This window comes from Muscardinus avellanarius (genome assembly GCF_963383645.1).
Source record: "Muscardinus avellanarius genome assembly, chromosome: 19".
In the NCBI taxonomy this organism is placed as follows: domain Eukaryota; kingdom Metazoa; phylum Chordata; class Mammalia; order Rodentia; family Gliridae; genus Muscardinus; species Muscardinus avellanarius.
Genome location: NC_137805.1, coordinates 24712137 through 24779358, shown reverse-complemented (window position 1 = coordinate 24779358; position 67222 = coordinate 24712137). Strand labels below are relative to the sequence as shown.

Below are 67222 nucleotides of genomic sequence, written 5' to 3'. Positions count from 1 at the left end.
CTCCCAAGTAGCAGGATTACAAGTGTGTGCCAGCACACTCAGCTTATTTTATTTTAATTTTGAAACAGGGTCTCTCGAAGTTGCAGAGGGCCTCGCTAAGTTGCTGAGGCTGATGGCAAACCTGTGATCCTCCTGTTTCAGCCTCCCAAGCACTGGGGTCACAGGTGTGTGCACCACACCCAGCTCCATCTCATGATGATTCTGCCTTTGTGGGCTGCAGTGAAGCGTGCTGTCCTGTCAAGGGGCTCGCCCACCATCAGGCTCGTCAGTGCCAAGGGTGACCACCATCGCCTGGCTCATGGCTGCTTCCAGGCTTCTCCCCTGCACAGCTGCCCTCTTTCCTCTTCCCTTGCGGTAACTTTTGGAGGAAGTCACTTAGTACAGCCCTTACTTAAGGGTGGGAGACATGTCCTACCTCCTCTAAGGCGGAGCATCTAACGTAAATTGTCTATAATTCTTCTGTATGTGAGATTTGTCTTTTCTACCCTGTTTAATCATTTATTTATTCATTCATATGATTGTGCAAATAATTTCCTCCTTCCTTCTTTCCTTCCTTCCTTCCTTCCTTCCCTCCCTCCCTTGACCCTGTTCAATCATTTATTTATTCACTCATATAATTGTGCATGCAATTTCCTTCCTTCCTCCCTTCCTTCCCTCCCTTGACCCTGTTCAATCATTTATTTATTCACTCATATAATTGTGCATGCAATTTCCTTCCTTCCTTCCTTCCTTCCTTGTACTGGGAATGAAACCCAAGGGCATTCTACCTCTGAGCTACACCCCAGGCCTATTTCATTCATTTCTTTTTTTAAATTTTGAGGCGGGTGTCACTAAGAGGGCCTTGCTCAACTGTGAGGCTGGCCTTGAACCTGCCATCCGCTCTGCTCAGTTCCCGAGTACTGGGGTTGGTTGCAGGTATGCACCACCAAGCCAGCTAGGACATTTATTTTTCTATTTCGGGTTAAACCCTAATACGCTGTCACGCAAGCTGATTGCTCAAATTGCCCAGCCTCGGCCCCGGAGCCCTGCAGGCGGCTTCTCTGTCTCTCTGGTGCGCGTTCCCTGGCTTTGGAGCACGCCCTTGGCTTCCTGGCGCTAGAAAACCATCCCAGGTTCATCTTGTACATTCCTTGTTCCAGCTCTAGAATCATTCAGTTGTTGAAGGAGTCTGGCCCCCTTCACTTATGGGGAGGGGTTGGTATAAGAAATGAAAAACTGAGCCCGAGACAGTGGCACACACCTGCGATCCCCGAAACTCAGGAGGCTGGGGCGGAGGGAAGTCCAGTTTGAAGCCAGCTGGGGCAACTTGGTGATACCCTGTCTCAAAAAAAGAAATGAAATCAAAAGGGCTGAGGCTGTGGCTTACTGGTAGAATGTCCTTGCGCTAAATCCAGAGATAATGGAAAAGCAGGAAAAGAGGAAGGAGAAGAGGAGGAGGAAAGCTCCAGCTCGGGTACAAAGAGGAGGAGGCCGGGAAGGAGGAAATAAAGGTCGAGCCCGGAGTGCAATATATATATATATATATATATATATATATATATATATATATTTTTTTTTTTTTTTTTTTTTCCCCACTGAAGATCGAACTCAGGGGCGTTCCACCTCTGCGCTACGCCCCCCCATCCCTTTTTATTTTGAAACAGGGTCTTGCTAAGTTGCCGAGGCTGCAGTCTTCCTGTCTCAGCCTCCCAAGAACGGGGACTACAGGTGTGTGCACCACTGCTCCCAGCACACAACAATTATTTTTAATATGCAAACTACTCAGGAGACTTCTGTTTCTGGCAATTCGGAGGACTTAGATATGCAAAGTGACTCTTCCAAACAAAACGGCTCACATGCCAGGGAAAATATTGTAAATGCATGAGGAAGCTGACGCCTGGGACGCTCCGAAGGCAGACGGCAGGGGAGGAAGAGAATGTCAGAGCCGAGCTACCCCCAGGCCCCTTTCGTCCTCGGCGCCATGGACGCCAGGGGGCCAGCGCTCTATTTTATTACTATTGTTGCTATTATTTTTATTATCATTATCATTATTAATGATTGTACTGGGGATTAAAACCAGGGGCATCCTACCTCCGAGCTACACCCCAGCTCTACTATATAATATACTATATAATATTTTTTGCAGTACTGGGGATGGACTCCAAGGGCATTATATCTCTGAGCAACACCCCAGCCCTATATTTTATTACTTACTTACTTGTTTATTTATTTATTTATTTTTGGTGGTACTGGGGGTGGAATCCAGGGGCTTTCTATCTCTGGGCTATAATCCCAGACCTATTTTATATTTTATTTGGAAACAGGGTCTCACTAAGTTGCTGAGAGCCTCACTAAGGAGCTGAGGCTGGCTTCGAACCTGCGCGTTCCTCCTGTCTCAGCCTCCCAAGTGTGGGGATTACAAGCATGCACCACTATGCTTGGCTTTTATTTTTAATTTTAAGACAGAGGTCTCACTGAGTTGCAAAGGGCCTCACTAAGTAGCTAAGGCTGGCTGTGAACCGTGATCCTCCTGTCTCAGCTTCCCAAATGCTGGGATTACAGGTGTACCACCATGCCTTGCTTTTTATTCTTTATTTTGAAACAGGGTCTCATTAAGTGGTAGAGAACCCCAGTTAGTAACTGAGGCTGGCCATGAAATTGCAATGCTCCTGTCTCAGCCTCCCAAGCACTGGGATTACAATTGTGTGCCACCACACCTGATTGTTGTTATTATTTTTATTTTTGTGGTAGTGGTTTCTGAATCAGGGGGATTCTGTCTTTGAGCTACACACACCCAGCCCTGTTTTGTTTTATTTGTGTATTTGTTTGTTTGTTTGTTTATACTGGGAATGGAACCCATTGGAGACATTCTATCTCCAAGCTACATGCCCAGCCCAATTTTATTTCTTATTTGGAAACAAGGTCTTACTAGGTTGCTGAAAGCCTTGATAAGTTGCTGAAGCTAGGTTTGAACCTTCAGTCCTCCCGTCTCAGCCGCCTAACTAACTGGCATTGCAAGTATGTGCCACCATGCCTGGCTTTATTATCATTAATTATTAATTATTATTAGTAGTATTATTTGAGACAGAGTCTGCTCAGTTGTGGAGGGCCTTGCTAAGATGCTGAGGCTAGCTGAGAACCTGGGATCCTCTTGTCTCAGCATCCCAAGTATTAGGATTACAGGCATGTACCACCATGCCCAGCGAAGCAAGCACTTTACATTTCTGTCTTTTGGGGCTCATAGGACGGAAGACAAAGGACTCGTCCAAGATGGGAAGTCTAGCAGGATCCTGCAAGATACAACGGACCAAAACTATTACCCCAGGCAGCAGGAAGAGTGTCAGATAGACACAGGTAGGGAGAGAACTCTATATCCCCCAAGAATCCTGAAGGCACGGTAGCCTTCTCAAAGGTCTGCGGCCCAAATTCAGATGACTTGGGTGTCCTGAAAACCTTGGGCTGAGACTAAGAAGCTGCCCTGGCTGATGCCCACCCCCTGCCCTTCTCTGCCATGTGGCATCATCCCAGCTAGGAAACAACAGCAAGGTAGAACGTTTTAAGAGGTACAGCCTTGCCAGCATGGTGGCACACGACTGTCATCCCTGTACTTGGGAGACTGAGCCTGAAGGATCCCAAGTTCAAGGCCACCTTCAGCAACTTAGGGAGGCCCTCAGTTACTTAGCTGGGAGTGTAGCTTGGAGGCCGGGTATGGTGGCGCACGTTTATAATCCCAGTACTTGGGAGGCTGAGACAGGAGGATCACAGGTTCGCAGTCACCCTCAGCAATTTAGTAAGGGTCTTCGCTACTTAGTGAGACCCTGCTTTAAAATAAAGATTAAAGAGCCGGATGTGGTGGCGCACGCTTGTAATCCCCACACTTGGGAGGCTAAGACAGGAGGATCGCACAGGTTCAAAACCAGCCTCAGCTACCGAGTGAGACCCTGTTTCCAAATAAAATATAAAATAAGCCAGGCGTGGTGGCGCATGCTTGTAATCCCTGCATTCGGGAGGCTGAGCCTGGAGGATCGCAGTTTGCAGACAGCCTCAGCTACTTAGTGAGGCCCTCCGCAACTCAGTGAGACCCTGTTTCAAAATAAAGAAAACAAAACAGGGCAGGGACGTAGCTCAGAGGTCGAATGCCCCTGGGTTCCATCCCCAGACCCGCAAAAAAAAAATTATACACACACACACACACACACACGCATATATATATATATATATATATATATATATATATAATTTTATATATGTGTATGTAAATATATGTGTGTATACACACACACACACACACACACATATATATATGTATATATATATATATATATATATATACATATATATATGTGTGGTCTAGGAGTGTAGCCCAGAGGTAGAAAAGTCCCTGGGTTTCACCCCCAGTACCACAAAATAAATAAATAAATAAATGAAATAAAAGAAAGGATAAAGACTTAGGGCTGGGGAGGCAGCTCAGAGGTGAAATGCCCCTGGGTTCAATCCCCGGTATTGCCAAAAATAAATAAATAAATAAATAAATAAATAAATAAATAAATAAAATTAAAAGAATGAGCCGGTCGTAGTGGCGTACATTTATAATCCCAGTAGTACTTGGAAGGATGAGATCGGAGGATTGAAGGTTTGCCGCGGCCAGCCTCAGCTACTTAGTGAAGCCCTCCAAAATTTGGTGAGACCCTGTTTCAAAATAAAAAATAGCCAGGCATGGTGGCACATGCTTGTAATCCCTGCGCTTGGGAGGCAGAGACAGGAGGATGGCGCAGGTTCGAAGCCAGCCGTGCGCGCTGGCTTAGGAGACCCTGTTTCCAAATAAAAATGTAAAAATATGTCTGGGAGTGTAGCCCGGAGGTAGAAGGGCTTCCAGGAACCCCAGTACTCCCCCCCAAAAAAGAATAAAAAACAGAGGCCAGATTTGGTGGCGCACGCTTGTCATCCTAGCATTTAGGAGGCTGAGACAGGAGGATCATGGGTCATGGCTAATCTCAGCTACTTAGTGAGGCCCTCTGCAACTCAGTGAGGCTCAGTTTCAAAATAAAGAACAAAAAATAGGACTGGAGGTGTAGCTCAGAGTTAGGATTTCCCTGGGTTCAAGTCCCAGTACTACAAAAATATAAATGAATGGAAGAGAGAGAGGGAGAGGGAGAGGGAGAGAGAGAGAGAGAGAGAGAGAGAGAGAGAGAGAGAGAAAAGGGTTTGGAATGTAGCTCAGAGGTAGAGCAACCCTAGGTTCAGTCCCCAGTACTGTTTTTTTGTTGTTGTTTTGTTTGTTTTTGTGGTACTGTTGTGAACATACAAAATATATGTCAAAAATGTCGTGAGTGTATGAAATATATGTCAGGATACAGGTATAGCGTAGGGACAGGTGGACTGGCCAGAGATGCAAGGAAGATGGGGCAGAAGAAGGATGTAACTGACATGCCCAAGACAAATTAATGGACACTCCCCGGCACACATCTGCAGGATGAGACGACTGGAAGACAAGATGAGGACACAGTAACGGACACACATCCTGGACATACGTCCATAAGATGAAACAGCTGAGAAAGCAAGACGGCGGTCAAAGCAATGAGCCTACGCAATTAGTGACATCGATTTAGGCTATATAATACCTAGCAAATGGCGAGATCGGCAGCTCCAACCCAACTGTCTAAGAGGCTAAAAGATAGCCCAGCCAGAAGGAGACATTCCTCTGGTAGTTGCTGGACAATTTCTCTAGATGACAGTCGGGCTCATCCCCGTCTGACTCCCCGGACCTCGGCCATTGACGACGTCTGTGACAGCGATCCCGAACCTGGGTTACCACGGAGACCGTGTTGCCCCAGGTCACCAAATGCTATCTGGCCAGTGGCTTAGTTAGAGGAGGATGGGACTGTTAGGAGCATTGTGAAATAAACCAAGTATTCGTGAAAGACAGTAAGAGCGACCTGTCATTCTCGCCACTGCGTCTGTACGACTCATAACAGGTACTGAGGATGGATCTTAGGGGCATTTTACCTCCAAGCCCTATTTTTTTATTCCTTATTCTGAAACAGGGTCTCACTAAGTTGCAGAAGCCTCACTAAGTAGCTGAAGTTGGCTACAAACCTGTCATTCTCCTGTCTCAGCCTCCCAAATGCTGGGATTATAAGCATGCGCCACCGTGCCTGGCCAAAGTAATTCTTTTCCCTTGTGGTAGAGGGATGGAACCCAGCATCCCCAGCCTTATTTTTTTTATCCTTTATTTTGAAACAGTGTCTCACTAAGTGCAGAGGGCCTCACTAAATAGCCGAGGCTGTCCTTGAACCTCCATCCTCTTGTCTCAGCCTCCCAAGTACTGGGATTACAAGCGTGCGCCACCACGCCAGAGTAATTTTTAAGAGTAATTTTTAAGAGCTATCATCACACATTCTACGACATGGATAAACCCTGAGGATGCCATGATAAGAGAACGAAGCCAGCAGCAGAGGGAGAAATATTGTGCTTCCAGAGTGGTCAAAGTCAAGGCCGGAGGAAGGGGACGAGGAGTTATTGTTTAGGGGGTACCAAGTTTCAGTTTTACAAAGGAAACTGGAGATGATGTTTGCACAGCAGCGTGAATGTATTTAATGTCACGACACCTTACACTTAAAAGCGGTACATGGTAAATCCCATGCTATGTGTATTTTACCATGAGGAAAAAGTACAACTAAACGAAGGAAATATATTGCCTGAGAATTTTCCAGAATGATGTAAGACACCAATCAACAAATTTTGAAAGTCCAAAGCATTCAAAACAGGATAAGTAAAAAAGATACACGTCGCGGGCATGGTGGTGCATGCCTGTGAGGCTGAGACAGGAAGAGCAGAGGTTTGAGACCAGCCTCAGAAACTTAGTGAGAACCTTTTTTTAAAGGAAGAAAGAAAAAAGAAAAAGAAAAAGAAAATGCTGGGGGTGTAACTCAGAAGTAGAATGCCCCTCAATTCAATCCCCATTCTTTCCAAAACAAAACAAAAACAAAAATAAAAAACAAGACACAGAAACAGGTTGGTAAAAATGCCAAACCAAGAACAGAGGGAAAATCCAGGTTTCCTTTGAAGGAACATGACGGCATCACCATCAGATTCAGGCAGAGTAACAGTGGGCGTGGGGGCAGAGGCTGGCGTCTCTAGAGTCTGGGGAGAGAGTGACTGACCCTCTAGCAAGAAAGCCACACTATCTTTCGAGAAGAAAGCCGTTCGCGGTCAAAAGAAAACTGAGGGGGTTCTTACCAACACAGCCTTCTGAGAGTAAAACTTCAAGAACGTCCTTCAGACACAAGCAGAATGATCACAGTTGTGCAGGTTGAGACGAAAGAAGACCTGTCAAAGAAACTGTTCCGGTGTGGTTGACTTGACGGTGTAGAACACCTTAGTAATCTCTTACGGGGTTGAAATGGAAAAGGCCAACCCTACACTAACACTGTAATGAAGACATGCCGACGAGGGAAGGGGCGATTAAAGTGCTCCAAAGTCTTTGTAGCTTAAAGGACAGGGTAAAGATATTTTTAAAACTGGACTTTCAGCTAGAAGTGGTGGCACAGGCCTGCCGATATTAGTGTTTGGCAAACTGAAACGGGGGGGGGGGGGGGGGGGGATCACATTCAAGGCCAGCCTGGGCAACTTAGTGAAACCTTGTTTCAAAATAAAAAAAAAAAAAAAGAGCTGGGGGTGTAACTCAGTGGTAGAGTACTCCTGGGTTCAATCCCCAGTACTGCACACACAAAAATATTTTCATATAATAAGTACACCTGTCAAAAATTTAAGGTAACCACTGAAACAAGAGAAATAGAGCATGTAAGAGAAGAAAAATAGATCAAAGGGGGGGGGAACCCCAAAGAAACAAGAAAGGAGAGGAAAAAGAAAAAGCAGGCAGGATAAATAGAAATAAATATACAAAGTGGTAGAAAGAAATCCAGATATATCTGTAAATATAATAAGTATAAATGGACTAAATGTTCTATTTAAAAGACAAAGATTATCCTTAACTTTTTTTTATTATGAGAAGTTTCAAGTATACAGAAAAATGGGAAAAATAGTATGGAAAAGATCCATTCTTTGGGCATGTGGAGTCAACCATTGTGAACAATTTACCATGTTCGTTTTGTCTACATATGTACTAATAGGAGCGTATTAAGGATATCTATTTGATCTAGTAAATGTCGCGTAATAAAAATACTGTTCTATGCCAGGCATAGTGGTGCATCCCTCTAAGCCCAGTAATTGGGAGGCTGAGATAGGAGGATTGCAGGTTGGAGATCAGCCTTGGCAAGTAGTGAGACTCTCATTAACATAGTGAGACTCAGTCTCCAAATAAAAATAAAATAGGACTGGGGATGTATCTCAGAGGCAGAATGCCCCTGGGTTCAATCCCCAGCAACACACACACACACACACACACACACACACACACTTTAATGGTATTAATGGTACGATAAAGGTGTAGAGCATCTATTTTTGAGGTTGAGCAGAACTGAACTCCCAGAGATCTTTAATCATTTAATTTATTCTCATGGCTATCCATTCAAAGAATGTTTTCTCACTACTCATTGGCAAGACGTTAGGAATCCTGTCAACTTTTGTCGCCATAGTATTTAATAGTTAATTTGTTTGCTGTGCTGGGGATGGAACTCCGAGGCGCTCTTCCACCGAGCTACATCCCCAGTCCTTTTGGGGTTTTATTTTAAGGTAGCACCTTGCTATGTTTCCCAGGCTGGCCTGGCATTTGCCATCTCCAGCCCCAGCCTCCCGAGCTGTGGGGATTACAGGCGTGCGCCGCCGCACCCCCCGGTCGCTGTATTTCTAAATATTTGTTGCGCTTATAAAGTGTCTGTTAGCAAAGGATTCAGCACAGAGCCTGTTGCATGGTAAACATTTAATGTAGCTTTTATTTATGATAGTTACTGGCTGTTATTGAAGGCATTCAGCAGCGTGACACAAAACAAGCAGACAATAATTGGCAGTTTATTTTATTTATAATTATTATTTGTGATCCAACACGGGGCGCATAGCATATATCACTCGCCCATAAATACCATGTTTATAATAAGTAGTTTCGTTGTTATTCAAAGTCTCTAACAGTGCCTGGCACCGCATGAACAAAAGGACAGTGGAAGTTGATTCTCGTTAATTATTATTATTAAGTAAAGCACTTAACGACGGCTGGCCCGGCAGACCCCTAATAAACAGACTTCGCCGGGACTGGCACTTCTGGGCGCCGGCCCCGCCTCCAAGCCGCGCGAGGCCCCGCCCCCGGCCCCGCCCCAACCCGGGCGCGCCTGCGCACTGTGGCGGGCGGGCTCCGCGCGCGCAGCCTCGCCCCGCCCCCAGAGTCGGCGCCGGGCGCCGCTCCCCGCCGCCGGAGCCAGCCAGCTGCGGCGTGCGTGCGTGCGTGCGTCGCGACGTGCGTGCGTGCGTGCGTGCCGTGAGCTCGCCGGGCGCCGTGGCCTCGCCCTCCGCCCCTGCGCCGCTCCGCCAGGCCGCCCCCCCCGCGCCGGCCGCCGACCCCCGCCCGGCCCGAGCACTTAAAGGGGCGCGGCACCCCCCCCCCCCGCCCGCCCGGTGACCCCGGGGCCCCGCCGCCCGGGAACATGGCGAAGGTGGAGCAGGTCCTGAGCCTCGAGCCGCAGCACGAGCTCAAGTTCCGAGGTAAGCCCGGAGGCCCGCCGGCGTCCGGAGCGCCCGCCCCGGGCCGAGGGGTGCGGGCCGCGCCGCCCCGGGCCGCCGGGATCCGAGGAGCGGGCTCCCCGCCCCGCCGTGCGAGCGCCGGCCTCCCCGCCCCGCCGCCAGCGCCGCCGCCGGCCGCTCCGGGCGCTGCGCCGGACGGGAAGCTCCATGAGGACAGCGCCGAGCTTCCGCCGCGATCGCCCAGCCCGGGCGCCGCGGTCCGACTGCTCCCGCTCGCCTCTGCGGCTGCGGGAGGCCGCCAGCCTGCTACCCCAGCTGCTGGGAGATGGAGCCCCAGGAAGCCAGGGTCCGCGTTTCTTCTGTGCACTCAGCACTTTGTAATCGGCTTACATTTATGCGCGCACACTTATACAAAATGTGTATATGCATATACACACACGTACAAAGTACATATATACACATACAAAATATATATACATACATATGCACATATGTGCGCAGCATATGTGTGTGTGTGTATACACACACACACACACACACACACGCTGGATGTATACGCAAAAGTATAAAAATACATAAAATATATACAAAGTTCTTTTTTCTCCTTTCCAGATTCCTGGTAGATACTTTATAACTGTGGTTATCACTTTACCTTCTAGGTTAACAACATGAGGTGAATGAACATAGAAGGAGCCAAGGGTTTTCTACTTAAGATGAAACAAAACAGAACTTAAAACCCATCCGATAGTCCAGAGGGTCTCTGACTTTTAATGATTTGACTTATTTTTTTGACCTTAAAATGATACGAACTCGATAGGCCTTTAGTTGACACTGATTTGAATTTTGAACTTTGGTCTTTTCCCACGTTGACAGTGTGTGGTATGATTCCGTCTGTCCTGCTTTCAGACCACAGTGAGCTGCAGCTCCCAGCAGGTACAGTCTTCAGGGGAGACTAAGTCGGGCGTGGGGGCGCACGCTTGTAATCCCCGCGCTTGGGAGGCTGAGACAGGAGGATCGAGAAGGTTCAAAGCCAGCCTCAGCTACTTAGTGAGGCTCTCAGCAACTTAGTGAGACCCTGTTTCCAAATAAAGTATAAAATAGGTCTGGGAGTGTAGCCCGGAGGTAGAAAGCCCCTGGCTTCCACCCCTAGTAACACACACACACACACACACACACACACACACACACAAATATTTCTAAAATTTTTTTGGATGCTGTGTTTTCTGCTTTGGCATCCTATCACATCTATACAATGTCCATCTGTGTATGTACTTGAGATATTCAACACATTTATTATTATTATTATTATTATTTGGTGGTACTGGGGTTCCTGGAAGTCCTTCTACCTCCAGGCTACACTCCCAGACCTATTTTATATTTTTATTTTGGAAACAGGGTCTCCTAAGCCAGTGCACACGGCTGGCTTCGAACCTGCGCGATCCTCCTGTCTCTGCCTCCCAAGCGCGGGGATTACAAGCGTGCGCCACCACGCCCGGCGATATTCAACACATTTAAAAAATACATATTCCCGCGCTTGGGAGGCAGAGACAGGAGGATCACACAGGTTCGAAACCAGCCTCAGCTACTGAGGCTCTCAGCAACTTGGTGAGACCCTGTTTCCAAATAAAGTATAAAATAGGTCTGGGAGTATAGTATTCTGGTAGAAAACCTCTGGGTTCCACCCCCAGTACCACCAAAAAAAGTATATATATATATATTATTAAATAGGCTTTGTGTTAGATAATTTTGCACAATTGCAGGCTAATGTAAGTATTCTAAGCATGTTTAAAAGAGGCCAGATTAGGCTAAGCTATAATGTGTGGTAGATTGGGGTAGTAAACACATTTTTTTTTTTTTTTTTGTGGGTCTGGGGATGGAACCCAGGGGCATCCGACCTCCGAGCTACCCCCCTCCCCCCCCTTTTTTTTATTCTTTATTTTGAGACAGGGTTCCACTAAGTTGTGGAGGACCTCACTAAGTACCTGAGGCTGTCCGCGAACCGGGATCCTCTGGTCTCAGCCTCCCGAATTCTGGGATTACAAGCGTGCACTACCACGCCCAGCTAGTAAACACACTTTTCACTTAAAGTATTTTCAACTTCAATGAGTTCATCAGACTGTAACTGGGTTGTAAGTTCTAGGAGCATCTATGCTTGTGTGGGCTCCGGAGTGGAGGAGCTGGTCTGGCAGCAGAATGCAGGCGGCTGAGGTTAAGGCGCAGGCTCACTGGATTTGCCTGGGGTTGTCTCTGCGGGAAGGTTGACTTGGTTAGGTGAAGGCGGCTGGCGCAGGAAGTTGACTTGGTTCTTGTGAATTGGCACACAAACAGCCCACAAACGCTTAACCGTGCCATGTTCCAGGAGAAGCTACGCCACAGTGGTTGTGCTCCTCTGTTCTCAGCCTCCTCCGTGTGCTTTAGATCTAGGAAAGGGGCAGAGGAGAAAACCAGCCCGACAGTGCAGACACCCGAGGCAACCCACAGGGCCCCTGCGTGGGGCCTGAATGAGTGTCTTCTGAGCTGAGTGACCCAGGACCGACCGAGGAGAAAGTGCTGGGGCGCGCTTCGCGGTGAGGGAGGTGCAGGCTCGGAGGCAGAAAAGTAGAGGCTACTGCTGGGGTGGGGTGCCACCTTAGTTCTGAGGGAGAGTGGCCAAGAACACTTGTTGGAAGCTTAGGGCCAAAGAGAGCAAAGACTGGCCGCAGAAGGAAGGAGCCCAGATGCACCAGTGTCCAAATTAGAGGTGTATTACCTTGTGAGTGTATGTGTGTGGTACTGAGGTTGAACCCAGGGGCTTTCTACCTAGCCCTATTTTCTTTTTCAGTTTGAAACAGGGTCTCACTAAGTTGCGGAGGGCCTCGCTAGGTTGCTAAGGCTGGTCTCGAACCTGGATCCTCCCATCTGTGCCTCCAGAGCACCGGGATGACAAGTGTGCGTCGCCACGCCCAGCTCCAGTCCTTTGAGTTAAAGTTGTGTGACTGTTGGCTGCCTCTTCACTCCCTAAACTTGGGCCACTCTGTCGTGGGGATGGCATTTCTACCTACCTGGCTTCCTGTAGAAAGCTTTGCTACTCGTATTTAGGCAGGTGGTAATAGGACTGTGAAGCAGACATCTGGACAGACGTTGCTGGTTGTACTTAGAGAACGGGTTTCATCTCTGGCTTCTTTACCTGAAAGGTACGGGAGTGAGCTCTCTGGCCTTGAGCTGGCCAAAGCTACAGTGGCCAAGTCATTGGATATTTTTGTTGGGGAAGTGATCCACAAGAGGCCGTGGTGTCAGACTGTTGAAGGTTACTCCTAACTCCGCCCTGAAGGCGGCTGGTTTGTTGGTTGGTTGCTTCAGCTGGATGCTAAGCTCATGCAGTTGGACTAGACTCAGTGCCCTGGCTTGCTGTTGGAGAGACTTCCTTGAGGAGGAGACCTGGCACCACTGTGCCCTTCCAGGTCACCCAAGGTAACACTCCAGCTTCTCCTGGTTCACTGAGATGAATCAAAAGTCTAAGCTAACTTTGCTTAAGAGGGTAACAATTAAAATGCCTGTTATTCAGAGAAAAAAGTAGCCTTCGTTGATAGTACAGGATTGCATATCATCAGATTCTTCGTAATCTTGGGAATGTTGCTCAGTATGTTAAATTTGAAAATGCTACAGAAGGAAAACCACAAGTTCATAAATACCGTGTTGCATTGGGTTGAACATCAAGAGGAGTTTAGCCCAGCGCAGTGGCTTCCCCCAAGAACGCGGTGGGATTTGCTCCACCCAGGGTCAGTCTTCATGAGATCTTCTGCCAGCAGAGGTCGAAGCTTTGGACTCAGGACCTTTCTGGGAGAGGAAGCGGGGGCGTGTGCGCCTGGGTTCCTCCTTTCTCCATTTGTTGCGGTCCGTCGTGGGGCCTAAGCCTTTTCTCTCCACGGCCTCCCGGAGGCCCCAGTGGCGCCCAGCGCAACGGGTGAGTCTCGCCCGGGGCGCTTCTTTCTCACTCCTCCCCTTTTTCCATCCTTCTCATTACCTCGGATTCCATCTGTGGTAGGAACGATTTGTGTGTTTTTGGTGATTTGTGTGTTTTTGGTCATTGTCCAAGGCTTGAAATCCTTCTTTACATTCTAGTGCCTGCTCTCGGCCATGGTCTGAAGGCCCACCGACCTCCTCTCAAGGTTGAAGCTGAAGCCACGCGGGCCCATTCACCTTTGCTCTGTTCTGAGACTAAACCAGTGGCCTCCAGAAGCCTCCGTTTGACTTTGACCTCTCTGGTGCTAGTGGGCTGGTGTAGTTGACTGCCACTTGGGGAAGCAGGAATTTGGGTACAATAAGTGGCAATTTAGGGACGGTGAGTGTCACGAATGGGAAACAGCCTTAGCATCAGTATTTCAGCCCCTTAAGTTGACGTGTAATTTAAAATTGTTTAGGAAGTTGAAAAAAACACTAAACCCCTGTGGATATGGCCCCTCCAATGCAGTAATTATCCTTGACGTGCAAAGTGCAGCACTGACTCTGCTTCAGTGCAGAGCGGATTCCTTCCGCATCTCACGATCACAGAGCAGACTGTGTTACAGCACAGCAGAATGTCAGCAGTGTGCTTACGATTCTTTATGGCGGCGGTTTAAATCCATCCCGGATAGATTATCTTCATTTATTTAATTATTAACCAGCTTGCTCATCAGAAGCAAGTGGCATTACATTTACTAAGCTTGAGTCAGACGTAAATCTTCATAGATGATGCTGTTTACTCCTGCCTTGTTCTGGGGAGAGACTGAACTAGAAGTTAACTCTTAAATCCTCTTCCTTTTCTTCACGGTTGACTCCATAGGACGCCTGGTTCTTGGCCGCGTGCGTGGATGTGGAGTCTCCGTGCTGTGCTGTGCTATGTGCCGTGGTTTCCTAACTGCCGCGTAGCTTTTCATCCGTGTGTGGATTTGTTAACATCTTTAGTTTGAATTGATGCTTCTTAAGGAGCTGGACTCTTGAGCATTACTAATACCATGTCTTATTTATTAGGATTACGTGGCATCTTTCTTTCAAATACCAAAGGCAGAACACAGCCCCTTGGCCGTGCAGAATGAGCAGCAAGTAGCTGGACAGTAGGACTAGTCAGGAGAGGATTATGTTACCACATGGGCGCCGCCCTGAGGCTTGGGTCTCAGAACTTAAAACTTGTGTTTTTACATAGAGAATTCTCTCCAAGATTGTCTCGCACATTCTTCATTTGTCGAAAAATTCGCTCTCTGAAGGATGGCCATTATTTGGAAGAACCGAGTCCAGCTCTCAGCAAGATGATAAGCTGAAGGAGCGTGTCCCATCCGGCAGGACCCGCACAGCCCCACAGAGCGTCCTTAACAAGATAAGATAGGAGCGCTCCACGCCGGGCTCAAACAAAGCTGCGTCACTTAGGTCCTGGCGGGCTGGGCAGCGTCCGACCAGGGCGGTTCCGGCCCTTGCTCAGTGGGCCTTCTCTCCTTTTTACTTGCCCTACCTGGACAGCTGGTACTACAAAGTTATTTAAAGAGCCTTGTTATGGAAACAGAGTTACTGAATTGACAGTCATGTTAAGATTATTTTAAAAAGTAACAGTGTGGTGAAATTGCTTGTCTAGAATATCCATTGCAAACTGTGAAGTGGCTGGTTTTGGGGAGCTGTGATGGCTGCACGCATGCTGGGGTGGGCTGTGAGGTTACGGACGTCCGTGGGAAGCCATGGCAAAGCTCCCTTGTGCTCTCTCATGGTAACCGGAGAGAGCAGAGGCAGCGCTTCCTCGGCCTCCTCCACCCTTCAGATGCCTGTCTCCACTGCCTGAGAGCAGGCGGGTGCTTCTCACCTGTGCCAGGCGCGGCCTCAGGCTTCTTGTTCTGAGCTACACCCCAGCTCGAACTCTTATTCTTTATTTTGAAACAGGGCCTGACTAAGTAGCTGAGGCTGGCTTCAAACCCGCAGTCCTCCTGTCTCAGCCTCCCATGCGCTGGGGTGACAGGCCTGCGCCACACGCCCAGCTCTTGTTGGGGCTTTGGTTTGTCTTGTGCGCACTCCCAGGTGGGCACCTTGTGCTGGTGGATATGTGCGAGGTGTTTGTGAGTCAGTACACAGCTGACCTTCAGTGGCTCCTCCAGTCTGCCCATCTGGAGAGGAGTCTAGGGAAATGACTCTTTGGGGAGGAGTGACTGAGACTCTCCTTGGCGCCTTTTGGATTGTACGTGGAGACCCCTGGATCACTCCCCTAGGTCTTATTGCCTGTGGTGGGCCTGAGACTTCAGGATTCCAAGCTCCAAGGTTGTGCTCAAAGGCTTAAAGCGCTGAGGATGGCGGGGAAGGGAAGATGGGGCTGGGAGCTCGGAGCAGAGGGCACCCTCGCCACCGGTGGGTCTGGGGTGAGGCGTGGTGGACATACACTGCAGTGCGAGGGTAAGAAGAGAGTGAGCACTTCTGAAGGAGACGACTCCATGGCCACCGGGATCTGCAGAGCTTAGGGACTCCGGTAGGCAGCTGCTTGTTTACACGCTTACCTTACTGTTCTTGTCATACCATTTTATGAGATCATTTTCTGGGTGACCAGGTGACTGACTCCTGGAGAAGGCCACAGTGGAAATGGTGGCCTAGGGACCAGCCCAGGTGTGCCCCGTGCAGCCCTGTGCTCTCCGACTGTGACCAGCCCTTCAGGGTCGATTCATACGGGCTTCATTCTCGAGAGAGGAAGACAGAGAGTGCAGCCGTTGAGGGAAGGGTAATCGCCGTCGGGGTGATTTCTCAACCCACTCAGTCCCAAGTTGCCAGTTCTGTAGGTATTTCAATGAAATCAACACAGGTGCGTTAAATAAGCTGGAGATCATAATTTAGAACTTCTAAATCCTTCAAATATATATTTTCGAACACGTTAATCGTTTACTTTTTACTTTTCTCAATAGAACAGAATTTTAGAACAATATTTCAGAAGTTACCAGAAGCGGTATGTGATATTATTATTCAGTTTAAATGTTCATAAATGTAATATATCTGGGCCAATAGGATTTCATGGGTTAAGAATATCAGTTGATTAAGAATTACATTTTGAGTCTGGGCTCAGTGACACATGCCTATAATCCTAGTAGTTGGGTGGCTGAAGCAGGAGGATCATAGGTTGAAGGCTAGTCTCAGCAAAATAGTAAGATCCTCAACAACTTCGCAAGACCCCATTTCAGAATAAAAAGGGTTGGAGGGGGGTGTAGCTTGGAGGTAGAATGCTCCTGGATTCAGTCCCCATTATACCCCTCCCCAAAAATTACTTGACTTTTTCAGGAGACACTGTGTGTGTGTGTGTGTGTGTGTGTGTGTGTGTGGTACTGGGAATTGAACCCAGAGCCATTCTACCTCTGAGCTACACCCCCAGACTGGGTTTATTTCTTATATGGAAACAGGGTCTCACTAGGTTGCTGAGAGCCTCACTAAATTGCTGAGGCTGGCTGCGAACTTGCAGTCCAGATTACAAGCCTGTGCTACCACACCTGGCTAGGAGACATTTCTTAACGTACTGTAGGAAGAGATTAGACTAATGACTTCAAAGCATGCTTTCGTTTGTCTTGTAAATATTAAGCTTGCTTTTACTACAGAGTTTTTATGTTTCATGATTCTGTCTGTTTAGAAGTGACCTGTAATTCCACTGGCCTTACTTGGAAGTATGGTATGGCAAAGCTGGTGTGTGAGAGAAATTTCATAGACTTGCAGATTTGTGAAGTGGGAATTCGAGATGTAAAGGGTAGTGTTAAGACAGGAATGTCTAAAATAAATGGTCTCGTAAGGGTGCCATTTTAGACTTTACCCATGGAACAGCCGAGCCTAGTGCTGTGTGCTTCTGACGGGTTACTGCCTCGGGCAGAGGAGGACTGAGCTGAGTTAACGCGCGGCTGGCGATGGCGCCAGCGTGGCAGGAGGGCAGGAAAGGTGTGCTCCATGTCTGTGCCCCAGACGAGGGCAGCCCAGGCCTCTGAGCGGACGTGCGAGGAGGCAGTGGTCGTCCAGGTGACGCGCGTGCGAGTGGAGACTCGGGTCTTCCTTTTGCACAGCTCCTCCTTGGAGTTGGCTTCCTGGAGAACTGACTCCCTGGGGACGCGACGGACCTCAGAGCCAGTTTGGCTCCTCGCTGGGCACCGCAGGCTTCCTGCGGCTTTGGTTTGGGTTGGGCCTGGGGAGGAAGTCCTGGGCCTTAGGGTTACCAGCCTCTGAGTGTTGGGGGACAGGGAGGGAGATGGGGCCTGGATCTGTGCGGTGTGACCCTTGGGCGCGTAGACAAAGCTGTGTTAATGCCGCTTCGAGTCTCACAGGAGATGTGATTTGGAGAGCTTAGCGGCGTAGACAGTTGTGTAAGTTCTTTTTGACTCTTGCAGCAAGCCTAGAAAGTAGGTACAGTGTGACCCTCAGGCATTTAGCCTGAGTCCCGAAGTGGAGTCGTGGAGCTGGGATATGAAGCAGAGCCTCCGTCCCTGGCTGACCTTTTCTCCTTAGAAGATGAGCGCAGGGCGTGGCTGCCCTGGGCTGCCTTATTTCTTGTGTTGCCTGGAAGATGAAAGGAGGACTGGAAGTAGACGGTCAGTCCCTCCAGCTGCCGCATCTTCTGAACTGTGCCCTGACTTAAACTGCTCGCTGTGAATCGTCTCCTTTTGGCTTTTCACGTGCACCATTCAGCATGTTTTGCCCAAGGAGGGAAGGAAGGGATGGCACCCGCAGGGAGTGCGTGCTGCAAGGTGAGCGCACGTCCTTCCGCCTCGGGCCTGTGTGCCTTGGGATGGTGAAGAGCCTCGCTAGGGAGACGCCAGCTCCCTTCCGGCTTTCCCGATTGGCTCCTTCTTCTCGCCTCTCTCACTCCCCTCCCAGCTCGAGCTTGGGGACTTGAGATTAAAGTTTATTTTATCTGGAGAAGAATGACAGAGGCCTCTTGAGGGCAGGAGCTAGGACTCCGACTCCAGCTGTACCCACCAGTGCTGCGCTCCTAACCTGGCCGGCTCTGCACCCCTCCTGGGGCCTTGGCCTCCCCTGCCTCACTCCTCCTGGCCCTGCCCCTGCCCCTGCCCCTGCCCCTGCTGGGAGGTGAGCCCTGAGGCTCTGTTTCTCTGTAGTGCCTATAGGATTTCCTTATTGTTACTGTTGTTTTAATCTTTCCTTACTGTTACTCTCTTCTCCTCTTACCTCAAAGAATGGATCCACCCTGGTCATCTTTTCAGTGTTTGGCATGGTCATTTAAAAAAAGAGGAATTTGCTGAAAAACCAAAGGTTTGTCCTTGCGCGGGCAGATTTGAATTCCCATTCTACTGGCGGAATGGACTTACTGGTGTGCAGATGTATCTTGCTGGCTCCTTTGGCAACCTCAGGTGCGCCTCACAGAGCTGCCGCTGCGGCTGGGGGATGGAGCAGCAGGCCCTGTCTCCCTGCTCCAATCAGAGCACTGCGTGGCGGGAATGCCCGAGCATCTCGAAGGCCAAGGCCAGCCAGCTAGCATGAGCCTTTTCATTTCATCTTGCTGTTATTTAAAATTACTGTTTTGCTGGGCGTGGTGGTGCACGCTTGTCATCCCCACGCTTGGGAGGCTGAGACAGAAGGATGGCGCAGGTTCGCAGCCAGCCTGAGCTACTTAGTGAGGCTCTCAGCAACTCGTGAGACCCTGTTTTCAAATAAAGTAGGTCTGGGAGTGTAGCCCGGAGGTAGGAAGCCCCTGGTTCCACCCCTAGTACCACACACACAAAAAAAATACTGTTTTGTCCCCTTCCTCCTTCAAAGCAAGATCCTGCCTCCTTGGGCCTGGCACCGGGCGCAGCACTTGAGCCATGTCCAGTACTCGTCTCCCTTGGGTTTGTCCCACTCCTGAGCAGGGCTGCGCTGGGCGCCGGGCTGCCTCTAGGCTAGCGGCCTGCCTGCGCCCCCCCCCCCCCCCCCCCCGCGCTCTGGCCTGCCCATTGGTGCTCGGTGCGCAGCCGTGCGGTTCCGCCTCCCTTGCCTGCCTTCCCTTCTCCCCTTGGGCTGCTCTTCTACCAGCACCAGCTGCGCGCTTGGGTCCAGTCCCAGGCCTGACTCAAGGCCAGATGCAGGTTCCAGGTCCTTGGAGTGAGGCAGGCCGCAAGCCGCTCCTCGCCCTCCCTTCTCCTTTTTACCACCTCTTCCATCCCATCGAATGGACCCCCGTGGACACAGTTGACCAGGTCAGAGCGTGGCTCCAGCCTGCCCTTCCGCCCCGTCCCTCATTTTCCCCCGAATGACTAATGGCCCCAGTCCTCTCTGTCTACACAGAGTGTTCAAAGATGCAAATCTTTTCATATCTCTTGATTGCTTAAAATTATTGGGTGTCTCCCCATTGCCAACAGAATGAAATCTGAATTTCTTAACTAAATCGTTTATGTCTGACACCTCCTATCTCTTGTGCATCCTCTTTTTTCATACTCAGACTCCAGCTTTTTAGTTCCCCTGACCACAGGACTTTTGCATATGCTGTCTCTGCCACTAGAAATGAGTGCCCTCCTCCTGCTGCCATAGCCCGCCTGCCAAGCTCAGTGCCTGCGACACCGCTGGCCCACAGTGCCGTCAGCCCCTCTTTGACATTTCGGCCCTGCGTCTCTGAGCGGGTTGGGGTAGCTCTGCGTGGCCACCTGATGCACATGGCGTGGGCTGTGGACTCTCCTCCCCACGCCTGTCTCTTCTGGACCTCAGCAGGTTCCTTGTGTCCCCCTCCCCTGGGTCCCTGGGGCTCCACAGCCAGCCCAGAGCCCTGCGTGGTGGGCTGCCCCGCAGCTTCTCCCCTCAGGTTGTCCCTCCAGTGACCTCAGTCGTCATCCGCTCTTCTCAGCATCTGGCTACCTGGGCGCCGCCGGTGCACCACTGAGCTTCATGGCATCGTGGACCCCCTTCAAACAGTGGTTTTGGTTTGTTTTTTGGCACTGCGGGTTGAACCTAGAAGCCGTCTACCTCTGAGACCCCCAGTGCTTTGTTTATTTATTTGTTTGTTTGTTTGTGGTACTGGGGATTGAACCCAGGAGCACTTTATGCCAGAACTACTCTCCCAGCCCTATATATATATATATATTTAAGTGGTACTAGGGGTGGAACCCAGAGGCTTTCTACCTCTGGGCTACACTCTCAGACCTATTTTTATAATTTGGAAACAGGGTCTCACTAAGTTGCTGAGAGCCTCGCTCAGTAGCTGAGGCTGGCTTCAAACCTGTGCGATCCTCCTGTCTCAGCCTCCCAAGCGCGGGGATGACAAATGTGTGCCACCACGCCCTGCTCCCAGCCCTATTTTTTAATTCATTATTTTGAAACAGGGTCTCACTAAGTTGTCTGGGGCCTCAGTAAGTAACTTAGGCTGGCTGTGAACCTGCAATCCTCCTGTCTCAGTCTCCCAAGCACTAAGATTAAAAACATACACCACCACGCCCACCTTTATCTTTTGTTTTGAAACAGGGTCTCACCAAGTTGCAGCCCCCTTGTCTCGAGGTGCGCTCCGTGGAGCCGGGTTCCCGTAGCACTGGACGCAGGGAGAGGTGGTGCGCGGCCCTGCTGTGAAGAGCGAGTTCTGGGGCCAGACTGCCTGTGCTGTGTCTACACCGACCACCTACAGGCCACGTGGCCTTCGGCGAAGCGTTTAGCCTCCTGGTGCCACGTATAGCGCACGTAGAGTACTTGGGGCAGACTGGCACGTGAGTGTTGGCCAGAGGCATGCTGCTTTAGAGGTCAGCACGCGGAGCCCGCTCCCACCCCGCACCTCTGCGGGGAGCCTCAGCCCTTGGGTGTGGTGAGGCAGCACTGCGGCCTGAGGAATCGGCCCGGCCCTGGTCACTCCTGTCCCCACCCTGCCCACGGCGGCTGGATGGCACTGAGCCGTGCTTGCTGCTCCTGGACGTAGGTGGCGTTTTAGTTGGAGGAAAGTATAGTTAATCTTTTTGGTTATTTTTTGTGATGACTGTACTCATAAATTTTGGCCTTTTAAATAGAGAAGGTTACTAGGTGTTTGTTAGTGAGATAAAGGTTGGGCATTGAAAAAATTCAGCTTTAAAAGCCGGGCATGGTGGCACACGCTTGTAATCCCAGCATTTGGGAGGCTGAGACGAGAGGATTGCCGTTCACGGGCAGCCTCAGCTACTTAGGCCCTCCGCAACTCAGTGAGACCGTTTCAAAAAATAAAGAATAAAAATAGGGCAGGGCCTGTAGCTTGGAGATCGAATGCCCCTGGGTTCCATCCCCAGACCCGCAAAAAAAACAAACAGACATTCAGCTTATTAAATTGTTTCAGATCAGCTGGGCATGGTGGCGCACGCTTGTCATCCCCGCGCTTGGGAGGCAGAGACAGGAGGATCGCGCAGGTTCGAAGCCAGCCTCAGCTACTTAGTGAGGCTCTCAGCAACTTAGTGAGACCCTGTTTCCAAATAAAATGTAAACAGGTCTGGGAGTATAGCCCAGAGATAGAAAGCCTCTGGGTTCTACCCCAGTACCACCAAAAAAAAAAAAAAAAATAGTTTCAGATCCTTTGGGAGCTGACACATGAACTCCTCTGTGGAGGGTCGCCAGCTGCACTTAAATCTGCCTGGTGCTGATAGAGTTGGGGTGAGAAGCTTCTACTCTTAGGTGATACTTTGATCCATTTTTCTATTTAGAAGAATCTAGTGCATTGAAGAAGAGTAGTGTTTATCTTCAGACGAGTGAAGAAGTAGCTTTTGTCAGAGTTGTAGGTGTGGAGCTTTCTTGAATTAATGAAACTACTGCTGGGCTAAATGTGTCGTAAGTGGGAGCCTTGATGTGTGGGGGCACTGAGGATGGACCCCAGGGCATTCTACCCTGAGCATTCTACCCTGAGCTGCACCCCCAGCCCTGTTCTGTTCCTTATTTTGAAACGGCGTCTCACTAAGTTGCAGGGGCCTCATCAAGTTGCTGAGGCTGGCCATGCACCTGCGATCCTCCTGTCTCAGCCTCCCAAGGACTGGGATTACAAACGTGCACCGCCACGCTCGGCTGGGAACGTTGATTTTTAAAATTACATAAAAATGACTATCACTGCAGATGTATCGGCTTCCAGCAGTCCAGAGGTGCCGGTGCTGTTATTTGGAATATATAAAAGGCATTCTGGACAAGAAGAAAATTCTTCAGGAGAGTTTCGTCTGTGTCTCACGTAAACTACAAATCATTTCTTTATGTGGAACAATTCAGGACAAAACTATGTAGATCATGCGATAAATACCCCAGGATAGAATATCTTCGTATCAGCACTGTGTTAGTCTTTCTTATTGTGATTTGCTCTTTAGTGAAATGAGAAAAACTCGAGAATAACATAAGACGCGTGTGAGCTTCGAGCGTGCCCGTCCATCTCTGCTTTCCCGACTCCCGAGAGCTTAACATGGGCTGTTCTGTTTTCTCCAGATAACTTAATGAAGTGTAGTGTCATGGTGTGCGCATCTCTTAACATATCTTAGAAACCCAAATTGTTGGAATATAGCTTGGCTTACCCTTTTGCACTGTTGTGTAGTATTCTTCAGAAGAGCTTAGTGATCACTAAGAACTTGTTAGAACTAAGAGTTCTTCACATATTTGAGCACTAGTTGCTGTTCCGCAAGCGGCAGGTGTCTCTGCTTTCCAGGTGGCTCCTGGCTCCAGGTGGTTTTCCTGGGCCTGCTCCGGGGCCTCCCTGGATGCTTGCATCCCCGAGGCTGTCGGCACGATGGCGCCCGTGCCTGGCCTCCTTGCGGGACGGTGGCTGTGGGGCGCTGGCGCAGGCAGGGGTGCAGCTCTAGGGTGAGCGGGCCGCAGGTGCTTTTGACACCCGGCTGTGGGGTTCTCGGTGCTGGTTTCTCCTGCCATGAGAATGGGTGTGCGCTTACCCGCAGGGCAGAGGCAGAAGCTTCATTAGTGGACAGCAGTTTGCACTCCAGGATTTCTTTAGGGCAAGTTTGTGTCTGTGTGGGTTCTTTATGTGTGGTTATTTCATACCAAGCTGTACAGTTGGGCTTCCTGCTAGAATATTGGAATACAATATGTGTCATTAAAAACACATTGTTTGCAAACCTTTATTTTTGTTTCTGAAGCATTGATTTAATGTGTGAGCTAACAATTCAATCAAGAAAATAGATTTTCTTCCAGTGTCCTTAACGTTTTTTTTCCCTTTGAGACAGGGGTCTCCCTGGCTTGCCCAGGTTGACCTCAAATTTGGAATCCTCCTTCCTCAGCCTCCAGGGTAGTTAAGATTATAGGTGTGTGCCACCATATGAAGTCAGTGTCTTTTTGTGTGTGTGTGTGTATGTGGTTCTGGGGATTGAACTCAGGGGCATTTGAGCTATACCCCCAGCCCCCCCACCAATTTTTTTTTTTTAAATTTTGAAATACGGTCTTACTAAGTTGTGAAGGGCGTCACTAAGTTGCTGAGGCTGATCTTGAACCTACGCTTCTCCTGTCTCAGCCTCCCAAGTACTGGGATTACAAGTGTGCGCCACCATGCCCAGTTTGCCAGCCATTGTCTTTTTCCTTTTTTTTTGCAGTGTTGGGGACGGAACCCAGGGGCATTTGACCCCCGAGCTACATCTCCAGCCCTATTTTTTTATTCTTTATTTTGAAACAGGGTCTCACTAAGTTGCAGAGGGCCACACTATGTAGCTGAGACTGGCCGCAAATTGCGATCCTCTGGTCTCAGTCTCCTGAATGCTGGGGTTACAAGTGTGGCCACCACACGGGGCTGTGTCTTTACTTTTTAATGTGTAATTATGTAAGAGCTTGCCCTGTTTGAATATTATTGTTATAGTATATACTAGTTATAGTATATAATATTGAATATTATTGTGATGTCTTTCATTTTTAGGAAGGTGCAACTTAAAAAACATTTGAGTAATTGACAGGGTGGGCACAGCCTTCTTGTGGGAGGAGGAAAGGAACACACAGTGGTGTCCTGCATGGAGGTGGGCTGAGGCCGAGGCGCCTGGGCGTGCACGCAGGTGGCGAGGCAGGTGCAGGTGTGCCCAGCCACTCAGTGCCCCGCCCGAGGGCGGACTGAGCTGAACGTGTTTTCTGTGAGTAAGGGAGACGAAAACCTTGTGTTGGTGGAGTTTCATTTTAGAAAGGAAAGATGTCCACAAATGGAAGAGGAATCCATTGGCGCATCGCTGGGGGCAGGGAAAGGAGAGAGCAGTACTGTCTTTCAGTGAAAGAGGCCACCAAAGGCTAGAATTTCAGATGTCTGCAAGAAACAGATTTCACTGGAGAGGGTTCATGTCCCTGTCTTAATATACTCTTGCCCTGTACAGCGTCTGTTTTATCAAAACCTCAAGCACCATTTTACTCTCTTTGCAAAATCCATGCGAGCCCTAGGCTTCTGGAGACTAATGATCACCCCAGAAGGTGGTTTTCTTAGAGCTGAAGTGAAATGTGGTAACTTGTTCTGGGGGGTTACGAAAAGGAAAGAAAGATTGTGTGTTTGCAAGAGTCTGAAGTAATACAGCTTCTCCTAGGCAGAATGGAAGAAGCTGTCGTGACGCTCATGGCTTTGAGCTTGTGTCTGGGAAGCGGAGCTCTGATGGATTGTATGTCAGACGGTGTATAACTTACTTGGTAACATCCGCAGGGTGGGTTTCAGATGTCGCAGCGACATCAGGAGGTCATCGTGAAGGAAGGACCTGTGTTTGTGACATCAGAGCTTCATGAACTTCAGAGAAGGGGAGAAGCGGTCTCTGCAGAACACCTCATCTTCATCCCTGCCTGTCTGTGCACACTCACACGTGTACGTGTGTTTTCATAATCTCAGTCATGCCTAGTGTCAGAAGCGTCAGAGGGGGCTCTCCAGAGTGAGTTAATGTAAGAGGCCAAATGCTTTCCCCTCTCCTTACTTTACAGAAGCTCCTCTAGCGGGGTGCAGGCCGCTGCCAGCCGAGCAGGGGGGCGTCCTGCGCGCCAGGTGCGGGGTTCGCCTGGTGTGCGCCTCCGCGGGCTTGGCGGCAGCGCCTCTCCCCGCCCTCTTCTCACTGCTGCCTCCTTTGCCTTTTCCAGAGCGTCGGCAGTGAAGTCACTCGTCAGCATGTCGCCCTCGGGTTACTTTTGTCACTAGGAACATGCATTTAAGGGTCCTTTGTGTCTTTCCTAGCTTGGAAGCTTATTTCTTAGTGCTGAATACTATTCTACTCTCTGCATGTACCAGTTTATTTTATCCACCGACTGAACAACATTTTATTTGCTTCCAAAGTTTGGCAGTTTTGAAAAGCTACCAGCATCTGTGTAGATTTTTTGTGGACATAAGTTTTCAGCTCTTTTGGGTAAGTACTGAGGAGAGTGATTACTGGATTGTGTGCTAAGAACATGATTAGTTTTTATTTATTTACTTTTATTATTTTTAAATAAAAATTTAAATAAATTTTTATTGGTGCATTGCAGTCATACATCTCAATGGGAGACATACTGCACACATCACCCAATCAGCCCTACCCAACCTCTACCCCCTCCCTCCACCTCCTACCCCTGCCGGCTTCCTGATTGACTGATATGTTTGCGCACATCCTGTGCTCTAAAGAGTTCCCCTATCCTCCCTCCCATCCCTCAGGTGTGTCACCTTCACTGCTCCTCTGTAGGGTCCCCCCTTCATCTACAGTTCCTCCTGTCACCCATTTCTCCCTAATATTTTGTGCATTAAGAAAAGCATCTGATTTCTTATTTTTTTTTGGTGACATTTCACTGTAAATGCCATAATTTTGTTCTCCCTTATGGCTGAGCAAAATTCGATTGTGTACACATCCCATAGTTTTGAAATCCACTCATCCGTTGAAGGACATCTTGGCTGATTCTACACTTTGGCAGTGGTGAACTGTGCAGCTATGAACATGGTTGCTCATGCATTAGTTTGGCATTTTGGTTTTCATTCTTTTTGGTAGACACCCAGAGGTGGTATTGCTGGCTCATGTGGTAAGTTCATTTTCCTTCTGAGGATCTTCTGTACTGTTCTCCAAAGTGGTTGCACCAACTTGCCATCCCACCAACCATGTACTAGAGCTTCTGTTTCTCACACTTATTCCCACTCACTGAAAACATGGTGTGCTGTCCAGAATCCCTGCATGTGCGGCAAGAGCAGTCTGCTTTTGGGGAGATATTTTCAAAAATTCAAGGTGGATTGGATTGGATCTGCCTGCCTCTCCCAAATACCGGCCGCTGCCGCTACCGTCATTTTGGTTCATCTGCGCAAAACTTTTTCTTACATAGTATGTTGTTCAGAGTTCCTGAGCAAGTGGGGCAGGTGTAGTCTACTTTCGGGGGCGATTTCCTCAAAAGTTCAGGGTGGATTAGAATGAATCTACCCGCCTTTCCCCGATACTAGTCGCTGCCACCATGGCCATCTTGGCCCTCCTCGAGCATTTTTCTTATATAGTAAATTGTCCAGGATTCCTGAGATGTGGGGCAGGAGCCGTCTTTTATTGGGGAGATTTCTCTAACAGTTCAAGGCGGGTTAGATGGTTTTATCTACCTTTCCCAAATACTGGCCACCGCTGCCGCCACCATCTCCACCATCTTGGTCTGTCTCTTCTTTCTTATATTTTAGTTAGGAAGTCATGGCTATAAATGTCTCTATATATTGTCCCAATCAGATACTAAACCAAAATCTGATGTCCGGGGTTTCTCAGAGGAGACCTGTCCTATTTGGCTGCTGCCAGCTATTGTTGCTGTAGGCGCGGTCGCCAATGTGACCATCTTCCCGGAAAAACCCATGATTAATTTTTGTTTGTTTGTTTGTTTGTTTTTGTGGTACTGGGGTTCCTGGAAGCCCTTCTACCTCCGGACTACACTCCCAGACCTATTTTATATCTTTTATTTGGAAACAGGGTCTCTTACGCCAGCAAGGCTGGCTTCAAACCCGCGCGATCCTACTGTCTCCGCCTCCCAAGCCCGGATATTGCAAACGTGCGCCACCACGCCCGGCCATGATTAGTTTTTAAAGCTGCTGAACTGTCTTTCAAAGCGGCCAACCATTTTGCATTTCTGCTGGCAACAAATGAAAGTCCCTGTCGCGCCGCGTCCTCGCCGGCATTGCTGCTGTCTGTTTAGGTATTCTAGTAGATGTGTACTGTCTCATTAGTTTTTAACTTGCAATTCTCTGTGAACATAAAACAGTGAGCATCTTTTCATGTGCTCATCTGCCCCTTAACATCTTTGGCGAAGTGGTTATTGCTAATCTTCTGCCCATTTTTAAGTCGGGTTGTTGATTTTTTTATCATTGAGTTTTAAGAGTTTTGTGTATTTTGGTTGACAATCCTTTATCAAATGCATCTTTCACAAATATTTTCTCTCAGTCTGGCTTGCTTGTCTTCTTATTCTCTTGACAAAGCAGATGTTTTTATTTTATTTAAGAATTATTTATTTTATTCTTTTTGTGTGTGTGTGGTACTGGAGATGGAACCCCAGGGGCTTTTCTACCTCTGGGCTACACTCCCAGGCCTATTTTATTTTATTTTATTTGCAGGTTTGGGGATGGAACCTAGGGGTATTTGACCTCCAAGCTACACCCCCTGCCCTACTTTTTATTCTTTATTTTGAAACCGGGTCTCACCGAGTTGCAGAGGGCCTCACTAAGTAGCTGAGGCTGTCCTTGAACCGCAATCCTCCTGTCTCAGCCTCCCGAATGCTGAGATTATAAGTATGCACCACCATGCCCAGCTTCCCAGGCCTATTTTATATTTTATTTGGAAACAGGGTCTCGCTGAGTTGCTGAGAACCTCACTAAGTAGCGGAGGCTGGCTTCGAACCTGTGCAATCCTCCTGTCTTGGTCTCCCAAGTACTGGGATTACAAGCATGCGCCACCACACCCGGTTTATTTTATTCTTTTTTATTGGTGGAGTGTAGTCATACATCGTAATGGAGCACCAGATGGTGGAGACATACATGCACACATCACTCGTTTAGCCCTTCCCCAATTCCCTCCTCATTCCCTCCCCCTACCTCCTTCTCATGTTTGGCTTAGTGACTGACTTCAGTCTGTATGAATGTATGTTAGTACATTCGGGAATTTCCTTTCCCCATCCCTCAGTCAGGTCACCTTTGCTCATCTGTGGTTTCCCCTTCATCTAGATTTCCTCCTATGGCCCTTTTCCTCCCTAGCTTCTGTGTGTTAGGGAGAACATCCGATTTTTTACTTTTTGTGACTAATCTCACTTAGCATTTCTCCAGTTCCATCCATTTCCCTGTAAATGATGTAATTTTGTTCTTTATGGCTGAATAAAATTCCATTCTGTACATATCCCACAGTTTTGTAATCCAGTCATCTGTTGATAGGCATCTTGGCTGTTCCATAGTTTGGCTGTAGTGAATTGTGCAGCTATGGACGTAGATACACGTTCATTAGTTTGGTAGTTTGGTTTCCTTTCTTTTGGGTAGATACCCAGAGATGGTATTGCTGGATTGAATGTTACATTTGTTCCCATTCTTCTGAGGATTCTCCATTCTGTTTTCCAAAGTGGTTGCACTAATTTGCAGTCCCACCAACAATGTCTTAGATTTCCCACTTCTCCACATCCTCGCCAGCATCTGTTGTTGTGTTTTGAATGCTTGCCATTCTCATTGCAGTTAGGTGAAATCTCAGGGTAGTTTTGATTTGCATCTCTGATTGCCAGTGATGCTGAGCATTTTCCATACATTTATTGGCCATTGAATGTCTTCCTTCGTGAAGTGTCTGTTTAGTTCACTTGCCATGGGTGTTTTCATTTTCAAATGAAGTTCAGCTCGTTAATTTCTCTAACTGGTTATGTGTCTGTGCTGTTGAATCTAAAAGCTCCCAACCAGGAGCATTCAGATTTTCTTCTTTGTTGTCTTCTAGGAGCTTTACAATTTGGTATTGTAAATTCAATTTAACCTTTATGTTCCGATTGAATAAAATTGCCAAGTTAAAAATAAAATTATGTGTTTACATCCCAAAACATTCTACCCTGCTGTTTCATAGCTGGAGTGGTACTGAGATAGGATCGGAGAAATTAAAATAAAGGTAGGAAAGAGACACATGGACAGGGAAATACAGTGTCTTCTGAGGTTTTACACACCTTCAGGACATCACTGCACAACCAGTCTCCCTAGGCCTGTTACCTCCAAATTTTTAAGAAATCTACACATCATAAGTTATTATAAATTCACCCAGTTATGAAGATTGTGCACTGTCAGTCCACCGATTAGATGATTAAGTAAATAAAGATAGAGTTTTAAGAAACCCATAATTTGGGGAACTTCCCAGTATCACCTGTGACTCCTGTGATTCCCAGAAGGGGCTGACTGATGCCACCCTCACACAACTTCCCGCTGCCCTCACCAAGTATCGCTGAGGCAGAGGAGTGAAACTTCAAGCCAGCCTCAGCAACCTAGGAGACCCTGCCTCAGGGTAGAGAATACAGGGACAAGGGTGTGGCTTGGAGGTAGAGTGCCCTGGGTTCCGTCTCCAGTACCGCAGGAGAAAAGGGAAGGAAGGAAGAAGGGGAGGGAGGGCTGGGAACCCGGGTGTGCTTCCCTTGGGTGGGCATTCCTTCCTTTTCTAGGTTAAAGCCCTGCACTGCAGCTGATATGCTGGAATTCTTTCCATCGCTAAGTCAAGGCCCAGGTGTGCTGAGTCCAGTTCACCCATCTGGGCTGTCTCTTCCCTAGGAGTAGCAGGACGTGCATGAGGCTGTTCTTTTCTTTTCTTTTCTTTTCTTTTCTTTTCTTTTCTTTTCTTTTCTTTTCTTTTTTTTTGGCACTGGAATTGAACCCAGAGCCATTTTACCTCCAAGGTATATCACCAGCTCTTTTTTTCTTTATTTTGAAACAGGGCCTCGCTAAGTTGCTGAAACTAGCCTTAAACCCGTGATCCTCCTGCCTCAGCCTCCCAAATCCTAGGATTACAGGTGTGCTCCACGACACCCAGTTGAAAGGAGGAGCTCTGTGTCCATCTGAATGACTCAGTACAGAAGCGCTTAATGGTGCGTGGATTCAGAGCCTGTGTAAAGTAGTGAGGTGCTTTCCCCACAGAATGCTCTTGAGTTTCCTGATTGGTGAATTTGTTACTCCTTCCCTTCCCTTCCGCTGCCTGCACTCCTCAGCACTCCCGGAGCCCAGGCACCCCAGGCTCTTTAATCTGTCTAGTCCGGGGCTGGCCACAACCCGCCCCAGTCAACCCGCCCCAGGCTTGCCTGGCCCTTTTGAAGCACTCGGAGGCACCTGGGAGCCGCCTCTGGTAGAGGAGCTCACTAGGTGGTGGCCTTTCTTCTCTTCATTGAGAAGATTCCATTTTTTGTAACTGAGAATAAAAAAAACAAAAAAAAAAAACACCTTTTCTTCCTATTTTTTATTCTTTATTTTGAAACAGGGCTTCACTGAGTTGCAGAGGGCCTCATTAAGCAGCTGAGGCTGTCCGCAAACCACCGTCCTCTTGTCTCAGCCTCCCAAGTGCTGGGATTACAAGCATGCTTGCGCCCCCATGCCTGGCATGGTTTTGCTTTTTTTTTTTTTTTTTGGTGGTACTGGGATTCCTGGAATCCCTTCTAACTCCAGGGTACACTCCCAGACACCTATTTTTTTATATTTTTATTTGGAAACAGGATCTCTTAAGCCAGCAAGGCTGGCTTCGAATCTGCATGATACTCCTATATCCGCCTCCCAGGCGTGCGCCACCACGTCCAGCATGATTTTGCTTTTTAAAACAGGTCAATTCTAGGTCTTCTTACTTTCCTAAGGAGCATAATTTATTTTATTTATTTATTTATTTATTTATTTATTTATAAACCAAACCCAGGGGCATTCTACCTCCAAGCTACACCCCTAGCCCTATTTTTATATTTTATTTTGAAACAAGGTGTAAGTTGTGGCGGGCCTCACTAAGTAGTGGAGGTCTTGGTGACACCAATGACTCTCAGCCTCTGTCTAGAAAGCTTTGAGCAGACAGATTTTGAAGCACACTCAAACTATCCTTGAATTCCTTTCCCCCAGGCTTTGTATCTGAAAGCACACTGTGTGTGTGTGTGTGTGTGTGTGTGTGTGTGTGTGTTGTTATTAGGGATTGAACCCAGGGACATTCTGTCTCTGGACTGCACCCCTAGTTCTATTTCATTTTTTTATTTTGAAACAGGGCCTTGCTCAGTTGCTGAGGCTGGCCTTGAGCCTGCAATCCTCCTGCCTCAGCTTCCCAAGGACTGGGGTTCCGGAGGTGTGCCAGCATGCCCAGCTAGAAGTGCCCCCCTCTTTTTTTGGTGGTACTGGGTGGAACCCAGGGGCCTTCTACCTCCGGGCTACACTCCCAGAGCTGTTTGATATTTTATTTGGAAACAGGGTCTCTTAAGCCAGCAAGGCTGGCTTCGAACCTGCGCGATCCTCCTGTCTCAGCCTCCCAAGTGCGGGGATTACAAGCGTGCGCCACCACGCCTGGCTAGAAGTGCCCCCTTTTAAGGAGCCACTGCGTAGACCTGCATTTCTACCCACCTGTTCTTCTGCTGCCACGGCAGGGCTGTTGGGGCAGGGCCTGCTTACATGGTGTCTTATGGAGGGCAGGGCACGTGTGTGTGGTATTGATTTGTGCTGGTGTGGCTCTGTGCACCTTACTGCTCTCTCTGCCCCTAGGACTTCTGAGCTGTGTTTAGCTATTCTGTTTTAGCTGGTGTCTGAGACTTGAGGGGATCAAACTCCCATCTTCTGCATGAGTCAAACTGCACATATCAGACAGAGGGTAGGACAGGAGAGGCCAGGAAGCTGCTGCCTCCGCCATCCCTGACAGTCTGTACCCAGTGTCCTGTTTCCTCTTGGATGCCAAGAACTTGCTACGAGGTGGAGTGTTGTCAGCAGTGGGCTCTCCTCCACTGTAGCTGAAATCCTTTGAACCGCAGGGCACCTGCCCTCCTGCGGTCTCAGGAGGGAGCCGACTTAGAGCAGAGAGAGGGTTGAGTTTGAAGGAGTTGGTACCGAAGATGAAATGCTGAAGACCCCCTTGCCCCATGTCTGGTTACAGCCACATCTCCAAACCCTTCAAGAAGGGAGGCTCTGAGAAGGGCCTGAGAGCTCCCAGTGAGGGGCGGGAGCTAAGCTTAGGGCCATGGGGTTGTGGCCATCTCCAGTTGCAGAGTGAGAGGCGAGCCCCAGAGGCTGTGGCTTCTTTTAATGGAAACTTGAGGAGGGCCATGGGAAAGTGGGTACAGCAGTCTGTGATCACAGGTGGTTTATGGTGGCCTGGTCACCTACAGACCCTTTTCTTTGTCTGCACTCTGATCAGTAGATTTCCCTTTTCCCCAAACTTTTCATTGGTGGGATAATTAGCGGTGCCGCAAGTGTGTAAGGCTTTGTACCTTTCCCAGAAACATGGGCACAGCAGGCCTGGCTGGGGAGGGCGGGCCGAGGAACTTGAGCACAAAGCTTTCACGGTAGAGCTGTTTTCCTGGCCTTCCTATGCGTCTCTTTCCTGCCTGTTTTACTTCTCTCCTACCTACCTCACCCTCACCCAGCCTGAGAGGGTCAAAAGCAGAAAAGCAAGTAGAGAAATTCTCTTAGAGCACTCCTCCCTCCCTCCCTCCTTCCCTTCCTTCCTTCCTTTTATTGTACTGGAGATTTGACTCCAGAGGTGCCCTACCCCTGAGCTGCATCTCTAGCCCTTTTTATCATTTTTATTATTTATTTTTATTTATTTTATTTTGCGGGCCTGGGGATGGAACCCAGGGGCATTTGACCTCCTAGCTACATCCGCTGCCCTATTTTTTATTCTTTATTTTGAAACAGGGTCTCACTGAGTTGCGGAGGCCTCGCTAAGCTGAGGCTGTACGTGGACTGATCCTCCGGTCCCAGCCTGGCGAATGCTGGGATGACAAGCATGTGTCACCACGCCCGGCTTACTTTTTATTTTTTATTTTGAGGTAAGGCCTTGCTAAGTTGCCTAGGCTGGCCTTGAACGAACCTGTGATCCTCTGTCTCAGCTCCCAAGTTTTGGGATTACAGGCATGTGCCCCAGTTTGGCAGGCACTTCTTTCCTGAAGGTGGTGTTGACCAGGCAGGGATGAAGAACACATTTTGAGCAGTAGCACAGTTCATTCTGTTGCAGTGTGTTGTGACCGTTCCTAAAATCACCTCAGCGTACAGAAATGACGCGTGAAGACCAGAGGGCTGCGGGTGAGCTGGGCAGGTGCAGCACAAGGCTCTGTTGGCGATGTGCACTGCTGGGACCTAGCAGAGCAGCAGTACCGCAGCAGCACGGCCTTGCCTGAGGAAGACCCGGTGCGCCGCACCCTCGGGGACGGAGGGGAGGAGGAGCGCCCAGGCTGGAGCAGCTGTGATGCTGGGCATGCACCGGCGCCGCCCTGGCCCGGGTCTACACACGGGCAGGGGTGTGTGGCGATGTGTGTTTGGTGGTTCAGCTGTGTGCCATCTCCTGGGCTCACGTAGGGTTTCTTGAAGACAAAATTATGCATAAGCAAATGTGGAAATCGTTTATGCTCAGACTGTTTCCCTAATATGCACATCAGTCACATTTGGATAAATTTGTGTTTTCTTGTAGCAGAGCTGGCTGCAGTCTATTTGATTTTGAATAGAGTCCCTTTTCCTTTCTTCCTGTCCACCATTATTGATTTCTTAATTTGTATTTAAGTTAAACCCATATCAAATAGATTTTTCATACAATGAGTGCCTCTAAAAGAAACCTGCCTAAGACTTTAACTTTGCTGCAGATAATCCACAGGCAGGCGTGCGTGTCAAGGCCTTCCCTCGATGTGCGGCTCAGTGCTGGCGAGGTGGAGTGGGTAAGGTGTACTCTTTGTCCTCAACAGAAGTCTCACTGGAAAATCTTTTTTTTTTTTTTTTTTTTTTTTTTGCGGGTCTGGGGGTGGAACCCAGGGGCATTTGACCTCCGAGCTACATCCCCAGCCCTATTTTTTTAATCTTTATTTTGAAACAGGGTCTCACTGAGTTGCAGAGGGCCTCACTAAGTAGCTGAGGCTGTCTGCGAACCGCGATCCTCTGGTCTCAGCCTCCCGAATGTTTCTGGGATTACAAGTGTGCCCAGCTCACTGAAAATGCTTCACAGCACAGATTTGAATGTCTTTGTAGGGTCTTCTCAGACGAGACAGATAAACCACCCCACAGGAACACACACAGCCCCACTCCTGCCTCCTGCTTCCTGTGGCTGCAAAGGCAGGAGTAACAAGCTTGCCTAGTGGACTCACATGGCCACGTTATGGACACCAAGGGCCTGTGGGCCGTGAGGCTTGGCCCACCTCCCACTTGGCTCCTACAGACCCTGTGGTCAGAGGCCACACTTGCCTGGTGAATGGAACACAGCAGGGTTCGGCGTGGCAACGTGGACAGTGTGACATGCTTGTGAGCCCATGTGTGTGTGCACTCGTGTGCTTTTGCTAGGCAGAGAGGATGTGCAAAGATCCTCGAATGATGAATAGTAGTATCTTGGGGGCAAAGGAAAGCTTGTTGACTTCCTCTTTATACATCTTTTATTGTTTGTTTTAAGAAGCATGTTTTACTTTTTTAATTAACAAAACTAATAAAGTAAGAAATGAATAAATAATAGTAATACAAACCGCCCCCCAGGACACACAGCTTTGTTTGTTCGTTCCCAGGAGTCTGGGTGGTTAGCACTGAATGCAATGTTTCAGGTGTGGGTTGCCCAGCAGGGCTCTGACCTCAGGGTGCAGCCTAAGATGAGGGTAACTTTTCAGGCAGCAGCACTCTTGTTAGGGACCTCTGTTTACAGACAGTTAACACCCCAAGTCTTTCTTACATCTGCTGCTCTTGGCACAGTCTACCCTTCATAATCGTCTGAGACCCGAGTCTATTCTACAGTCTCTGGTAGGTTCATCTTGTTGCTGAATTCATCTTTAGCCAGCGTAGGAAGTGGCCGTGGAGTCAGGCCGTCGGCTTTGCACGCCAACTCACTGAAGAGCATTAGAACTTGGGCGAGCGGCCTGCCTTCCTGAGCCTTTTTCTCATCTTGAAACAACAGCCGTCGTGAAGTCGCGAGGTGTCAGTGCGGTGTCGTGTGTAGAACCTGCACGGGAGCCTGGTGAACGGCGTGGTGGACGTTAGTTACCGGGCTGCTGGTGCATTTCCCTCGGCATCTTCCCGCCCACTGGTACGTGGACGAGACCGAGGGGCCGCGTCTCCTCGCCGCATCGGATCTCGCCACAGCTGCACCGCACTCTGGGCTGCGCCAGCCCCAGTCACGCTGTCTCGCCCCACAGGTCCCTTCACTGACGTCGTCACGACCAACCTGAAGCTTGGCAACCCGACAGATCGGAACGTGTGCTTCAAGGTGAAGACCACGGCCCCGCGCAGGTACTGCGTGCGGCCCAACAGCGGGCTCATCGACGCGGGGGCCTCCGTCAACGTGTCTGGTAAGTCCTGGGGTCCCGAGGGCAGCACTGAGAGCTTGGCTCACCTCCCCACGGCTGGGGAGCGGGGTCCCCGGCCCCCCGTTTCCATAGCCAGTGTCTCTTTGTCTTAATGCTTGGAGCCTTTGCACCTCAATAGAGCAAAATTGAAGTGGCAACTTTAGAAATTCCTTCAGAATGAGTTTGGCTTTCACTCCCTTGGAATTAAATCTGCCCTTTGGCAATAAATAAAAAAGGGCTAAACAAACTTAATTTTACTTTGTGGGAGAAGGCGAAATGGAGTTATTTTCCTATTTAAGCTAAATGATTTCTGACATTAAGCCCATGCCATTTCCAATGACGGGTGACTGTGCTCTACTGCCCTGGAAGCCGAGGGAGAGCGGGCTGAAGAAGACTGGAGTCGACCCAGGGTGTGAGTTCTGTGCACGTCTGCTGGGTTCTCCCCTTGCGGCAGCGCACATACGTGCAGCTTCTGAAGAGGTGCTGGTAAAGTGCCCAAGTTAGGGGCGGAATCTCAGATTACGGCCATGTAAGTGATGGTTAGAGTCTCTTGTGTTTCAGAAATGAAACGAACTTTCCAGGGCTCCTGGAGCTGAGTGGTGGCCTGGGGCTGGGGTTTATCTCTTGAACACCGGGTGGCTGGCGACACAGGCTTCTGCGCCAGTAGAGGCTGCAGCTCATTTGAAGTGGGCACCTGTCTGGCTTTTTCCATGGTAGGTTTTGATTATGATACATTTGGCTATTCATTGGACACCCCAAAGAAAACGATTCAGCTCTTTGGGAAGACACAAGGTGTTTCATGATCTGATGGCTCTGCCAGCTCGAGTGTCCTGTGTCCATGGCAGCTAGACTGTCCATGCACTCCTTGCTGATGTGCTCTAGCCGGGGCTCCTTGGCTGGACCTGCAGTAGTCTGTTTCTGTCATCTGTCTAAGAGGTGTGCACCGTGACCTCCATTTTGCCGAGGAGGAGACTGGTGCCACAGGGTCAGGAAGCTGGCGTTGACAGAGTGTGGCCTGCTCTGCCCAGCTCCTAAGCCCATGCTCTGGGGACACAGCTCTAGAGAAAGGGAGGAGCCGCTGGGTCCATCTCTGCATCCTGTGGGCCTGCGTACAGCTTCTGTTGGAATTGAGGGTAACTGAAACCTTTATTCCCTTTCTTTTTATAATTTTTTTTTTTGGTGGTGCTGGGGTTCCTGGAAGCCCTTCTGCCTCCGGGCTGCACTTCCAGACCTATTTTTATACTTTTTAAAATTTGGATGCAGGGTCTCTTAAGCCAGCGAGGCTGGCTTCAAACCTGCGCGATCCTCGTATCTCCGCCTCCCAAGCGCAGGGATTTCAAGCGCGTGCGCCACCATGTCCGGCTCTTTATTCCCTTCTTAAATCATCCCCTCACCGCCATTTCCTTGTCTGTACCAAATTTGATTGAGTGGGATTGTCAGTAGATGAAAATTGTCAAGCCGGACGTGGTGGCGCACGCTTGTAATCCCCGCGCTTGGGAGGCTGAGACAGGAGGATCGCGCAGGTTCGAAGCCAGCCGCGCTGGCTTAAGAGACCCTGTTTCCAAATACAATATGAAATAGGTCTGGGGGTGTAGCCCAGAGGTAGAAGTTCCCTGGGTTCCATCCCCAGTACCACCAAAAAAAAAAAAAAAAGAAGAAAAGAAAATCATCAATTTTCAAAGTAAATATGGGAGGATACAGCATAGTTTTCTGAATAAATTTATCTCAGTAGATAGTTGTACAGTATAAATGTACTTCTGATAAATATAAATGTAGTTTGCGTGGTGGGGCATCCCTGTAATTCTAGTACTTGGGAGGCTGAGATGGGAAAATAGCAGGTTCCAGGCTACCCTCACCAATGTAGTAAGACTCTCAGCAACCTACTGAGAACTTGCTTCAAAATAAAAAATAAATTTTTTAATCCAGAGGTAGAGCAAGCCTGGATTCAACTTCCCATAACCGCAAAATAAATATAAATGTGTGTGGGTGTGGGAGTGGGTGTGGGTGTGGGTGTGGGTGTGGGTGGTCCATCTATGTGCAAGCCTGCATAGAAGTCTTTTAAGTGTCTCTGGCATGTTTTCCATCCTTAGCTGCTTTAGGAAAGCTGAGGTGCTGTGGTTGTGACTTTCCTATCACGGGAAGACAGTAAGGGGCAGGGCACGCATGGGGTCACCCCGGGTCACGGGCTGCACGCATGGGGTCACCCCGGGTCACGGGCTGGTGTTGAGCCACGCGGCCTGGCTCCTGGTCCAGAGCGCCTGCCTCCCAGCGCTGCCGTGCTCACAGGTGAATCTGCAGTGGTACGCACTGGGGGAAGCAGTTGGATGAGGGAGCATCTGCGGCCTTCCCTGACCTACACGAGACAAGTTGTATTTGCGTGCAGTTGTGTCCTCGCCTCTCCAGCTTCATGGCCTGGGAAGGCGGGCCTCATGGGCTGCAGCCTTCTGTGCCGGGCCTCTCACTGCACAGGCACACCTTGTCTGGGTCTGCGAGGACAGTGACGTGTCAGAGGGTCCAGGCTCCCGAGGGCGAGGGAGCCTCTGCAGGAGAAAGGCTGTAGCGGACAGGCAGGGAAGCTCGTCCAGAGGCCAGCCTCCCCTCTCCCCAGGCGCACACCTGGCCACGCTGGCTCTACACACTCTGCCCAAAGGTCACTGGGTTTGAGGTCAGGACACGTGAGCAGGAAGCTCTGCTCTGCTCTTTAGCCAGAGGCCTGCGCTGCGGCGGACCCCTGAACTTCCGCAGGCTCTCCTGGGGAGGCTAGCCACCTCGCGGAGTATCTGAGATGCTGTCTTCACCAAAGTGTGGTGCCTGAGGGGGTGGCCATATGTTCCCACAAGCTTTAGCAAGACTGGATAGTTTTTGTTGAAGATGGATTGTATAATATTTGAATTGCTTTTTAAGAAGTTAATCACATACATTTTATTAATTTAGGGGCCTTTCCTAATTTTTAGGATAAATTTCTATTTAGTTCTTTCTTACTAATATACATTTGTTTTGTAGTGAAAGCACTCATAAAATTTTCAGATAGAGCCGGGCGGGTGACGCACGCTTGTCATCCCCGCGCTTGGGAGGCTGAGACAGGAGGATCACACAGGTTCGAAGCCAGCCTCAGCTACTTAGTGAGGCTCTCAGCAACTTAGTGAGACCCTGTTTCCAAATAAAGTATAAAATTGGTCTGGGAGCATAGCCCGGAGGTAGGAAGCCTCAGGGTTCCACCCCTAGTGCCCCCCCCCCCCAAAAAAAAAGAAGAAGGAAAAGGAGAAGAAGAAGAAGAATCTCAGAGGACAAAGGGGAAGGAGGAGGGGAAGATGTGACGATGGCCCCAGGGAGGTGGTGCCGCCTGGCCGCTGGCCTCGGGTCTGGGCTGCGGCTGGCAGAGCCTGGCATCTCGTGGCCACAGGCTGTGAAGCTCCTCTCCCCTCTCAGATTAGCCTGACACTCAGGACACCCAGCACTATGCTGCAAAAGTTCAGGCTCATGACCTGTCTTGCGATTTTTCTTCAGGACATGGTAAATCACTTACTTATTGGGTCTGTAGGGGGAAAAAAAATCTCTCTTTTATAAACCTGGATGGTAAGATGACAGTTGGACAGATGCAGAACCTAAGCTTTCTGTGTCAGGAGAATGTAACGTTGGACTTTCCCAAAGAGGCGCAGTGGTCCTGGGAGGGCTGCTGTGGCCGGGCCTTCTCTGCTCTCCCCTCATGCGACAGTAGCCCGGGCCTGCCTGCCGTCAAGGCAGCTCACAGGGGAGGGTGCGGGGCTCTCTGCTTGCAGTGCTTGACCAGAATGCCCGGTTTGAGTCCTTATTCCTCAGTGTACACCATCCGCTAGAGCTGGGTTCGGATTATTCAGATCTGGACCTCAGCAAAATAGGCACACTTAAATGGAGATTGCAGGAGAGGAGATTGGATTTCCCCCTGAGGTTTCAGATGTAAAGAAAATAAAGCTTTTTAAATTAATAATTTTTGAAGCAGTGGGGGGTCTTACCACTTGTCCTAGCTTTACAAAATTAAGTCTATTTTCTTAACTGTATGGAGGTGAAATATTTTTTAAGGTAGATAATTTCTGGAAATGCCTCTGTGGTAAGCTCTTAATGGTTGTGAATTTTTTTTTAATACTGCAGTTTAATAATGAGGGAGTTTTCCATTAATATTCCAAACCAGGTTTGCCAGCGGATACAGCAGGTGAAGTGGTAAAATTATGGGCCCATCAAAAATACTTATGCTTCCTGTAATATGATATTAAGTTTAATATTTTTATAACCTTCACTGAATTCTAATTTCACTAAAGTAGCAAGCACACTTTCATTTGCAGTTCAATTATGCACATTGGTTGCCTGTGTTCCAAGCAAATTAGAAATGCAAAGAGAGAGAGAGAGAGAGAGTGTGTGTGTGTGTGTGTGTGTGTGTGTGTGTGTGTAGGGTGTGTGTGTGTGTGTGTAGGGTGTGTGTGTGTGTGTGTGTGTGTGTGTGTGTGTGTAGGGTGTGTCGCTAAGAGTCGTTAAAGATACCAATATTTAGGTACAGATATACCTTACTAAGTGTACACTGGAAATAGAAAGTGTGTTAAAGACAAGTTCGCAGTGTCAGAATCTGTATTTTAAATTAGCATCCCGAGAATTAAGGAGCAGTATTAATTCCTGACATGGGCCCCTTTCAGCACTCTTCTCAGTCCCATTCAAAGCATAAAGTTCTTTGAATAAAATCCTGAGGACAGAGAATGACTATCAGCAACTCTGGTTGGATGGAATCATTTGTCAATTACTATGATTGGGTAGCACTGCAATTGATAAGCAGTCTTTTTCAGATTCTGCTGACTCAGTTTAATGTCATTGTCCAGCCCCTGGAGCAGCCTGCTGTGGGTGTGGGCCACTGCTCTCAGGTGATTAGTGCCAGAGTGAGAGTGTGGGAGCCTGCCTGCAGACAAAGGGGAGAGCGGGAGGTTGGGCCTCCTAACAGCAGCATTCTTCTTTACTTGAGTGTTTGCTTTGGAAGTCTCTGATAAGCACAACCTTTTTATAAATGGTTTTCAGGAGCCAAGCTTATTACTCTCAGATAAGAACAACTTCCATTTATACCTAAAAGATGTCTTTACTCTTTTTCTCCAGATTAGATTAGATTCTAGCTGAGAGAGAAAAAAAAATTAACAACAAATGCAGATTAATTGTGATTTTGAAGATGTTAAATGTTTACTGTAACAGCTAGGTAGCTTAAGAAGAATTCTACCTTTTGTTCTTAATGAATTGGCCACAGTAAATCTGTTGTCTTTGCAAAGATGATAATAAAGAGGATGTGGCTGGAGGAACCTTATGCTCCCAGTGTGATCACCCTGTTTGACTGGGTATCTTTAGCTCTCAGTGTGACCACTTTGGCCAGAGGAACCTTTAACTCTGTGTGTGACCATGTTATTAGCTCCCAGAGTGGTCACCTCATTAGCCTGGGTGTTCCTCAGCTCCCGATGTGGCCACCTCATTACGATGAGCATCTTCAGCTCTCATGTGACCATATCATTAAGTTGGGTATCTTCAGCTCCTGATGTGACTACCTCATCAGGCTGGGTATTCCTCAGCTCCCGGTGTGGCCACCTCAGAGGCTTGATGTCTTCAGCTACTGGTGTGATCACCTCATTTGTGAGTTGAATATTTCAGCTCTTGGTTTGAATACCTCATATGGCTGGAGGAACCATCAGGTCTCAGTGTGATCACCTCATTAGCTGGATATCTTCAGCACCCAGTTTGACCACTCATTAGGCTGGGTATCTTCAGCTGCTAGTGTGACTACCTCATTAGGCTGAGTATCCTCAGCTCTGGTGGGATCATGTCATTTTGCTGGAGGAACCTCAGCTCCTGGTGTGACCACCTCTTTAGGCTGGGTATCCTCAGCTTCCGGTGTGAGCACCTCATATGCAAGCTGGGTATCTTCAGCTCCGGCATTAGGCTGAGTATCTTAACCTATGGTGGGACCACCTCATTTGCAAGCTGGATAACTTCAGCTCCTGGTGTGACCACCTCATTAGCATGCAGGACCTTTAGCTTCCGGAATGATCACCTTGCTTGGCTGGAGGAACCTTCAACTCCAGTGTGGCCAGGCACAGGTTCAGCTGATTTGCAGAGCAGCTGAGAAGGGCGTTCCTCTCATGCTTGTGCACATTGTGCCCTCGAGGCTTTTGTCCTGCTTGCCATTAGAGACCCACTACACCCCTGTTACCTTTGCCAGCTCATCACAGAAGGAAGGGAAAGGCCGTGAGAGGCCGTTGTGTTGAAAGGGCAGTTCAGGTGGTGCATAGCAGGCAGTGAAGGACTGTCCCAGAGCCCCGGGGAGCAGGTGAAGGGAGGATTCAGCTCCCTGGGTCTGGAGTTGCCTCAGCCTCGGCACACTGTTCTCTGTGGCACTCCTGGTCAGTCCCAAGCGACCTAACTCGTCAGTCTTACTAAGACAGTGTACAGTAAAGTGCCTGGTCACAACACGAGAGTCACTGGAAAGAGGCTGTCATATTCCCTTGTTAAGTTAGAGGACATGGAAAAGCACGTTGAAAAGATTTATATTAAGGAAGGTATTTATAAAAAGGAGTGCATGCGCCTTGTTGTTTGGCCAGTGTATATAGTATCATCTTTCTTGATCCTGAAGAAAGGGTTAGGGGATCTGTGCTAGTTTCTGCACAGATGAATTAATCAGACTGTGAAGAACTTGTTCTCTAAGATGAGCTACATGAAGTAGGAAACCCTATAGAGAACACAAGGCAACCCAGTGCGAACTTATTTATAAGTGGGTACAGTTAATCATTTACTGCCAACTTGTAGTTCTATCCATGGGTCCCTAAATAGGCAGGGGCACAGCAAGAGAGTCACTATTTCAACACTTTGAGAATCCTAAAAGGAATAATAAATTTGCCTGTGATAAAGGTTCACAGTCTAAATAAAATGCCAAGCTTCTTTGCTCTGGGCTAGGCACGTCACCTCGCAGTGGAAGCCTTGATCTCTTCAGCTGGGCAGGAGCTCTGGTTGGCATTTATGTTTGTCTTTGATTAGTTTCAAAAAAGAGGAGCAGTGACTTCATTTTGACACCATGAACACAGTTTGGTAGAGAAGAGGCTTTGATGTGCAGGCAGTGTGAAAGAAAGCCAGTGGGTGAGGGGAGCCAGGGACCGAGGATGGATGTGTGGGCATGGGGGGAGGTGGCGCAGAGAGCTGGCCGGGCGAGGTCAGGGTAGTTCCTCTCTTTGGCCTGCCCCAGGAGATTTCCAGGGGGAGCACGATGCAGGAGTTCTTTGAATGTGGGAAGGGGAAAAGGCGAAAACCTGCCAACCAGTGGAAAGCGCGTGCGTTGGCCTTGAGCGTGAACTCAAAGCATCCAGGCCCAATCAACTGGCCAGAAACAGCAGACCTGCAGGAAGGGGCCCGGGCCTGTGCCCAGTGTCTCCTGGGAAACAAGGTACCCAAGCAAGAACTAGGGAGCGGGCCTTTGCCGCTGGGGCTGGGCTTTGGGCGGTGCGGTGCACAGGCATGCCCTCTGCCACAGCGGCAGCTGGCCTGGGAAGCCACCCGGGCCTGCCGACTGAGGAGTGGGAGGTGGTGCCTAGCTGCTGTCTGCTAGCCAGGCCCTGGGAATTTAGGCATACCTTTGCAGGATCTGGTAGTGGAGTGGGCAGAGGGTTGTGGGGAGGGTGGAGAGCGTCCGCCTCAGTGTGTGAGAGTGCCGCCTTGACGCGGGGGACTGGGGACAGCGGGAGGCCACTGGGCAGGGATGTGCTGTTTGAACCCAAGGAGGTCTGCGTTGGCAGTTGCCAGGTGGTGAGGAGCTGAACTGATGGCCTTCTGCTTGGAAAGCCGTCTCTGACCTGAGGGTTGAAGGCTCTGTTCTGAGGTATTACTGTGTGGGTAGGTGTTGGGGTGACTGCGTTTCTGAAGTTGGGGTCCTGCTGAGGGATTTGGATGGGAAAGAGGCTGGGGAGGTGGGGGGTGCCCTGGTGGGGCGAGGCCTGGGGGCCCAGTGCCTGGTGGGCGAGGCCTGGGGTTCAGTGCCTGGTGGGGAGAGGCCTGGGGGCCCAGTGCCTGGTGGGGCGAGGCCTGGGGGCCCAGTGCCTGGTGGGCGAGGCCTGGGGTTCAGTGCCTGGTGGGGAGAGGCCTGGGGGCCCAGTGCCTGGTGGGGCGAGGCCTGGGGGCCCAGTGCCTGGTGGGCGAGGCCTGGGGTTCAGTGCCTGGTGGGGAGAGGCCTGGGGGCCCAGTGCCTGGTGGGGAGAGGCCTGGGGGCCCAGTGCCTGGTGGGGAGAGGCGGGGGGGGGTTCAGTGCCTGGTGGGGAGAGGCGGGGGGGGGGTTCAGTGCCTGGTGGGGAGAGGCGGGGGGGGGTTCAGAGCCTGGTGGGGAGAGGCCTGGGGGCCCAGTGCCTGGTGGGGAGAGGCGGGGGGGGGGTTTCAGTGCCTGGTGGGGAGAGGCGGGGGGGGGGTTCAGAGCCTGGTGGGGAGAGGCCTGGGGGCCCAGTGCCTGGTGGGGAGAGGCGGGGGGGGGGTTCAGTGCCTGGTGGGGAGAGGCCGGGGGGGGGGTTTCAGTGCCTGGTGGGGAGAGGAGGGGGGGTTCAGTGCCTGGTGGGGAGAGGCCTGGGGCTCAGTGCCTGGTGGGGAGAGGCCTGGGGGGCTCAGTGCCTGGTGGGGAGAGGCCTGGGGCCAGTGCCTGGTGGGGAGAGGCCTGGGGCTCAGTGCCTGGTGGGGAGAGGCCTGGGGCCAGTGCCTGGTGGGGAGAGGCGGTGGGGGGGGTCAGTGCCTGGTGGGGAGAGGCCGGGGGGGGGGTTCAGTGCCTGGTGGGGAGAGGCCTGGGGGCTCAGTGCCTGGTGGGGAGAGGAGGGGGGGGTTCAGTGCCTGGTAGGGAGAGGCCTGGGGTTCAGTGCCTGATGGGGAGAGGCCTGGGGCTCAGTGCCTGGTGGGGAGAGGCCTGGGGCCAGTGCCTGGTGGGGAGAGGCCTGGGGGGTTCAGTGCCTGGTGGGGAGAGGCCTGGGGTTCAGTGCCTGATGGGGAGAGGCCTGGGGCTCAGTGCCTGATGGGGAGAGGCCTGGGGCCAGTGCCTGGTGGGGAGAGGCGGGGGGGGGGGTCAGTGCCTGGTGGGGAGAGGCCTGGGGGCCCAGTGCTGGGCTGGCCAACGGCCGGTGTGAAGGTGGAGTGAGGCATTTCTTTGATGAGACTCCAAGATGAAAACGCGTATCCAGACCTTGATTTCTCTGCTGCACTGCTGTCACGGTGCAGACGGAGGCACGGAGCCTCGCAGGCTCCAGAAGCAACTTCCGCACCGCGTTTGATCCTTTCCTCATTTCTCCAAGCGAGTGTGTGTTTAAGTAGCATATATTCTCATTTCTTCCCTTAATTTTTTATTATTATTATTATTATTTTTTTTTTTTTTTTTGCGGTACTGAGGATGGAACCCAGGGCCCTTCTACCTCCAAGCTACACCCCCAGCCCTATTTTTTATTATTTTGAAACAGGGTCTCACTGAGTTGTAAAGAGCCTCATGAAATAGCTGAAGCTGTCCTCGAACCATGATCCTCCTATCTCAGCCTCCCGAATGCTGAGATTACAAGCGTGTGCCACCATGCCTGGCTGATTATTTCTTCTCTTTTGAAGAAAGTCTGATCATGATCTGATGTTTATGACCCCGAAGACCCATTCTTCACAGGCTCTCACTTGGCAGTCTGTAACAGCGGACTTTGTATCCCAGAGCCTTAATGTGAGTGAGCAGTGACCAGCCCCCAGGCCGTCTCCTGGTAACAGGCTTCTTTTTTTTTTTTTTAATGTAGTTTCAGCAGATACATTTTAAAAGTAGGATAGATGGTTCATTTAAGAGGGTTTTATCATCAGTGTCTCTGGTATTCAAGTGAAATAAATTAAGTTAATGGGAAGCTCTTTTTATGGCCTGTCATGGAAAAAAGTACATAATTTTGTCACGATTTGCATGTATGGGGCTGAAAGAACAAACGATCAGGAACATTTATTCTGTCGTGTCCTCATAAAGTCTCACCTAGCAGGGGCTGGCCAGTTGAGCTTGGCACGAGAGGACAGTGGCTGAGACGTCCAGACCTCATGAGGTGGGCTAGGGCCGGGGCAGGGGACATGGTGTTGAGGTGCTCACTGCCTGGTGGCACCGGCCTCAGTCTCACCCAGCAAGCTGGAGAGCCCCCCAGCACCAGGGAGCTGTGGGTGGCCAAAAGCTCCACCCCAAGTTTATGCCCCACAGCAAGGATGTCATTTCCAGTTGAAAGGTTTCCATTCACCAGGAGACCCTGGGTTCTGTCCCCAGTGCTGGGGGTCAGGGTGTGTATAAAAGGGTTACAAAGATGGCAGTTAGTAAAATTAACACCTTTTTTGTTTTGCCAAAAATATTCTTAAGTGGAACTGGCCTTGGCTTTCGCAGGGGTGAGGCGGGGGTGCATGGCGTGCTGGCCATGACCGGCAGGTGCCTGTGGTCCTGCTCTGTGCTGGGGCCACTGCTGCATGGCACCCTTGGTCTGAATGTCAGCATGGTAAAGGGGCATGTAACTCCTTGGTGTTGTCAGAACTAGTTTTGAGTTCCTGCTTCACCTGAGGGGCTGGGAGGGCCCTCTGGGCCTGCAGATCACGCTTTGAGAACTGCGGGTTGGAGTCGGGTTTGCCTGAGGACCCGGTCCGAGCCCGGCTCTTTGGTTCAGTGTGTGGGTTGTGGACCCCCTGAGATGAGTCGCATGGTCTCCCGAGCCTGTGTCTTTCTCTGTAAAAGTGGGCTTTCTTGGCGGGTTGCCGCGAGGGTGGGCCTTTGTCTTTGTCTCAGTCCCTCTTGGATGTGGTGAAGGCACGGGGCTGAGGGGGTGGGGAGGGCCTTGCCTGTGGGGCACACCTGCAGCCTGCCAAGGGTGTGCCCAAGCCTGGAAGCCTGGCGTGACTCCTCCCCAGGTGGAAGCAGCGGAGTGCAGCCCGAGGGTCACAGAGCTGACCCCTTTACTCCTAAGAGTGAGTGTTGCGAGTGCCCCAGTCACAGCTCACAGTGCGTGTATGTGGAGACACAGGTCTGCTGCGGGTAGAGCATGTCTCTCCTTGTGGCGTCCTGGGGTGGAGAAGCATGCCTGGGATTTAGCTTTCGGAGGAAGCTGCTGTTCTGGCCCTGGTCCTCGAGCTGAGCCGCACTCAGGTGCATTGTGGGCTTCTCAGTCTATCTGGAGGGAAGTCTCTCCGGCTCAGCGATGCCACTGAAGACAGGTGAAGATGCCAAGGTGCCCGTAAGGCCTTTTCTCCAGGACAGCTCTGCCTCTACTAGACTTGCAAAGATAAGACTCCAGGGTGGCCTGGTACTCCCCAGCGACCTTTGGCTTTCTCTGCTGGTGGGACGCTCTTTGGACTGGGTGTGTGGGCGGAACAGTTTCATTTTAGCCATCTTCAAGGTATCTAGACTCGGTGTCGTGGGTTTGTAAGCCCTCAGTTGACAAAAGGTTTGCTTTCATCAAACATTTGCTGAATGCTGGGCTGGAGAGGTCTCAGCAAGGCCCTGAACTCAGCACACAGACAGGTGCTGTGGTGGCAGAGCTGCCGGGTCATTAGTGCGTCATGTCTTTGGGGCTGATGCCTGAGCACGACATCATGGGCTTTCTCTGTCCCATGGTTGGTGAGAGAAGTTGGTATTTCTGTTCTCTGCACACATAATTCTGTTGCTCTGCCGTGGGGCCCGAGCACGTGATGGAAACCCGGATGGTGTTGGGGTGACTAGGGAGTGGAAGGGGTGCTGGCTTGCACTTAGAGCCAAGGTCTTGGCCTCCTGCTCCAGGAGTATTGCTTCCTAACCTGTGGCTGTGAGCAAGCCGCTTCTCTTGAGGATGTGTAGACTGGGCTAAAGATCCCTGCCCTGTCTGTTCAAGGGTGGCTGATTGTGAACTTGGAAGCCCAAGATGGGGTTCCAGAGCAGGAGAGCACCAGTGGGTACTCAGTGGAGAGATGGCAGAAGTGCTGTGCGTGGGAAGGACAGGACCAAGCGCCGACTGCAATAGGCCGCTGTAGGAGCCTGCGCTCTCCAAACACTGCCTTGGTTTACGTTTGTGCTTCTCCTTGGTGTGGTGCCGCGCAAGTAGCTAACCTCTGTGCTCCAGAGGCGTCAAAGTAGCACTTGCCTTGTCCTTTGCCCTAGGACCTGCCTCAGGGATTGAGGGAGATGAGACAGACCTGACACATGGAAACCGGCATTCGTTGTGGCTCTTGGAAGGCCACAGTAGGTTTCCTTGCACATGAAGTTAGGTTCCAGTGAACTTAATTAGATGCATGGCTTAGCAAGTGACATATTTTAAAGCAGACCTCACTTACAGGGTAGGCCCTAGTCCTCCCTAAAAGCAGGCCGAAAGGGGCTGCCGGCGGTGCCGCGACCCTGGAGTGTGCCTGTGGGCGCCCCCGCAGCGCCCAGTGATGAGGCTCCTCTGGGCCCGTGGGCTGGGCGGGCTGCTGCTGTCTTGCCCTGCTGTGTGAATGTCTGCTTTGAGAATTCTCTGGCGTTCTGTTGGCAAAGTCTTGTGTCAAGCATTACCTTGACTGGCTGTGTGGGAAATGGCATGGAGAGGAGCTAAAGCAGTTCTCTTTGCGTTCCTGAAGAGATTGCTTGGCTGTGTCTCCTTGAGCGACGCAGGCCCCTGGGGCCTACCCAGGTTCCCTGCGCTGCGAGGCCGGCAGCAGAGACTATGGTAGGATCAGGAGACCCAGGCCCAAGCCCCGCTCCCAGCTCTGCCACCTCCTGCCCTTTGACCTTGGGCGAGTCCTGGCCTCCTGGACCTTAGCAAAATGGAGATGTGGCGTCTCTTCTGTCTCCTTCGCCCTGGGAGTCTCAGCTCGGATGAGAAGGCTGGGAAAGCGCCTTCCATCGCAGCACAGGCGCGAGCATGACAAATGGCGCCTGTAACCAAGCTCTGACCCTCCTAATGAAATATTTTCTTTCTCAGTGATGTTACAGCCTTTCGATTATGATCCCAATGAGAAAAGTAAGCACAAGTTCATGGTCCAGTCTCTGTTTGCTCCAGCTGACACTTCTGATATGGAGGCAGTAGTAAGTACTGAACGCCTCTTATTTTCTTTCAGTAATAATTATGGAAACCAATTAGGTACAGAATTGTGGGTGCATGCCTTTCAAAATGTGTCAAAATAGTTTACGGGGGAATGATGCTCTCAAAGAGGTTTGTACTTGACCACCTTTATGGCATTCCTAAGACTGATGAGTAATTTTAACACTTTATGTGGCTTTTTAGAATACTGTTCTGACTTTAAAGCTTGGTGTGTTTGACAGAGTGTATCTTGGGGGGCTGCCCCTGCCCTTCTCTCCTGCCCCACAGGGAAGGCATGGCACTGGGGAGTGTTGTTTTGCCCCCTCCCCAAGCCCGGAGGTGGGCGTCTCTTGAGGACTAATGCTCCTTCCCGCATAACCCGCCACCCACCGCCCGCCCTCCCTTCGCTCCTTCCTTTCCTCTTGTGGCCTGGCTCCAGCGAGCGTGCGTCTTTGGAACTTTGCTCTTGTGTTCGGTGACGCTGGCTTTGGACCCAGGGCCTTGTGCATGCCAGGCAAGAGCTGTGCTGTGGAGCTTAGTTTTAATCAAGCCTGATTCTTTGTGTCTTAGCCCTAGACCCCTTCCACTTTTTTTCTCCTGCATACATACATGTTTATTTTGGTAAAATTAAGGCAACTTGTTTTTATAAGTTAAATAAGCAGTCATATATTGATATTTCTAGAAAGAAAGGTTATAGTGGAATTTCTTCCCAAAGTGTGCTTTTTATACATTTGAGTGAATCCACACGCATTCTCGTGCTGTGTAAACCGACAGTTTGCAGCCACGAGCAGTGGGTGGCTCCTCGGCCTCAGGGCAGCAGGATGGCCTCCTGCCGCCCCAGCCTGCCTGCCGGCTGAGCAACCCAGCATCCGAGCCCCCGGCTGCCTCTGCTCCCTCGCCTCCTTGTCCAAGCTCTGGCCTCGGAGCTGCTCCGTGCAGAACTCGTCTCCTTCAGCGCCGCCTCTCAGCCTTTCCTCCAGCTTTGGGAAAGCATCGCTGACCTCTTGGTGTATGTTTACGGGGGCAGGAAATGAGGGGCAAGTCTGTGTTTGGGGCTTGCGAGAGCTCAGTGACAGAGGGCTGCCTTCTTTTCCTAAGAACGGTCATGGAACAGCCACTCGTTCCTCTTACTTTCTGGAACATTAATGTGTGTGGTCACGGAGATACCTGCCAGGCTCAGCTGTGGGGTGTCCAAGAGTGCAGGGTGTGCTCCACACTGCGGTGAAGAAGGAAGCCAGGCCATCTTGGTTTTGAAGCTGCAATCTGCTTTAACTTGACCTCCAGTCAGTTTCGGTAACTCCAAGTTTTGGTGACCTGCATGATGGGACTAAACCCAGCTGAGACGAGCGAGGATTCCGTGTGCCAGCTGTCATGTCCGACCAGTGTCCGGCACTTGTTCACCTGAGCCTAGTGCAGGATGGCCCACATACACCGCTGGGCGTCATTCAGCTTCCTAGTTGGATTATTTTTATAATGGTTTTATATAGAGATGCATTATAGAAAATTTTGGAAATGCACAGTGAACCAAGCTAAAGGTGAAGATGGCTTGCTGTTCTCTGATAGGACACCTGGCCCACTGTTGATGGGCGGTGCTTTGTCTCTGTCTGGAGCTGTTCTTTGGATACAGTAGAGCAGCATGGCCGCTCGCCCTGCCTGGGCTGCCCTCTCCTGCACCTTGCGAGGGCATCCTTTCCTGCTGTACTGCTGGTGTGCATGCAGGGTGCAGAGGCGGATCGGGGCAGCCCTCGCAGGGCCCTGGGCTGAGCCTCGCAGCAGCACTGCCATCTCCCAGGAGCACCCCCCAGCCCGGAGACAGCCTGCAGGTGCACTCCATCCTCTGAGCTCTTCATGACTAAGTTTTTAGAGTCCAGGTCAGTTGACATACAGGTTTCTGGATTCGCCTGGTTATTCCCTCAGGCCAGGTTTTCTGGGCAAGGATATCCATAGGTCATGGCATGGAAGGCTCACACAGCGTTGCCCTCCATCGACGAAGCCCCTCCATCACCTGGCTCAAAGGGCACTACTTCTGCCCGGCGTCAGGACAGCCTGTGGTTCCGAGCCCTCTGATGCTCTGAAGCCACGTGAGTGGCCTGCTCACTGGCCACCTGTCGCTGGGCAGCTCTGGTGTATCAGGCCCGCTAGTGCTCTTTTTTTTTTTTTTTTTTTTTTGTGGTACTGGGGTTCCTGGAAGCCCTTCTACCTCCGGGCTACACTCACAGACCTATTTTTACATTTTTATTTGGAAACAGGGTCTCTTAAGCCAGCTAGGCTGGCTTTGAACCTGTGCGATCCTCCTGTCTCCGCCTCCCAAGCGCGGGGATCACAAGGTGTGCCACCACGCCTGGCCCGTCGCTAGTGTTCTTTAGCACACGTGCAAGCACCCATCCCGCGTGTGCACAGAGGCCGGTCGCATAGTGTTGCCTGCGGTCTCACTCGCGGCCTGCGACTCCCCTCGCAGCAGCCCCCAGCGCCATTGGCGCGATGGCTTGCTCTTTTCTGAACGGACCTGCGTAATTCTATGGCAGCCCCGGCAGATGGAGAGACTGTGTCCTGCTTGGGGTCTTTGTACCTTGCTGCTCGAGCTGCCTCCTGCTGGCAGGGGAGGTGCCGGCACCTCCTCTCTCTACTTTAGTCTTTCCGCTGGGCGGGTGTGTAGCTGTCAGAACACCCTGGATCCTCCGCTTCTGAGGGGTGTGGATGGTATCACCCAGGATGCGGGTCCGCTGGGAAGGTGCTGTCAGGACAGACTGGAGGCATGGTGCGGCCCTCGAGCGTTGGTGCTTGGCAAGGTGGTTCGGAAGCCACTCCCGCGTGGCATAGGCTGAGGCTCCTGAGGAGCTTGTGCCCATAGATTTCACTTTCTTAAGGAGACCAGTAGCCTCTGGTCTCCCAGACATGATGCAGAAAACGCTCTGTTCTGTGGCCCACCTGGTGCCCGTGCACCCCACAGATGAACAACGCGAGGGACGTGGGTGGTGGGGAGTCGGGCAGTGGGACGTCAGGGCTTGTGAAAGGTAATAAAAAAGGAAAAGCGAGCGCATTTAATCCTGTCGTGTTAAAAATATTGACGTCTCAGCAGACTTAACAGTCCTTTAGTCGATGTACATCAGGGCTTTCTCACTAAGAGTATTGTTCTGAAATTGTCAGTTATAGGAGGAAAATTATTCTTCCAGCAGCTTTATAATATCCTGATTATTAAATGTAAATTGTTTCAGTGGAAGGAGGCAAAACCGGAAGACCTTATGGATTCCAAACTTAGATGTGTGTTTGAATTGCCAGCAGAAGATGACAAGCCCGTAAGTATGTTTATGGTTAGTGATAATTGAATGTTGCAAGCTGATACTTATTTGCATACCATCTCCTGCAAAACCAAGATTTAAGTTGGCAAATTATTTTCCTTCCTCTAATGTATGAAGAAAAAATAAGCTGAAGTCAACAAATAAGTGGGCCTTTATGAAATCAGCCTTTGAAAGTCGTGCAGAAAGACAACTAATTGAAACAAATTTTCCCCTCAAAAAGTGCAACCTGCTGGCTGTTGAGATATCATAAATCCCGAAGGGCTTCTGTGGCTTAGCGACCCGAGGGAAAGGCCTGGCTTGGCCTGGCCTCGCCTTGCGGGGCCTGCAGGGAGCCCCTGGGTGTGCTGGGCAGAGCACCCGCTGGCCTGCCTCTGCTGTTCCAGCCCACACTGCCGCAGTCAGAGCCAGCCCGTGGAGGGCTTCTCAGCACCAGGACACTGGCCACTCTGCGCCCTCCTGGTTGTCAAGCAGCATCCCTGGGCTCCACCCGCTAGACACCAGTTGTGCCCCAGTTAGGACAACCCCGAACAATCTCAAACGCTGTAGAACGTGCCTGGGGCAGCCCGCCCCACTGAGCCCTCTCCCCCCATAGGGGCACCCTCCTCTGGCTGTCAGCATGCTTTCTCTTGGTGTGAGGTGGGCACCTGTCCCGGCCTTCAGGGTGACGGGGAGAGGAGGCTGACCTGAAATGCTGGTTGGGACCTCCACTTGACCTAGTCAGAAACTACAATTGTTTTTAAAGCACAAGGATTTTAAAGCTTGCATCTGAACCTGCCCTGGCCCTTGGTGGCTGGAGTTGGGAGTGGAGTGCTTCCAAGTGCTCTGTAAACAGACCATCACCAGCCCGGCATGTCATTGGTTCATATGAAACTGAGCGCGGTCTCCTCTGCCCTACGGTTGACTCTGTTGTTAACCTGTTAGTTCTCATTTTCCCTCTTCCCACTGTACATTCTGTCGTGGGAAAGTCATTTTGGAAGCGCTGTGGTGATGGGTTGACCCGGTAGCTTGGGGCCTTCCCTCCCTGGGCTCCCTCTCTTTCGGGAGTAAATGAAGCAGGCAGTGATGCCCAGGTGCCCCTCAGTGCCGGCTGGCCGGCCATCTCAGCGCCAGTGAGCCTCAGTGGGCCCCGGCAGCCTGGGCAGGAAGCGGGGCGTCCGGTGGCCTCGGGCTGGCCTGGGCCGGCTCCCCATGACTACCCGTAGAGTTCTCCCTGGCCACCTGCCCCCGCCGCTAGTCCAGGGTTGTGCACACAGCGGCGGCAGTGACAATAATTTGTGGCTGATAATTCCTGAGCTTGCACAATTATAGTATGCTAATTTTTGCATGGCAGGAATTTGATAGTGGAATATGCACAGCCCTTTTTCCGTTTCTTTGAAATATTAACTGCAGCCCAACTTCATTATTTGCCCTTATTTATAATTTCTAGGGCCTGGTTGCTTTCGATTATTGAGATACTAGGTAAAATGATCCATTTTAAAATAAGTGTGACATTTGACAGTGTGGATGAAACACGACTGCGTGTGTGATGTTTGCTGAGAACTAACTGTTGTGCATAAAAATCCTCTTACATGGTTGGTGACACTTGGGCTTTCATTTACTTCTGAACAGCATGAGGTAGAAATAAATAAAATTATATCCACAACTGCATCAAAGACGGAAACGCCATCTGCGTCCAAATCCTTGACTTCTTCCTTGGACGACACTGAGGTTCAGAAGGTGATGGAAGAGTGTAAGAGGCTGCGGGGCGAAGTGCAGCGGCTGCGGGAGGAGAGCAGACAGTTCAAGGTGCGCAGGCCGAGCAGGCCGGGGAGTGGCCCAGACTTGCTTAGCTCTTCTCAGAAGGGCCTTTGAATCCCCAAATTAAAAACGACCGTTCTTGGATAGAAATCCAAAGCTCTTTAAACTCTTGTCTTAAAAAAAAAAAAAAAAGCAAAGCCTCTCCATTAGTGTGAACTGAAAAGTAGCAGGATTGCTTTGAGCATGTGTCTTCAGATCCACTCTGCCTCCTCCCTCCCCTCCTTCCCTCGGTGGAGTCTGAGACGGACGCCGACCCATTCTCCCTGTTACCGTGGATGTTAGTTCTGATTTTTGAAGACTAGCTGGGTCTGGGCAGTGGTGGCGCATCACCCTGAGTGTGGTGGGGCTGCCAGTGGAGAGTTGGGGTGCCATGCAGGGTGCTGGCAGGCGGGTTGCATGGGTGTGGGGGAGCGCCCGCCTGGGTGCTGGAGGGTGGGTTGCGTGGGTGCGGGGGAGCATCGTGCAGGGTGTTGGCGGGCGGGTTGCATGGGTGTGGGGGAGCGCCCGCCTGGGTGCTGGCGGGCGGGTTGCATGGGTGCAGGGTGCTGGTGGGAGGGTTGCATGGGTGCAGGGTGCTGGCAGGCAGGTTGCACGGGTGCGGGGTTGGTTTGAACCTTCGGTGTTGTAGGAATGACCCTTGTTTACAGCTCTTGACACAGCTCTCGTCCACACTAGCCGCGGACACTTGGGGCTGCGTTTGCAGCACACTGCTATGGCCCCATGCAGCTTTAAAACGTGAGCCTGGGCATGGTGGCGCACGCTTGTAATCCCTGTGCTTGGGAGACTGAGACAGGAGGATCGCACAGGTTCAAAGCCAGACTCAGCAACTTAGTGAGTCCCTGTTTCCAAATAGAATATAAAATAGGTCTGGGAGTAGAGCCCGGAGGTAGGAAGCCTCTGGGTTCCACCCCCAGTACCAAAAAATAAAAACAAAAACAAAACGTGAGCCTGTTTGTTTTGGACTTAAAGAGAATATTTTGAACATCTGAATAGAAGATCATGTATTGTGCTTAAATGCTGAAGCCTGCCTGTCTCCTGGCTTGGCCCTCCCAGGCGCACTGCCTCCGCCAGCTTCTCCTCCCCATCGGCTGCCCGGCACTGAGCTGGACGGAGCCTCTGGCGGGTACAGGACTGGCTGCCTCCCCGACCCCAGTAGTCTTGACTTGCCTCCTTCAGCGCCTTCTTTTAGTAAGAGAGTAAATTATGAAGCTGGAACTTTACTTTTTGGCTAAAAATCTGAGATATGCCTAAAGCTTCTCTTTGAGTGTATTTCTTCTCAGAAATAGAGTTCTGCACCATTTAAAGTGATAAATAGGTAGAAATAGCTTCTATATAAACTCAATAAAATAAATGCTGTATTTTGCTGTGCCCATTTTTTTTTAAAGTTAATCGAACAATCCGGCCATTTATCACCGTGCAGTCATGTTGTCCATGCCCCATGAGCAGAATAGCTCTAAAATATTATCAGACCAATCTTGATGTTAGTAGATTTTTTATCCTGCCAAGCACTGATTTCTTGTTTTATGTTGGTTCATTCTTTCATTTGGCCAACAAATTTCATGAGAATCTATTATGGGCCGGCGCTGTGAATTCAGACGTAAGCGCCCTCACCCCGGAGGGGCTGGCCACAGGAGGAGACCAGGCAGGGCCGGCGATGGCCGCGCGGTCCGCATCCTGCAGAGCGGCTCGGTGCTGTCTCCAGGAGCCACGTGCAGTGAGGGAGAGAACAGCGCGCTGGTGTGGGGACGGGCTTGGCGAGAGGCACCTGAGAAGAAGAGAGGCCTAGTGCTGCCTGTCGGGATGGGCCCGGATGGCTGCAGGGACGCCCCGCGGGTAGTGTGCGCGGCGCCCTCAGTGCAGGCAGGGCGTCGCTGCATCCATGGAATCCGTGCAGCACACGGAGGCCCTGGGGTTGAGGCAGGCAGGCCGGGTGGTGCAGCGCGCCAAGCACCCCTGGACCCAGCGTCCACGGGACACCGAGTGCACCTGCTGCAGGGGAGGTCCTGCCCTCTTTGGAGCCTCTGGCTCGTGCCCTTGTGCCTGGACATGTCCCCAAGGGCTGGACAAGGGGTCTGTGTGCCTGGGCAGGAGGGAGGACGTGCGCTTGGACGTGTGGCGGAGGGGGTGGGGCGGGCGCCAAGGCCAGACTGGCCTTCTGAAGAGCTTTCTCCTCTGAATTGTGGGGACCCCGGCACACGCGCATAGGTTTGTGGTGCCAGGTGGCCAGCAGCACCCAGTAGAAGGCGTGAGAGAAGAGCCTTGCCTCTTCTTAGCAGGCTCCAGGTACCGTGTCCTGGGACTATCTTGAAATGTATGTTTGCTCCCACAGGAGGAAGATGGGCTTCGCATGAGGAAGCCGGCGCAGAGCAACAGCCCCGTGGCGGCCCTGGCCGCGCCTGGGAAGGAGGAGGGCCTCAGCACCCGGCTGCTGGCCCTGGCCGTGCTCTTCTTCATCGTTGGCGTCATCATCGGCAAGATCGCCTTGTAGAGGCCGCCTGGGCCCCCGTGTCATGGGGTTTAAGTTTATCATGACTATGTGTAAAAAGAAATTCATGTATGATGACATCTCACAGGTCTTGCCTTTAAATTACCCTCCACGCACATGCACACAAATGCACCCACAAATGTAACATAGTATAACAATCTTTTAGAAAGTTAAAATGTATAGTAAGTGATTGGGGGAGAACATCTCCAGTGGTGAGTGGTGACTATCCTTTTAACCCTCGGCAGGCCCCTTATGCTCGCTGCGTGACTTCTCCTAAAACCGGACTCCTGGCCGGGCGCTGGCCCTGGGCTGGAGCCGGCGCTGGGAGCGGCCCGCGCCCCACCCGCTGCTTCTGCGCGTCTTCAGCTGTGTCTGAAGCTCGGCTCCTTGGGACTGAGGGCAGACAGCAGAAGCCCAAGCGCCCTGCGGTGGCGGCAGCGGGAGGTGCGTGGTGACCGGCCAGCACCGTGGAAATCAAAGTTGGCGCTGTTCTCTGAAGGGACCAAACTGAGCGCCTTGGGTCGGAGGTGTGTAATGCATATCTAACTTATTTAATGTATTTCATCCCGATGGTCTTCTGTTGCAGGACTGCAGCTAATGCTGTGGCCTGAGCCACCTGTGCCTGTGACCAGTGGGGGAGGCTGACGCCACGCGGGGAAGCTCTGGGCCCGGGAGGGTGGCTTGCATGTCAGGACCCCTGCCAGAAAGCCTCTGCTGTGTCGGTGACAGCGTCGTGGGAGGGAATTGTTAGTAGTGACAGCCAGCTCTGCATTGCCCGAGTGGATGTGAGGACCAGCCAGTCTTCTAGATTGTTCTCTGCCACCCCTGGGCCATCACTCAGTCTTCCCAGCACACAGGCCGGGCCTGGCCTGACCTCCCGAGGGGCCCAGCTTGGAGCCAAGATGAATGAGGCGGCGGCGGCAGGCGAGGCTAGGAGGAGGCGCCTCCACTAATCCATCTAGTGGTAATGGAGATTTGACTGTGAATTAATTTTTTGCCGTAACAAACCAATCCAATTCTGTTTGACTCTGTAGCATCTTAAAAAGAAAAACATTACAATAAAGCCCCCAAATTAGGAGTTCTTTTGTCACTTTGTCACATTTGCTGTATGGGGATTGTTCTCTTATTATTTTGCCATCGGAACGTTGATTTTAAAATGAGTTCATTGAGAAATGCATGTTTAATGGCTTAAGGAAGCGCCTGCACGCGCGCGCGCGCACACACACACACACACACACACTCGTGTGTGTGTGTGTGTGTGTGTGTGTGTGTGTGTGTGTGTGTAGCTGGCTTCAGCTGGGAGGGTTCATAGGAAGCCGCTGACGTCTCCGCACCCCTTGCCCTTGCTTTCCCTGTGCTCGCCTCGGTCAGAAGGAGCCTGCCTCTGGCCCAGAGCCGCGCCAGAGCCAGAGGTGGGCGCTGGGCCTGAGCCTGGCCAGCCGGGGGTCGGCCGCTCTGAGGGGTGACTCGGTCCTCTGGAAAGAAGCTTGCTCTGCCGCTTCCTGGGACGGCTCTCCCAGGAAATGTCGAGCAGACTGGTCCTTGCCGAACACTCTTGCTTAGCCCGTGGGGAGCTCTGTGGGGGGCTGCCCATACAGATCGTCCCTGCGATCTTCTCCACACAGCCCCGCGGGCCTCGGGAGTAGAGGACGGAGCTGAGAGTCACGTGCCTTCCGCCACTTAATTTTCTGCAAGTGGACTAAGGTTTGCTAGCTGGAGGTGCGGCAGCAAATTAATCTTTCTGTAGCTTCCAGTCCCTCATGGTCTTAAGAGGAGGTCTCGTTAGGTTGCTGAGATTTTCTCTAAGTTGCCAAGGCTGGTCTCGAACCTGTGATCCTCTTGTCTCAGCCTCCCAAGTACAGGGATTATGGGTCTACACCACTGCACCCAGATACCCCGTCCTCTTCTCCCAAGCCTCTCCCTTACTGAGGTTAGGGCTTGCTGAACACTCATGAGCTTTTGGGCTTTTTGATCACCTGGAAGAAGGAGATCCCACAGGAGGGAAGCGGATGTAGTGGTGGATGGCTCCTGGTCATCCTGGTCAGTGAAAGGCAGGACTGGAGGTTGTGTGGGGCACTTGGGTTCAGGGACTGTTCAGAAGCCCTGAGCTCGAGAAGACGTGCCAGGGCGTGTGCATTGGAGCCTTTCTGCGATGAGTAAAGAATGAAAGCCGAGAGCAAGGCAGGGGAGGTGGCTGCCATCTTGTGCCGCCCAGAGAGGGGAAGAGTCGGATTACTGGGGGCGGGCGAGGTTGAGGTCGGAAGGAAGCGTCCTGGGCCAGCCTCCCCGAGCAGCCTCCACGGGATGCCCCGGCTTCAGAAACCCAGCACAGGGCTCCCGGGGGAGATGGCCGCAATAGCAAGGCCCAGTAAGTTTTTATCGATTGAACTTTTAAATTGATATTTTAAGCTCTCGGCACAATACAGATCCCTCTAAGGACAGCGGGCTGTGTTACTTGCGGGTGTGCAGACCTGGCTTTAGGTTTTCCCCCTCCTAGTTTGCATATGTTTTCCTCTCTAGTCTTTTAAACTGCTGGCACTAGCAGTAATAAATACTGATAAAATCAAAATTGATTTTTACCAGTGGACAGTTTATGCCCAGAGAGACGGCTCATACCTATATAACACAGAAAAGCGGGAGATGAAGAGCCTCCAGTGATCCATGAAAACCTGAATGCTTCCAAACAAATCCCAGGAACAGAATCGCTATCGAAAGGCCCCAGTGCCTCGCTTGGAGGCTGTGTCGAGTCAGATAGAAGCGAACGCAGGCAGGCTTGGAGCTGAATAGCCCTTCAAGTTAATTTGAAAACGACCTGTGTGTGTGCGCACGGGTGTGTGCGCGCGCGCGCGTGTGCGTGCATGGCTTATGTGTCGTATATAAGTAGCTTGACAGTGTTCAGACCATGCCTATATTTTATTTGCACAGAAAGCTTTGTATTTGCAAACTCAGAATCCATGCCAAAATACAGTGCCATTTGTTATTCCCTGCTCCTTCCCAAAAGAACTGGCCCGTGTACAAATCTCTGGTTAGGGTTTGTGAAAATCCTTGGTTTAAAAGAAAAAAACACCAAGAGCTGTGTATGGGCCTTGGGCTCTCAAGTCACCCTGTACACCCGACTAGTGTTCCCCTCCTGCACCGTCTCCCTGGTCCAGGCCAGTGCTCCCTCTGCCGGCAGTGGCACCCCTGCTGAGCCCTTGGGAAAGGAGAGGAACCGGAAAACTTAGGAGTTAATCAAAAGGCCCCTCTCAGAGAACTTACCTTTATTACGTCGGGAGCCATGTTTACTGTTGCTGAGAATGACTGCTTTCAAAGATGGGCAGAAATGGAGTTGTATCTAGAAAGTCGCCTGCACAGTGCAGATGGATGGGTGCGGTCCCAGGACACATATCCGATGCGGCCAGTCATCACTCTTCGGGAACATGAAGGGCAGCGCCGAGACCACGTGTCCCCGTGAGAAGTCGGCTCCCTCAGGGTACCGCGGCCTACTGGGATTTCGAGAGGCCTTTTCTCTCCTCAGACAGAGCTGCTCCCACCGTAGGAACCTTTTGGAGACACTGGCCACGTCCAACACCACCGTCCGTGCAGAGGTCCTCCAGTGAGGCCACTTGTTGAGCTAACTAGTCCTGGTAGCAGCTGTCTGCAGACGAGGAAAAGGAGGTTATATTGGGCAAATTGTGGGGACCTTTGCTTTAGACCCAAGTCAGTCCCTACAAAAGCCTACGTGCCAGCCGGTTCAGCTCCAGAGTCACCGGAGGGCCTGAGTGTAGGAACTTGGTACTCAGCCCCTGGTCCACCCGCGGCTTTTCTGTGGCTGCCTCCACACCCAATCTAGCTATTTCCAGCTAAAGCAAAGAGAATTCGGCCTCTGCTTTTGGAAGTGCAGCATACTCCAGACGTGAAGACATGTACCTCTTCCATTTCCTCACTGCCTGGAGCTCCCCTCCCGACGCCCCCGGGGAACGAAGGGGGGGGGGGCTTTAGAAAGAAAACTGCCAGTCTGTCTCGGGAGGTGGCGATGGCGGCGTTTTATATGGAGGTTGTTTTGAAGCAAATGAGAGGTGAAGACCGTGGCTCGTTACATCTGCTTTATGGGAAGCCCCCCCCCCCCCCATTAAAGATAGGCCTGCTGGTGTCTCGGGCCTCGCCCTGAATTAACTCTGCCAATTTCCCCAGGAAGTCTGCAAAGGGAGCAGGTGACTCCTAGAAGTCGGCGATGAGGTCACTGGAGAGGCATGCCAGAGCGCCATCCGCGGCGGCCTGAGCCCGGCGCTGTGGCCTCCGGATCCCATGGCTGCGTGCTGTGGTAGTGCAGGAGGTCGTCCATCCTGTGCCCAGGGACCCAGGCTCCCAGGATGGAGGCGGAGGCATGTAGCCGCCCCTACGGCACCTAGACACAGGTTTTCCTTAGATTTCCATGACAGACATATTTTGAAAAATGTAGAAGATTCAAGCAAATGTCAACAGCTCTGCGTTAATAGTTAAAAGTGAAAGCCGGTGGTGGTAGATGAGAGGTTGTCTTGAGTATAATTACTTTAGGGTTTTTTTCTTTCCTTAATGGAATTAATTCATTAGAAAAAATGTCTGCATTAAATTTGCAGAAAAGGAAGAAAAAGCTAGGAGGAAAAAAAAAAAGCTATTACCCAGCCTGCTGTAACTATTTGCAATTATGATACCTTGAAATGCTGCCACGCTATGGATCGCTCTGATTAAAAGATGTCGGTCGGATAAAACAGTGCTGTGGGAACGTTGTCGGTCGCTGCTAGATAAATGGCGATGTTTATTTTTAAGCCAGGAAACATTGATCCTGTAACAGCGCCCTGTTACAGTCGCTTTGTTGCACCGCAGGGCTGATGTGGGTTCAATCATTTGGCCAATGGATGTGGGTGCCGGACGATGCTCACTCCCTGCCCGCACGCCCGCTCGCAGCCCCACGAGCCTCCGAGCTCGGCCCGGCCATGCCGGTGGACCTGCGGCCTGGTACCCGGAGCCAGGTCCCGCCAGGATAAACAAGTTACCTGTTAACGTCTGCATCCCTCCGAAAACAACTAAGGAAGGCAGGTCAGCTCTTAACACAGTCTCATTAAGGCGGAGTGCTAACAGGATGCAGACCCTTGTCGACTTCTACACCTCGGCTGGGTTTTCCTCTCATACAAAGAGCCCGTCCCCTTGATGAACAGGTTGCCTGCTTTTTTGGTTTTGTTTGGTTGTTTAGAAATAAATTCAATTCAGCTGTTAACTCCTGAGTGTGGTATTAATTGAAAGAAAGAAAGAGAAAAAGAAAGAAAAAAAAAAGGAAGAAATCCCATTGAATCTTTGCTCTGGATTTAAAGGTCAGAATGTATTGTCTATAATCATGGGACCGCATGTACATAAGCTGCTTTTTGCTTTTTATGGCTCAGTCATTTAGCAAATATTTAATAAGTACCTTCTGCATATTAGGCACTGAAATGAGGAGCTGAAAAATTAGTTAATGGGAGTGATTTCAATTTGTGTTTTCCATTTGTAAGTAACCAGAGTACAGAGATTCAAGCTTACACACAGAAAAGCACAACACACAGCTGGCCGTCATGGCTGCCGCTAGTCCGTCATTCATTCCTGGGTGAGCACTGCTGCAGTTCAGCACTGCCTACAAGAAACTCAAGACGGGAGACTCAGCGCGTTCCCTTTCTGAGTCTCCTTGTCTCTCCCTTCTGAGTCAAGTAGTTCCCATGATGAAGGCCGTTCCTACCCTACTTTACCTCTTTCTCCCTATCTTGAAAAAACAGGTCTCCACAGCTAGCGATGTGCACAGTTGTTCTGACATCAGCGTGCGTTAACGTTTCAGGAACCGAGTATTTTCAGAGATGTCTTGGAATGCTTTCCTTTTCAGGATTTTCCCTTTACGTGTGTTTTCAGTTGTATTTTCTGTTTTGACATGGAACTCATTTAAGAAGTCAGTGCAGGAAAGGCCTCTTTATCATCATACGTTTTGGTTATCGGATATGCCATAAATTCATGGTTTTATGGCCGACTTTACGCTTCCCAGAGGGAAGGAAATGTATTTCCGCAGTGTCCAGATTGTAAGAGCCATTCACAGCCGGTCCCCACGTGTGCCGTGTCAGTCTCATGAAACCTGCCCCACCACGGCATAAACTTTTGTATGAGCTGTCCGCATTACGTTCAATAAATTCTGTGCTCTGGATATATTCAAAGGATGCTTCCGTGTGAAGTTATTTTGAATGGACGGCCTGAGCGCGTTCAGCTGTGCCGTGGAGGACGTGCGGAGAGCCGGTGGCTCGGCTCCTCCTCTTTCTTAGAACATGAAATGGCAGTAAATGAAGGCCACAGACATTTTGCACTAGAAAACAGACTTAAGAGATGGTTTAGGTCAACTTCCGTACTTTACTGATGAGGAAACCTCTCAGAGAGCTTGAGCAGGGTAGCCACATACATCCTCCTCCTCTCCCGTCGGAGGAGGCCCAGATCAGCGCTCTCCAGATACCCACGGGTGGAAATTGCTCTCCGAAAGCTGGCGGCTTTTGTGCCTACAGTAGTGGTTACCAGTTCTCCCGTGTTAGTGTTATCTTGTGAAACACCAAGGAAAGCAGGTTTTATTTCTTTTCAGAAAACACAAGCAAGTGGAGACCGGAGGATATAATTTCCAAGTCGGTCCTCCAGCCCCAATCCCATGTCCTTTCCTCAGGGACCTCCTGAGTTTGTCGTTTCCTGTCTGACTCTCCAGTGGTGTTCTATACTTGTGTCTGTTTGCATGCAACCATGGTGATCTCTCTCTCTCTCTCCCTCCGCCCCCCCTCCTTTTCTTTTGCTGGAGATTGAACCCAGGGGCATTCTACCTCCGAATTACACCCCCAGTCCTATTTTATTTTTATTTTGAAACAGGATCTCGCTAAGCTGCTGAGGCTGGCCTTGAACCTGTGCTCTTCCAGTCCCAGCCTCCCAAGTGCTGGGATTACAGGCATGTGCCAGCACACCGGGCTGGCGGTTGTTTCTTAATCAGCAGCAGCAGCGCGCTCTGCCTGCCCCGGGCTGCACGGCAGTCCTGACACTGCCATGCGTCTTGGAGGTCATTCTGTGTCATGCACGCACAAAGTGACTGTCCTCCCTCTGAGTGGCTCTAGGCTGTGCTTGTCATCCCCACACCAGCCAAGGTGCCTTTAAGCAGCTTCTAGTCTTTCTGCACCAAACAGAGCTAGAGCAGATAGCCCCACAAATGAGCACGGGAATCGTGGGATTTGTTCCTGCGAGAGAGAAGCGGTTGGGCCAGAGGATGCCTGTATTTAAAATCTCGCTCAGCGGCTTTCCTGGTGCCTCCCGGGCTCCTGTTACAGCTTCTAACCAGCTCTCTGCTCATCCCAAAAGCGCATGGTGCCTTGGCTTTAGTTTGCGTTGTGCATGTCTTCGCATAAAGTCGAGCAGCTGTTCACACGAGCAAAGGCCGTTTTAAAGCCCATGAAGTCCTGCAGTGAAGTCAGAGGAGGTCCAGGCCCCGCACAGAGGGCTGCAGCAGGGCGGCGAGGAGAAGCGGAGGGCTATCCGTCATGGCCGCGGCAACAGGAACCTATGGTGGTGCGCGCCTGTAATCCCAGGTCTTGGGAGGCTGAGACGGGAGGGCCGCAGGTTTGAGGTCAGCATCAGCATGACTTAGTGAAGCTGTCAGCAACTTGCCTATTTCCAAATAAAAATAAATCTGGGCTGGGGGTGGGTGGGGGTATAGCTTGGAAGGTAGAATGTACCTCGGGTTCAATCTCCAGTCACACACACACACACACACACACACACACACACACACACACACACAGTAACTACTCACAGCAAAGGGCACAGAAGTGGAGGAGGTGGGAAGTAGCCCCTTTGGCAAGCTTCTTGTGTTCTGATTCTTGGCCTACAGGAGCAGTTTCCTCTTGCACTGGTCCACATCTGTCTGTTACTCTGGCACCCCTGGGGGTCTTTTTGACTCTGGTGCTCACAGAGGAGACAGACAGGCGGCAAATTTCAGCCTCCCGGACCACAGTAAGCTTCTGCAAAGGAGACCGAAAGACGGGGTGGTCTTCAAAGCTTCAAAACTGAGCTCTGAAGCCAGGTATGGTGGTGGCCGCCTATAATTCTAGTACTTGGGAGGCTGAGACAGGAGGACCACAGGTTGGAGACCAGCCTCGCCAACATAACAAGACTCTCCACAACCTAGGTAGACCCTTTTTCAAAACAAAAGAAAAAAGAAAAAGAATCTGAACTACATTATTTCAGGAGACTATGCTGTGCCAATAAAAGCATATTTTACAAAATAATAATAAAGGACTGGGCGGGGGTGTAGCTCAGAGGTAGAATGCCCCTGGGTTCCATCCCCAGGATCCAAAAAATAAAATAAAAATCGCAGTTGTGAAGTAGAGTAGTTTTCTGCACAGCAACAAAAGGAGCTATTGTGGAGAAGTGACCACACGGATTTGCCAGTATCTTCTGTGAGTGCGTTAGAGGCTGAATCTGCCGCCTCACAATTTGCCCGGGTCCTGTGCGGGGAGGGACGCGCCCTGTCGGCACTGGAACGCCCTCCCAGGTCGCACGTGGCCCAGGCTTGCTTTCTCTGCAAGTAGAACATTCTCTGCAAGTAGAACAACTGCTTCTGTTTCCTCAGCAATGTTCGACCGCTAAATCACTGCAAAGAAGAAAAGAAAGTAAAAGTTTAGAGAAACGTGAAATTAGTGTTACGGACTTTCTTTCTTTCTTTTTTTCTTTCCTTCCTCCCTTCCTTCCTTCCTTTCTCCGTCCTTCCTTTCCTTCTTTCTTCCTTCCTTCCCTCCCTTCCTTCCTTTCCTTCCTTCCTTCCTTCCTCCCTCCCTTCCTTCTTTCTCTGTCCTTCCTTTCCTTCCTTCTTTCTTTCCTTCCTCCCTCCCTTCCTTCCTTCTTTCTCCTTCCTTTCTTCCTTCCTTCCTTCCTTCCTTCCCTCCCTCCCTCCCTTCCTTCCTCCCTCCCTCCCTCCCTTCCTTCCTTCTTTCTCCTTCCTTCCTTCCTTCCTTTCTTCCTTCCTTCCTTCTTTCCCTCCCTCCCTTCCTTCCTTCCTTCCTTCCTACCTTTCTCTCTTTGAGAAATTGTACCTCTGTGCTACTTCAAACACGTGTAGGAAGGCAGAAGGCTGTTCAGAGTCGAGCCAAGACCCGCCGTAATGCTTCACCCCTCCCCGCCCTCACTGCGAGACCGGAGGTGCTCCAGACTATAGTGAAGATTTCCCTTTAGTAGCGATGGAGCCCCTGCCGAGGCTCGCCCGGGCGCAGTGTGAGGAAGGGCGCGTCGCCCACGGCTGGGGCGCTGTCATCGGCTCAGTTTTTTTTTTCTTCCCGCTCCTGTATTTTTCCATAAGCTCAAACATGGAGACTGAGCCCGTCTGCAGAGTCTTGACTGCTCTGCCTGCCTGCTCCGGGAGCCCTGGTCCACCGCCCCACCTTCCTGACCATCTGAAACCCTCCGCACCAGAGTCCTTCCTTTACTGGATTGGAAGTCATCGGAGGGGAAGTTCTAGGTTTTGTTGTTGAATCTGGTTTTGTGGGTGTGGTTTTTTAAATTTTTATTTACTTTTTGCCAGAGCATTTCATTGTGCATAATATAAGAAGCCAAAGCTTGCAATCCCAGTACCTGGGAGGCTGTGGCAGGAGGATACAGGTACAAAGCCAGCCTCAGCCACTTAGACCCTCAGCCACTTAGTGGGACTATGTTTCAAAATAATAAATAAGAGCTGGGGTATGGCTCAGAGGCAGAATGCCCAATACCAAAACAAACAAGCAAAAAAGCCAAATAGTTCTACTGAGTTCATAATGAACCCTCAGTCTCCCTCACTGTCCACATCCCAGGGGTCACAGGGTTAGAACCTTGAACTATTTTTCTGGTATTGACCTTTATATTTCCAAATAATGTGGTTATGGGCTTAATTTTTTACTTCTAAGTATGTACCGATCTCCTAAGGAAGATAAGGATTGATTCTTACCCGGAAGAGCCTAATCGTTCAGCCCTATCCTAAGCATGGAACTCCTTCCCCTGCCCCCTCTGACTCCTGGCTGCGTCTCAGTCTTTTGCATGATTAGATGACTAAAATCTTGTGTACAGCGACGCTTCGAATGTTCTATGACGATGACTATTTTTACCTTTGCACGTAACCCTTTGTTTTTCCCTGGAGTTGCTGTGTCTTAGTTTAGCAGTAAGTTACGTCTTTGCTTCGTTTCCCGTGTACCCGTCATGAATTCAGCACCAGACCCCAGCAGACGCGCACGTCTCCTCTGCACATTCACACACATCAGACGTTTCAAGCAATGACTTCTATGGATTTTCTAGAAGTCACTCCTGCGGCCTCCGTCCTCTTCCTCCTCTCTGGCCTCACCGTTGTCCAGGCCTGCAGCGTTCTTCTTTCATGGTCCTTGCCAGTATTTCCTTTTTCTTTTGGGGTTAGATCCCCACTTTTCGGATCTTTGTCTTCCTTTATTATTTTGCTGCCTTCTTCTGGAGGAGCGCGTCCTTCAGCAGATCTCTGAGGAGGGAGCACGTGGGACTTAATCTTTCTGAAAAGACTTATGCCTGAAATCACTCCATTCTGTTCTACCACTTAACTGATAGTTGCACTGGGTATAAAAGACGAGGTTGAAGAATCACTGTTAGGATTTTCAAAGTGTTGTTCCACCGGTTTACAGCTTCTAGGGTTGCCCTTAAGAAAGCTAATGCCCTTC

At 50.6% G+C, this 67222-nt stretch overlaps 1 protein-coding gene across 1 annotated transcript; it reads left to right on the top strand.

Moving 5' to 3' along the window:
• Nucleotides 1-9575: 9575 nt before the first annotated feature.
• Nucleotides 9576-56519, top strand: VAPB (VAMP associated protein B and C; the record flags this gene model as incomplete). Its single annotated transcript, XM_080716757.1, has 6 exons — nt 9576-9633; nt 35752-35904; nt 48837-48940; nt 52151-52231; nt 53843-54019; nt 56361-56519. The coding sequence occupies 6 exons, from the start codon at nt 9576-9578 to the stop codon at nt 56517-56519; spliced, it is 732 nt and encodes a 243-aa protein (XP_080572883.1).
• Between the last annotated feature and the right edge of the window lie 10703 nt (nt 56520-67222).